This window comes from Zingiber officinale, chromosome 4A (genome assembly GCF_018446385.1).
Source record: "Zingiber officinale cultivar Zhangliang chromosome 4A, Zo_v1.1, whole genome shotgun sequence".
Classification (NCBI taxonomy): domain Eukaryota; kingdom Viridiplantae; phylum Streptophyta; class Magnoliopsida; order Zingiberales; family Zingiberaceae; genus Zingiber; species Zingiber officinale.
Window position 1 is genome coordinate 151,013,959 of NC_055992.1, and position 72,089 is coordinate 151,086,047.

At 40.3% G+C, this 72,089-nt stretch overlaps 1 protein-coding gene across 1 annotated transcript; it reads right to left on the reverse strand.

The window, feature by feature from the left end:
- Nucleotides 1-29,995: 29,995 nt before the first annotated feature.
- Nucleotides 29,996-31,342, reverse strand: LOC121973794 (dof zinc finger protein DOF5.8-like). The gene is made up of 2 exons (XM_042525147.1): nucleotides 31,066-31,342; nucleotides 29,996-30,871 (listed from the first exon to the last, which is right to left on the reverse strand). Exons 1-2 carry the CDS (start codon nucleotides 31,114-31,116, stop codon nucleotides 30,149-30,151), a joined length of 774 nt encoding a protein of 257 aa, XP_042381081.1. The 5' UTR covers nucleotides 31,117-31,342; the 3' UTR covers nucleotides 29,996-30,148.
- Between the last annotated feature and the right edge of the window lie 40,747 nt (nucleotides 31,343-72,089).

Here is a 72,089-nt window from a genome sequence, read left to right on the forward strand (position 1 = left end):
AAAATATCTAAAAATTTCAGAATAATTATAGAATATTTCTAATATAATTTTGAGAATTTTCGGGCGTTACATTCCATGTTTCCTCCGACTCTCGATTTTGTATCTCCTCCACGAAGTATGTCAATGCTTGAGCTTTGATAGTCGTTCGGGGTTGATATTGCATATCATACTCACTTGGTTTTGTAGTCCACTTGATTAGCCTCCTAAGGCCTCTGGTTCACGAGTACTCTGCCCAGAGTGCTATTAGTTAATATTATAATAGGGTGAGAAAGAAAGTAAGGGCGTAACCTCCGGGCAACTAAGACTAACTCAAATGCTAATTTTTTGAGAGCGGTGTAACGACATTCGACATCTTTCAATAAATGATTTAAGAAGTACACTGGTTGCTACTCATTGCCCTCCTACCTCACTAAGACCGATCTGACTACTCATTCAGTAGTGGACAAGTATACCCACAACGACTCACTACAACGAGTTTTGTGAGTACAAGCAAAGTAGGCAAATAATCCTTGAGCTCATCCAACGCTCTATCACACTCGACATTTCATTAGAACTTGACGGCTCGACGAAGTATTTTGAAGAATAGTAGGCTCTGATTGTATGATCTTTAGATGAAATGAGACAGAGTTGTAATTCGTCATGTTGCGTGGGGGAGCCATGTCCCGAAGAGCTTACACTTTGTTTGTGTTGGCCTTGATCCCCTACCCTATCACTATGTACTTGAGGAAATAACCACTCTTGGCTCCAAATAAGCACTTGCTGGGGTTGAGTTTGAGTTCATACTCCCTTAATGTTCAGTGCATCTCATCTATGTCTGCGCAAAGATCAATCACTCGGAGGGACTTGATCAGAATGTCGTCCATGCATACCTCCATATTTCTTCCGATCTGCTTTCAAAATATTTTGTTCATAAGTCATTGATGAGTAGCACCTGCATTTTTTAGTCCGAATGACATAATATTATAATAATAAGTTCCTTCTGCAGTGATGAAACTACCTTCTCTTGGTTTTCTTTGGCCAAAGGTATTTGGTAGTAATCCTGATACGTGTCCATGATGCATATCAACTCATAGCGAGAGGTCGGGTCCACCACTTGATCAATGCACGGTAAGGGGTAATAATCCTTTGGGCATGCCTTATTCAGGTCTTGAAATTCACACAAACATGCTATTTGTTACCTAGTTTGGACACCAGCACCATGTTAGTCAACCAGCTCAGGAATTGTACTATTGGTCCCTTGACAGCCGGCTAAAGGGGTGAATAGCCTGAAATAAAAAATCAAACATTTCTCGTCTTTTCAAGCTAAATTAGAAACACTTGCATAAAAAGAAACTTAATTTAAAAAAAAAAAGAAAAAGGTAGATCATTTACTTAGTTACAACGTAGGTGGTTGTTAATCCAAGGTAAGTAAAGTTCACTAAAAGTCTCTTTCAGGCGGAGAAGTCTCTTATAGCAGTTAAAGCACTCAATTACAAAGCTAAACAAAAAGAGAATTGATTACAAGTGTTGTATTTAGCTTCTAGGATTAGGGTTGCATTTATAGTCCTTTATCAGGGTGCCTAGAAGAGTTCCAGGGATTTGGACATGGATAGAATTTTATCAGCATCGCACCGGATCATGACAACACGTGTTTCAATAAACTTTGAATTCCATGCGCCCGGAAGGGTTCCGAGCACCCAAACAGTGATGTTCCAGCTCCCCCGGGGTGAGGCACCCCCGAGGGCACCCAGGTGATTTGGGCACCCGGACCAAGTCAACTTCCCTGTTGACTTCTCAATCCGGGGCTTCCGCTCTGGTCCCGCTCGCTTGGGTCCAGGTCTTCTGCTCTGGCTCCACTTGCTTGGGTGATTTCGGCTATCCGGAATAGGACTCACCTGAACCCATTTTCCTGCCTTCAAATAGTCTTCCATTCCGGCTTCTCGTCCCTCGGGAGGGCGCGACAGTTCCTTTTCATTTGCCAGCCTACTCTTTCGCAGCACCTCATCCCTCAAACACAATGAGCTCATCGACTCTCTCCTGTGTCGTCCTACTCATTAGCTGCGTCTTTCACTCGACTTCCTGTGCTCCTAAGTTCCTACACACTTAAACACAGGGCATCAAAACACAATAGGACCTAACTCTAACTTGGTTGATCACATCAAAACCTCCACGAGGTTACCTACAATCTCCTCCTTTTGGATGTGAACAACCTAAGTTAAGTTAGGGTAAAAAGAACACAAACACCTAATAACTAGGTAGTAAATTTTGTAATGTGTAAAAATTAAATGAATACCCTCCCCCTAGACTTAACTTCCACTTTTTCCCCTTTGATCACATACAAAATGGGATACTTTGAAATAAGCCCAAAACAAAGTCTAAGGGAAAAATACTATTATAATGATTATCTAGGAAATCATGAAAGTTTAAATTTCGACAAAATATGGAATTCAATAAGTTATAAATGAATTTTTAAAAAAAAATAATTTGAAAAATATTTTTAAGTGTTGAAAAATTCTGAAAATTTTAATAGGGGTTGAACAAACATATATAAGGTTGATATAAAATTTTACACAAAGGAGTGAACTTAAGCAGAAAATAAATTCCAAAAAAAACTTAAATTTTAAAAACTACCTTTTTAGTAATTAATAAATATTTTTAGATTGGGAAAATTAAAAAAATTATAATAGTTAACTATTTAACAGTTAGTCAATTAAATATTCATTTCAATAATTGACTTTCAAGTTGTGTCGAGGCACTAGACCTTCTTGGATATTGGAACAACAACAACTTCTAGACAAAGCCTTTTAAAGAAATTAAATATTTAATTTTTTCTATAAATTTTAACTTTAAAAAAAATTAATTTATTCTAAGTAGGATTTAGAGATCCAATATAGGTTTCTTCCTATTGGATTGATCAAGTATCTTTTAGAAACATATTTTGGTGATAACTTTCTAATTTGACTCTTATAGTATCTAAAATACCAATTTAATCTTTAATAATATCTAGAATATGAGTATGTATAATTTTTTTTAGTTTTCTATTTGTTCATTTAAATTAGCATTTTCAATTTATCAAGCTTCTCTATTAAGCTAGATTTTGCTAAGATTCTTTTTTTTTTAAGTTTTCTTTTTTCAAAATTTTATTTTAATTTTTAATTTGCACATTAATTTAGTCATAGATTTAATGCCAAAGTAAAGTTGATCAGGAGGTAAGAGGCATACATCACTTACCATGTCAAATCTGAAGCTTGATTCTTCCCCTGCTTCGCTGCATTCATCTGATGCCGCTCCCCCTTCATCGATGCTAACTTCTGAGGAGCTTTATTTTTTGTGACTAGCCATCAGCGTTAGTCCGGCGTATGCTTCTATTTTTGACTCAGATGACGAGCTTTCATCCCAAGTAGCCTTAAGATTCTTGTACTTGTTTTGCTTGGGGTCCTTGTCTTTTTCCTTTTTGAGCTTCAAGTAGTCCTCCTTATTTGTCCTTCTTTTTGACACTGGTAGCATCGGACCTTCCTTCTATTTATTTGATTTTTTTTGTTCTGCAATTTTTTAAATTTATTAGACTTAAATTTTTTTAAAAACTTTCTTACCATGTACGCTTTTTGGTCTCCTTCCATATCTGAGTCTGACTCAGGTTGGTCCTTCTTAGTAGCTCTTAGTGCCAGATTCTAGCTTGACTCTACTGTTGTACTTGTACATCGAGTCTCCTGTAATTCTAAAGTTGAAAATAATTCCTCCAGGGTACTTACCTCCAGGTCCTTCGAGTTGTAGTAGGCGTCTACAATCGAAGTCAATTCAGGGGTTCTGGGAAAGGCGTTTAGTGCATAGCATACTAAATCCTGGTTGGTTATTATTTCATTGAGGTTGTCTAGTCCAGTGATCAGCTCCTTGATCTTCGCGTGCAGTTGGGCTACCTTCTCACCTTTTTTTAGATGGATGTTCGTTAACTTGTTCCGAAGAATGTCTCATCGTATGAGCTTCGCTTTGAATGTTCCTTCATGGAGTTCCAGGAACTTCTCCCAAAGGTCTTTTACCGATGTATAGCTTCTGATGTGATTTACTTCTTGAGGTGGTAATATACTTAATAAGTGATATTCCGCTCTATTGTTGGTTATGAAATCACTTTGCTCCTTCTTCGTCCAAAGATATTCTTCTTTTTCTATGCCTTGCTGATCTTTGGAAACTACAAAATCGTAATTGATTATTAAAAGAATTTCAAAGTAGGTTTTTAGGAATATCTCCATTCGGCATTTCCAGTGCGCGAATTCCCCCTCGAACTTTGGTGGGATGAGGCTTGGTTTGACCATTGATTTCTTCACTTCGGTCGGCGGTTAGTCTTTTTGAAGCGTCCTTGCTCTGATACTACTTGTTGGTCCCTTGGCGGCCAACTAGAGGGGGTGAATAACCTGAAATAAAAATAAAATATTTCTTGTCTTTTCAAGCTAAATTAAGAAACACTTGCATAAAAAAAACTTAATCAAAGAAAGAAAGAGGCAGATCGTTTACTTGGTTACAACCTAGATGGTTGTTAATCCAAGCCAAGTAAAGTTCACTAAAAGTCTCTTTCAGGTAGAGAAGCCTCTTACAGTAATTAAAGCACTCAATTACAAAGCTAAACAAAAAGAGAATTGATTACAAGTATTATATATAGCTTCTAGGATCAAAGCTATATTTATAGCCCTGATCAGGGTGCCTAAACGTGGATAGAATTTTATCTATGTCGCACCGGATCGCGACAATACGTGTTTCAATAAACTTTTAATTCTGGCCGCACGGAAGGGTTCCGGGCACCCGAACGGTTCTGTTAGCTCCTTCGGGATGAGTTGCCCCGGGGGCGCCTAGGTGATCCAGGCGCCCAAACCAAGTCAACTTCCCTGTTGACTTCTCAGTCTGGGCCTTCCGCTCCGATTCTACTTTCTTGGGTCTGGGACTTCCGCTTTGGCTTGCTCATTTGGATGATTTTGGCCATCTAGAATAGGGCTCACCTGAACCCATTTTTCGACCTTCGAGCAGTTTCTGCTCTGGCTTCTCGTCCCTCAAAATTGTCGCACGCTTCCTTCTTGTCTGCCAGCGTACTCTTCTACAGCACCTTGTCCTTTGGACGCACCAAGCTCGTCGACTCTCTCTCGTGTCGTCTTTCTCGCTAGCTGCGTCTTTCGCTCGACTTCTTGTGCTCCTAAGTTTGTACACACTTAGACACAGAGCATCAAAACACAACAGGAACTAACTCTAACTTAGTTGATCGCATCAAAACCTCCATGGGGTACTTATATGTACTTCCCGGATGTGTCCTGCCTCGAGCAATTTATCCACCTCCGCTTTGAAAATCTTGTTCTGCTCGGCTCCAAAATCTCTCTTTCTTTGCTTGATTGCTCAAGCAACAGGGAAAACATGGAGCACGTGTTCCATAACGGCTGGTAATATGCTTGTGATTTCCTAGGGCGTCTAAGAGAGCACATTATTGTTACATGTTAAACACGTGACTAGCTTTGCCTTGAATTTTGGGGTCAGGTCGGCCGCTATCTCAGTGGTAGCTCCAGATCGGCTCGAATGGATCTGCACTTCTTCTTTTTCTTCATAAAGTAACATTAGGGGCACTTCATGTATTGCATTAATCTCCGTTCGCTGGATCTTGCGAGCTACATGAGCTTCGATCTTGATAACATCCACATAGCACTTGTGTGCTATCAGTTGGTCCCCCTTCACCTCCCCCACCAAGTCATCGATAGGGAACTTGATCTTCTAGCAGAAGGTTGAGATGACTGCTCAGAACTCGTTCAACGTAGGTCAGCCTAAAATCACATTATAGGTTGAAGATGCATCCATCACTATGAAGGTCGACCGCTGAGTCCTCATCATGGGATCCTCCCCCAAAGAGATAGCCAATCTGATATGTCTAATTGGCTGCATTTTATTGTCGGTGAATTCATACAAAGGCGTTATCATGGGTTATAGTTCACTCCTCGCTATCTACAGCTACTCAAATGCCTTATTGAAGATGACGTTAACAGAACTTCCTGTGTCACAAAAGTTTGATGGATATTGTAATTAGCTATAATGGCTTTGATGATAAAGGCGTCATCATGGGGTACTTCCACCCCCTTGAAATCCTTAGGACTGAAACTGATTTCGGGCCCTCGTGCTTTCTCTTGTTTGCATCTGATGGTGTGTGTCTCTAGTCAGCAAGCGTGTGATTTTCTGGCCTGGTTGGAATCTTCATTGATTGACCCGCCCGCTATCATGCCTATGTCACCCCGAGCGGCATTGTCGTGATTTTCTTTCTGTCGGGTCAGTTGACGTGGAGGCTCAGCAAGGGCTTATGTTAGGGCTTAGTTATCTCGTTGTTGACGTTCTTATCAATTCTGATCGGCATTCCCAAGGCCTCACTCTGGGGTCAGTTCGGTCATTAATAGTGCTGATTATCTAGAGACGGTGATCGCTGGAGGAACCCTTGATTGGCTACTTAGCACATCCCCTGGTTGTATCTATAACACTCCTAAGTGCTATGAGTTCCCGTCCGGTGGTAAGTGCAGAACAGCTGGACCCATTAGCAAGGCTTGGGGAACGGAGTCCGAGCCACTTCCACATGTTGGATCGTGCTTGGCCTCTCCTCGTGAGGATGTGGTGGATGACCCGATCATGATCCTTTGTGTGGTAGAGGAGGGAGAGGAGCTTGGCGCTATAAGGCATTGAAAGGAGCAAGCACAACTACTTCCTTCTTTTTAGCGGACTAAGCTCCTCCACGTTAATGTACTTGGTCGCTCTTCCTAGTAGGTGATCAAAATCCCTAGGGGGCTTCTTTATCAAGAATCAGAAGAAGTCCCCATTTGTGAGCCCCTGGGAGAAGGTACTCACCAATATCTCTGGAGTAGCTAAGGGAACATCCATGGCTACATAGTTGAATTGCTTAATGTATGTCTTCAACACCTCCTTGGATCCTTGCTTGAGGGCGAATAAACTTAGTATGGTTTTATAGTACCGACGATTGCTGGTGAACTCCTGGAGGAATGCCTTTTGAAAATCCTTGAAGCTACATATGGGGTCAGTCGGGAGTCCGTTGAACCATCTTTGTGCGAAGCCTGAGAGAGTAGTCAAGAACACATGACACCATTAGGGTATTGATGGAGGATGACTATATTTTTGAACTTGAGTAGGTGATCCTCTGGCTTGGTCGCACCTCCATACTCTCCAATTGCAAGAGGTGGAAAATAGCATTGGATTGATCGCACGTGAGAGTGGGGGTGAATCACGTGGTTTTCAAAAACTCGTCTTTTCATTTTTAAGATCAAAGTAAGAACGCAGCGGAAAACTAAAAGAAACGAGAACACAAGAAGACACGAACGGTTTACTTGGTTCGGAGCCTTCGGTGACTCCTACTCCAAGATCCAAATCCCACGGACCTATCATTAGATAATCCACTAAAGGTCTCTTCCGATATCTCTGAAAGAGGGAATCGAGTACAAAGAAAGTTGGACAAGTGCAACACACTGCCCTTATCCTTTTGTAATAATTAATTACAAAATAAAATTACCAACACTTAAAGATTAAACTGGGAGTGCTCATGTCGATGTCAGTTTGTCGACCACGATCGAAAGTCCTCGGAGCAGTCGTCGGGCGCAACAGCTTTGCAGCAGAGTCGTAGCAGGAGCCCGGAGCAGTCAGAACTTCAAATGAATGCGTAGTAGCTCGTATATGTGTTGTTCTTCAATGTCTTCTCAAGATAGCTTTATAAAAAGCATGGAAGGCGCCTCCAATGAGGCAAAATCGATCCCAAATAGCCCAACACTTATCCGCAACTTCGACCAAAATTTATCCTGTAGAAGGTGCCTTCTATGAACAGTATGAAAGGCGCCTTCACTGCTTGAAGGCACCTTCGACACTGTTCATCCAAAGGTAAATCAACTCCTTTTGTCCTGCAAAATCACGTTAGTCCAAATAGCCTGGAAAACAAGTATTAGGATAAATAATAAATGATAATAAAGGATAGTAATTAGTTCCTATCCTCCTAGGACCAGGAACTAGTCAAGCTCTCAACTTAGGGATCCCAAATGGACCTAAACTGGACAGATGTCTACCGTCCCTTCAACCGAGACATGTCCTCACTTGGTCACTCTCCTCCAGTGACTTACCTTAACTTACCAGTTTGTCAGACATTCGATCAGCCCGTCGACCTGTTTGGACTTCATGTCATCTATCCGGTCGGCCCGTTGACCTATCTGGACTCCCTCAAACCTATCAACTCCTGCAAACTGGGTTAGTATAATAGAAAAAATAGTAAAGTAAAATAGTGTCATCACTTTTCATGATTTGCTGGTCCGGTCGACCACGCGCGGTCAACCGAAAAACAGTCGGTCACACATTACCTAGGGTTACCTCCCTAGGGTTGCCTAGCTTCACTCACTAGGACTTCCATTGCCTGGCTTCACTCACCAAGACTTCCTTCACCTAGCTTCACTCACTAGGACCTGGCTTCACTCACCAGGACTTCCACCACCTAGCTTCACTCACTAGGGTCCGACTTCACTCACCAGGATTTCCACCACCTAGCTTCACTCACTATGGCTTAGCTTCACTCACTAGGACTTCTACTTGCCTAATCTCTAGTTAAGTCTTCTCACTTGCTAGTCATCTAGTCATGACTAGACTACTCTCTTCCAAACATCAAGTCCTGTTTAGATTAATCCTTGGTCAAACTGACCAAACTTAGGTGCATTGTCAAACATCAAAACCCTAGAGGTCAATTACACCAATAAATAGGGTGATAGATTATCCTCCAATATTTTCAAGGAGAACATCATACTCAATCATTTGGGGGAGCCACTAGGGACTAGAGTCTTCCCTTTCCACGAACTTCGAGCAAGTGTGTCTTCCGAGGATGATCCTTAGAGCCTCTCAAGGTGGCCCATGTCATCGAGAGGCATGCAAAACAATGTCTTGTGGTATGTGATTGGAGTGGGGGCACAAGAGGAAAACCAATCGGTTGTACAAGTACTTGATTGAAACCGACCAAAGGAGGGACCGAGGGAAACTCCATCGGCCCTTATGCCCTGGTCCTTCACTCGATGTGAGGTCCTGTCACCAAGAATGTAGGGTCGTTCGGTAAAGGATGTCTGATAGCTTGTTGTTGTTGTGCTATCTTTTGTGCCTTGACGACCATGAGCAACTCTAGGTCTTCTTGCGATATGATAACTATTGTGAACCGTCCAGTTTCTTCCATCTTCATGTTTCAGAAATAGGCAAAGTTTCCACAGATGGTGCTAAATTTGATCCTGACTGAAATCGAGGAAGATGATGTGATGTCTAGGTGGCGTCGAGTTTGACCGTGAGAAGACTTCAAGCAGGAGGGACCTAGTGCCACAATCAAGTCTACATGTCAAGAGAATAGCTAGAAGAAGAAAATGTCAGTGACCCGGCCAAGGAGGGGTCTTCGACGTAGGCACTCCTACGTTCAAGTCAGACAAAGGGTGGAGGAAAAAAATGGAAAACATGGATGATGAATCGTGAACTTTGATAGTGAAGCTTACCTACACCTATAAGTGGATACACCTTATATATTGTTGTTTTCTATCTCTACACGAATATCAATGCATTTCTAAAATAGAATCAACCAATTTGACACACCGCAATCTTTTCTAAATAGGCCCACCACCTTTGCATTTACAGGGTGGAAGCTTCCATCGTACGGGCCACACAAGAAATATTGTTGGTGCAACCTTAGGTCAAGGTTGACCTGGTTGACCAGACTCGAGTTGACTTGACTCGACTTGACTCGAGTTGTGTTTTGATGTTTGACGAGTTATGTTTGACAATGTTTGACGTGAACAGAAAAGTTGTATCTTGATGTTTTACAAGGATACAAGATTGGGAGATTGTGGGTGCAACCCATGGTCAAGGTTGACCTGGTTGACCCGAGGTGAGTTGACCTGACTCGGAAAAGTCCAAGCAGGGAGCTTGGCATGGGAAAAGTCCAAGCAGGGAGTTTGGCATGGTGAAAAGTCCAAGCAAGGAGTTTTGGCATGATGAAAAGTCCAAGCAGGGAGCTTGGCACGGGAAAAGTCCAAGTATGGAGACTTGGCACGGAGAAGTCCAAGTATGGAAGCTTGGCACATGGGAAGTCGGAGAGGGCTCGGTAGCTCGTTCTCCGGACTGTGGTCAGAGAGGGCTCGGGAGCTCGTTCTCTGGATCGGATGTGGAAAGTCCTGGTGAGTGAAGCCAGGAAGACGGATAAGTCCTGGTGAGTGAAGCCAGGCAGTGGGAAAGTCCTGGTGAGTGAAGCCAGGTAGTTGGAAAGTCCTGGTGAGTGAAGCCGGGCAGATTGGAAATCCTGGTGAGTGAAGCCAGGTGAAAATCCTAGTGAGTGAAGCTATGTGAAAGTCCTGGTGAGTGAAGCCGGGCAAGGAAAAATCCAGATGGATCAAGGGTGATCGGACATCTGGTGTTGAGAAGGTCAAGTAGGTCAAGGGAGTGACCGGATACTTGGCACGAAGAGAAAAGTCCAAGTGGGTCAAAGGGATTAACCGGACACTTGGTGGAGAGTCTTAGCAGGTCAAGGGAGTGACCGGATGCTAAGCATGATGTACCAACAAGTCAAGGTTGACTGGATGTTGGTTTGGAAGGCTTGGGACTTGGTTTGGGCAAAAACCAAGCTCTGGATCGATCAGTGGATCGATCCAGTGATACATTGGGTATCTGGATCGGTCTGGTAACCGATCAGTAACCAAACAGTAGCCTACTGAGTGTTATCTGATCGGTCTGCAGACCGATCAGGAAACAACGATCAGAAGGCAAGAAGTTCGGGAGAAAAAGGAAGGGACATGCATGCTGATCGGTCCCTGGACCGATCAGAGGAAGCTCTGATCGGTCCCCAGGACCGATCAAGGTCTTCCTGGACCGATCAGGACATAGCCTGATCGGTCCAGGCTTAGCCTGATCGGTCCCCAAGACCGATCAGGGACAGTGTGGACCGATCAGGTTGGAGCCTGATCGGTCCAGAACTATCCGTTGGCTCACAACGGTCTTCTGTCTTCTGCTGTCTTCTGGCTTCTTCTTCACAGGTGGATGCAGGTTATAAAAGGAGATCGAGGGCTGCTACAGTTCGGTTCTTCTTCCTCTTCGAAGCTTCTGCTTCTTCTTGATCTTCTTCTTGCTTCTGCAAGTTATTGCTTCTTCTGTTCTAGAGCTTTGTTAAGCTCGCTTCCGAAGCTTCGCGTGAGCTTCCTCGTCTTCTTCGACTGGTTTCAGCTGCTGCTGTGATTCTGTGAAGTTGGTGCTTCATCTACAGATTTCAGTCGATGACGAGAAGGCAAGCAAGAGTTGTTACATTCATCTTTATATTTGTATCTTGCTGTGCTTCTTGTACTTGTACTCTGATCTTGCTGTTGCAAGAGTTTGTGGTGAGGTTTCTCCACCCAGAAGGAGTTCTTATTAGCCGATTTTTCGGGGACTCATCCACCGACGGATTGATAGGCTTCGTCCACCTTACGGACACGCCGAGGAGTAGGAGTTTCATCTCCGAACCTCGCTACATCGTCAAGTTCGAGTTTAAGGTGTGATCTTTCCTTTTTACGTTTCTATTTAGTTATTTCCGCTGTGCTAACCCTAATCATAGGAAGAAACGCGAAGAATTTGGGGCGGCTATTCACACCCCCCTCTCTAGCCGCGACCATCGATCCTAACAAGTGGTATCAGAGCAAGGTTCCTCTTCGACGGATTAACACCCGAGGGAGCACAAGCTAGAGATGGATCAACTCGGAGAAGACATCACCATTCCACCTTTCTATGACCGCGACGACTTCGCGTATTGGAAGGTAAGAATGAGGTATTTTCTTATGACTAACCTTGAAAATTGGAGTTGTGTTCAATTAGGTTTCAAGCCTCCAATGGATAAGGAAGGAAAACCACACAAGAAGAAGAAGTGGACAAGGGAACAAATCCACCATTCCACAATCAACGATGAGGTAATGAAAGTATTTGAATTCTCATTACCTAATGACATTCTATGTAAGATAGGTGGATACAACAATGCCAAGGAGTTGTGGAACAACTTGGCTAAGTTCCATGAGGGGAACTCCACTTCAAGCCATGAAGAGGAGTCAAGTGAGCCAAGGAATTCACATCATGGAGGGATGGATTTAGAAGTTGAGGGCTACTCAACATCTAAAGAAGAAGAGGAGGAGAGTTCCTCTTCAAGTTCGGAGCAAGGAGAAGAAGCTTCTACCTCCGGAAGGGATGAAAGAGAGAGCTTACATCCCACCTCAACCCTAGGTAACTCAAGCAATTTAAGTTCTAGTAAATTGCATATATTATGCTTTGAGTGTAGGGAATTTGGACATTACAAGAGTAAATGTCCAAAGAGGGTTAGAAAGACTCCACCGGCGCCAAAGGTCAAGGAAGTCGGAGTCCCGATACGCAAGAGCAAGGAGCACGTGGTGTGCTTCCAATGCAAGCGAAGGGGATATTATCGGAGCCAATGTCCAAGGGGGAGGCAACCTCACAAGGACAAGAAGACGAGCACATCGATAGGGGGAGCTAAGGCAAACCCTAAGGTAATCTCTAAGGCACATTATTGCAATAATAATAAGACACATACTAGTAGCCTTATTGCTATTGTTAATAATTGTAAGCATGATAACATTAGAAATCGATACACATGCTTAGGTGCCAAACATGTGAGCCTAGATAAGGATAACACTAGGAAAGCCAACCCTAGAATTAACCCATCTAAGGCTAAGGAAAACCTAGGTAGGAATCCCAAATCAACTAGACACATGCCTAGGAATGCCTCAAAGAAAAATGACAAATCAAGTCTTGAGGTATTAAAGAAGGAGAATCAAGTCTTGAGGTCAAGACTTGACACTTTAGAAAAGACCCTTAAAAATTTAGAGAAGTCAACTCTAGGGTCTCAGGGTCAAAAACCCAAGTCCAAGGACATGAAAGGTTTGGGTCACAAACCTAAGTCCCAAGTGGTCAAGCCCACTTATCATAATGTTCCATTTGATTATGGAACAAGACCTAGGGCTAGAAAGACTATCACCAAGGTCACAAGGGGAGTCACCCCTAGAGTTGATCTTGATGAGTCCCAAATGACCAAGGTTTTAAAGCCTAGGAGGGTCATTAGGAGGGTTGCTAGGGAAGTCATCCCTAGTGAATATTTAGTGAACCCAATGAGCTCAAATAGGTTTTGGGTTCCTAGGAGCGTGGTCAAGCCCACTTATCATAATGTTCCATTTGATTATGGAACAAGACCTAGGGCTAGAAAGACTATCACCAAGGTCACAAGGGGAGTCACCCCTAGAGTTGATCTTGATGAGTCCCAAATGACCAAGGTTTTAAAGCCTAGGAGGGTCATTAGGAGGGTTGCTAGGGAAGTCATCCCTAGTGAATATTTAGTGAACCCAATGAGCTCAAATAGGTTTTGGGTTCCTAGGAGCGTGATTCCATCACACTAGATGGTTTAGGGTGTGCCAACCTTACTTGAATAGGTAGTTAACCTAATCATGGCAAAAGGTGGCACTTTAGGAATTTTCAAGGTGTAATCAAGCCTTGAAAATGAAAGTGAAAATTATTCCTAAGATAATTAGGATGTGCCAACCACATTTGAGGAATTTTTCTAGAGTCAATCTAGTTGGCACATAGTGATCTACAAGTCTTGAGGATATGATTTTAGGTCTATTACACTTAGGAATATAGAATTTATGGCAAAATGATCAAAACTATCAAAAATGTCAATTAAGGCTAGAATTAGGTATCTTCTATACCTTTACATGTTATTTGCCATATATTGTTTGTCATATGTCATGTCATGACATCATATTTAATTTAGTATCATTTGAAATGTCATGATAATGCTTAGGTTATTTAGATGTCATGCTTTATTTAAGTTTCATACTTTATGCCATGACATCATGACATTGGCACATGTTTTTACTTATGATATCATTATATGACATGTCATCATCTTTTGCATTTAAAATCAATTAATTTGATTTAAGGACAAAAACATAATTTGATATGGAGATCAAATTGTTGTTTAGAAAATGCATGAGAACTTAGCCTAAGATGACCTAAACTCATATCTCACATCAAAATTGACTTGGATGTGTTTGATACACCTTAGATGTGTGTGAGATATTAGGATCATGAGTTAGGATCAAGGTGCATAGTTCTTGTACCTAGATGAGCCTAATTCGAAATTGAGGATCATAGGGAAAGCTTGTGTACAAGTCATGTACATTTAGCCCTAAGCTTGTGATCCTAAATTAAAGGGTTTAAAATCATTTTAAAATTGATTTGAAAAACCTTGATGAAGCTTTTCTAGTGATAGCATTCATCATTGAACAAGGTGATACAAAGATGAGTTAACTTTGAGCTATTTCAAAGACTTGTGAACTTTGTATCAAGATTGAAAAATGGAAGCTATTTTCATAGAAAACTATTTTTCCATGATAGTATATGCTATGAGGAATGTATCCTCAAAATTTTATAATTTTTGAAATTTTCTGTGATTTTCTAGAGGTTTCTGAATTTCGGGAGAAGAAAAATTCAGAAATCAAAAATCAGAGGTCGTGGACCGATCAGGAGGTTCCCTGATCGGTCCAGGTCTGTGTGGATCGGTCACTGGACCGATCCAGAGGGAGCCTGATCGGTCTGGTGACCGATCAGGGCGTGCCAAATTGCTGAAATTCGACTGGTTGTCTGAAATTTCAGTTTGGGAGTTGGTATTTTGAAGGTTTGAAACTCTCCAAGACATTGTTGGTGCAATGGTCAAGGGGGAGTTGACCTTTAGGGGGAATTTTACCTATTAGTCAAGGGGAGTTGACTTTTAGGGGGAGTTTTTACTCCTAAAAACTTGAGTGATATGGGATTATCACTAAGTTAATTGTTGACCTTAGTATCAAGGGGGAAATTAAGGGTTTCAATGAAAGGTATGGGACCTTCATTAGAAAGAAACTCTTGACCTTGATTCACTCTTTTTGATGTGTGTCAAAAAGGGGGAGAGTGTAGGTTTGGGGAGAATGTTCAAGGAAGAACATAAGAAAACCTAAGTTTGATTATGAGTTTTGTCAAACATCAAAAAGGGGGAGATTGTTGGTGCAACCTTAGGTCAAGGTTGACCTGGTTGACCAGACTCGAGTTGACTTGACTCGACTTGACTCGAGTTGTGTTTTGATGTTTGACGAGTTATGTTTGACAATGTTTGACGTGAACAGAAAAGTTGTATCTTGATGTTTTACAAGGATACAAGCTTGGGAGATTGTGGGTGCAACCCGTGGTCAAGGTAGACCTGGTTGACCCGAGGTGAGTTGACCTGACTCGGAAAAGTCCAAGCAGGGAGCTTGGCATGGGAAAAGTCCAAGCAGGGAGTTTGGCATGGTGAAAAGTCCAAGTAGGGAGTTTTGGCATGATGAAAAGTCCAAGCAGGGAGCTTGGCACGGGAAAAGTCCAAGTATGGAGACTTGGCACGGAGAAGTCCAAGTATGGAAGCTTGGCACATGGGAAGTCGGAGAGGGCTCGGTAGCTCGTTCTCCGGACTGTGGTTAGAGAGGGCTCGGGAGCTCGTTCTCTGGACCGGATGTGGAAAGTCCTGGTGAGTGAAGCCAGGAAGACGGATAAGTCCTGGTGAGTGAAGCCAGGCAGTGGGAAAGTCCTGGTGAGTGAAGCCAGGCAGTTGGAAAGTCATGGTGAGTGAAGCCAGGCAGTTGGAAAGTCCTGGTGAGTGAAGCCGGGCAGATTGGAAATCCTGGTGAGTGAAGCCAGGTGAAAATCCTAGTGAGTGAAGCTAGGTGAAAGTCCTGGTGAGTGAAGCCGGGCAAGGGAAAATCCAGATGGATCAAGGGTGATCGGACATCTGGTGTTGAGAAGGTCAAGTAGGTCAAGGGAGTGACCGGATACTTGGCACGAAGAGAAAAGTCCAAGTGGGTCAAAGGGATTAACCGGACACTTGGTGGAGAGTCTTAGCAGGTCAAGGGAGTGACCGGATGCTAAGCATGATGTACCAACAGGTCAAGGTTGACCGGATGTTGGTTTGGAAGGCTTGGGACTTGGTTTGGGCAAAAAAGCTCGGATCGATCGGTGGATCGATCCGATACATTGGTATCCGGATCGTGCGGTGACCGATCAAGAATCAAACAAGAGCCTCATCGAGTGTTATCGATCGGACCGATCAGAAACAACGATCGAAGGCAAGAAGTTCGGGAGAAAAGGAAGGGCATGCATGTTGATCGATCCTGGACCGATCGTGACGTACTGATCGGTCGAGCTTAGCTCGATCGGTCCCCAAGACCGATCAGGATATGGACCGATCGTTGGAGCTGATCGGTCTGTAACTATCCGTTGGCTCTAGCGGTCTTCATCTTCGCCTTCTTACGCTTCTTCTTCGCAGTGGATGCAGTTATAAAAGGAGATCGAGGGTTGGATTCGGTTCTTCTTCCTCTCCGAAGTTCGCTTCTTCTTGATCTTCTTGCTTCTGCAAGTATTGCTTCTGCTGTTCTAGAGCTTTGTTAAGCTCGCTCAAGCTTCGCGTGAGCTTCCTCGTCTTCTTCGACCGGTTTCAGCTCGTCCGTGAAGTTGGTGCTTCATCTGGTCAGTCGATGACGAGAAGGCAAGCAAGAGTTGTTACATTCATCTTTATATTTGTATCTTGCTGTGCTTCTTGTACTTGTACTCTGATCTTGCTGTTGCAAGAGTTTGTGGTGAGGTTTCTCCACCCAGAAGGAGTTCTTATTAGCCGGTTTTCCGGGGACTCATCCACCGACGGATTGATAGGCTTCGTCCACCTTACGGACACGCCGAGGAGTAGGAGTTTCATCTCCGAACCTCGTTACATCGTCGAGTTCGAGTTTGAGGTTTGATCTTTCCTTTTTACGTTTCTATTTAGTTATTTCCTGTAACACCCCTAGAAAGCCTAGATAAGAAAGTAAGGATAATGAGAGTACGAATGAAAAGAAGGTGTAAATATTCTAAGTTAAATATTAAGATGGATTTAGATGATTAAAACTTTATGAAAGAAAAATAAAGTTGAGAGTATAAATCATCTATGCATGATTTAAAATGTATGGAATTAATATAGACAAAAGGAAGAAATATGAGATAATATATATATGTATGAAATATTTATGCATAATGCATAATATAGTAATATACGAATTATTATGTACAAAAGAAAATAAAATGTTAGAAGAGAGATTGAACCTTGGATCTCTTGTAAGAAACATGTATAGGATACCAAAGGGGATAGGAGAATTATTGATAAGGAGAGAAAGGATTAAGTAGTTAAGAATAAGAAAGGATTCTTTCTACTTAAAAGGAAAAGGAAGTAAAAAGAAATAAAATATACATAAACAAGTTTTGATCCTTGGTTCTCTTGTGGATGCATGCATGTGTTAACCAAGTGGGATAGGAGAGGATATTGTAAGAGGAGAGATAGGAATTTTAATTAAAGGAGAGAAAAGAGAGAAATAAGGGAAAGAAAAGAGAGAACTCAAAAGGCATTTCTCTAGAATATTCTTGTCATTTAAGGGGAGAAATAAATAGGGAGGATGGATCAAGTCAAGTTTCCTCCCTCATTTTAGTATAAATAGGCATGGAGGGTGACTTCAACTTCATCCCCACTCATTCTCCTCCTCTCCTCCCTTTTGTGCCGAGACTCTCCTCCTCTCTTCTTCTTCTTGTTGCCGAGCAACACAAGAGGAAGAACCTCTTCTTCCTCTTCACTCTCTCCTCTTTCTCTCTTGTTGTTGCCGAGCAACACAAGAGGAAAGAGAAGCCTCTTCTTCCTCCTCTCTCCACCAAAAGACCTAGCCACTCCTCTCCTCCATTGGTGCCGAGCAAAGCAAGCAAGGAAGAAAGGTCCAAGCAAGTTCTCAACTCTAGGAAACTTAAGAGAAGAAGGTCCTCACCTATGGTACAAGGCTTTTTATATATTTTTCAGATTTTATGAGGATTTTAAAACCTAGAAACAAGTTTGAGAAAATTCGGTTAAGAAGAGCTTTCGAAATCTAGTGAGGTGTAACTAAGTCTACACTACATGATAGATTTTCTATGCCATAGAAAAGGGATCTTCTTCATGTTTTTACACCTATATGATGCTTGATCAAAGGAGTACTTAACCCTAGAATTTCGGCCAAAAATATTTTTAAGAGGCTAGGGAAATTATTGTTTTACCCAACTAGTACGAGGTTCTCCCTATGAAATGTTAAGGATCATGTATTTGTTTTCTTGTTTAGAAGATAATTGAAAATAAAAGAAAAAAAAAAGGGAAAGGAATCTAGGAGGTGTTATACATAATGAGAATGAATGAAATTTATGCTATGTATATGCCATGATATGTGATAGCATAGGAAATGCTATACATAATGAGAAAAGAATGAAATTTATGTTATGTATATATCATGATATGTGATAGCATAGGAAATGCTATACATAATGGGAAAAGAATGAAATTTATGTTATGTATATGCCATGGTATGTGTTAGCATAAGAAATGCTATACATAATGAGAAAAGAATGAAATTTATGTTATGTAAATGCCATGATATGTGATAGCATAGGAAATGCTATACATAATGAAAAGAAATGAAAAATAAAATGCATGAAAGATTGTTAGGGATATGATATGATAGTTATGCATGATAAATTATTTTTGTATGGTTTGTACCAAGGGTGGGCTCTGTAAACGCCCCGGGGTCGATGGAATAAGACTCGGGCCTCGTCAGAAATGGGTCAATGCCCTAGGTCGATGGAGTAAGACTCGGAGTATGTATGTATGGTAGGGTTCAAGACTTGCTACCTTGGACCTACTTAAGAAGCGCGCGCATTATGTATGTGGTACAAACCGGGATCCCCTCTAATGATGATATGAATTTCAAGTACTTATAAGTATAAGCTTTCAAATTCATGATGCATTGCCTACATATGTGCTTGAATTATCTGATGATTAGATATAATGTCATGATATGAATATGATACCCTTGTATGTCGTATGCTTATGATACTACGCATGATATTAATATACGATGATTTTCGGTTTTAGTGAGTAGGAAAGGAACTTACTGAGCCATGAGTGCTCACAGCTTACTTTCCTTGTACCGCAGATAAAGAAGCTGGATGAGCTAGAGGAGCAACAGGAGGAGCAGATAGTGATGTGTGTGGTGGTGGCTCGGCAAAGAACGATCCGGACAAATTAATATGATTAGTTATAGAATCAACATATGCACATTTGAACAAATCAGAATATGTGATATTATGCTTAATAAATTAAATTCTTTAAAGTTTTTATTCTTCCGCTGTTATAACTAAAGCATGTACGTAAGTAGTATAAGAACGTAGCGCCACCTTTGGTTGGGTAAGAAGGGTGGGCGTTACAGGTGGTATCAGAGCCAAGTTTTGCCAGCTCACTACACACACATCAAGCTCCTTCCTGTCGCTCCAAGTAAGTACAGTTGCATAATTTATTTGTATGCAAAAATAGTATGATACTCTAGGATGCATGAATGGTAGCCTAGGAAGGATACCTTAAGCTATACCCTAGAGAATGGTGCATGATGATAAGTAGGATGCATGAATGGTAGCCTAGATACAAGAACCTTAGGCTATAACATAAGAGGAATAATGAATCTTTAAAATCTTGTAGAAATGAACTATATCCCGTTCGAATACGATCCCGAGGATGTGGAATATTCTGGCGAATACCTCGAGTTCGCGGATGAACCCGATATGCTGGAATACTTCAACAACTATGTGAGCGACTCGGAACCTCCGGAACACGGCGAGTTCGGAGAGGAAGATCTCGAGGAAATCGAGGAATGGAATTCGGTCGATAATGAAGATGAAGATACAGAAATTATGGAATATTATGAAGGAGAGAATGAGTTTCCTGAGATGGTCGAGGATGAATTTAACCTTGCTGAATACATGGAAATGGGTTTCAACCCCAAAGATATAATAGACTTCGAGTGGGGACTGAACAACCTCGAGGGAGAACTAAATGAAGACCCGATGGAACTGGACGAACATGTTGAAGAAGACGAGGGAATGGATGAAGAGACAATAATCGACCCGGAAGAGGCATCGGAGATTCAACCTCCGATAATGCCTGATCCACCCCAGGATGATCTGGGCAAGTCGATACAGGTTGGGTTGATAATGACTACTGCTCTCATGTCCTTTATGGCAGGAGTAGTCGCAACCTACCTGGCCTTTTAAGAGAAGAAGTTATGTAATAAAAGTTTTTGATGAATAAAAAGAGTAGAAATGGTATCAATTTAAGCATAAGAATGATAATACCATCGACTAGATCTTGACGCGTATGAATGGTAAGGTAACCTAAAGATGATATGACAACCTAAGAAAGAATACCTCAAACTCAAACATGGCATGAAACCTAGACATGATATGTTAGGATATTCATGCATAAATGATAACTTAGACTAATCTTGTTATCATTTAGGAAAATAAGTATGACTAGAAGACGAAATGCCAGAACGGAGGAGACCGTACCTCCACCTGATTGGGCACAAGTAGTTACTGAGCTACAACGACAGCTTACGGAACAGCAACAGATGATTGCTGCCATGATAAATCAACAAGGGAATCCTGCTACCCCAAATCAGAATAATACGACAACCATACCAGTAGTTGAACCGGAGCCGATAGCAGCACCGGTACCATCAGTGAATCTGGCACCGGTAGTTCGTCAAGAAGCGTATCTGATCCAGTGGCAAAGGCTGAGGCCAGAGAAATTCTCTGGAAATTGTGAAGCATGGGACGCACAAGCTTGGTTTAAGACAATGGAGAGCATGATAGAACTATTGGACTGGCCTGAGCATGAAAAGGTCAAATGCGTATCCTTCTGTCTCACAGGAGACGCCCGAATGTGGTGGGACAGAGTGAAAGTGAAAAGACCAGTGAACCAAATGAGTTGGGCAGATTTTGAGACGGAATTCTTCGAAGAATTCTTCCACACTCGGGTGACAAGTAGGCACTATGATGAATTCACCGAATTTCGGCAAGGTGACCTAACGGTGGAAGAAGCGATGAAAAGATTCAACCACCTGGCACGATTATGCCGGAATTAGTTAGGACGGAGGGAGAAAGGGTCAGGCTTATGCTAAAGATGCTCAGACCCGAGATAGCACTTAATGTGGCCGGCGGAGTTAACAGACCGCGGACCACAGAAGAGTTAATTAGCAGTGCCCTAAATACCGAACACTACCTGAAGGCACTAGGCAAGGACAAGAAGCAAGCTCAGATGGAAGAACTAGAAAATATTAAGGCCAACTGGAAAGGGAACCACGGCGGAAAGGGAAAACGACGGAATGACACTGAGATTGGTCCGTCCAACAAGAAGCTCAAGTTTTCTCAGTGCAATACATGTGGGAAGAAACATCCAGGGACATGTCGTACGGGCACTAATAAGTGCTATAACTGTGGGATAGAGGGTCATAAAGCAAAAGACTGTCGTAAGGGCAAAAATTAAATGCTACGACTGTGGACTGGAAGGACATCTATCTAGAGACTGCCCTACCAAAACTAAAGCACCACAGTATGTTCTGAATCAAGGTGGTCCCGCAAGGTTACACCAACTGCAGACTTCAATTGAGGGACCTTCAATGAGTCAAGGGAGATTAGAAGCTCCACCAACGTCTAAGGGAATCTGAGCAGAAATTGTCATTCTAAGTTCGGGGACGAACTTTCAATAAGTAGGGGAGATTGTAACACCCCTAGAAAGCCTAGATAAGAAAGTAAGGATAATGAGAGTACGAATGAAAAGAAGGTGTAAATATTCTAAGTTAAATATTAAGATGGATTTAGATGATTAAAATTTTATGAAAGAAAAATAAAGTTGAGAGTATAAATCATCTATGCATGATTTAAAATGTATGGAATTAATATAGACAAAAGGAAGAAATATGAGATAATATATATATGTATGAAATATTTATGCATAATGCATAATATAGTAATATACGAATTATTATGTACAAAAGAAAATAAAATGTTAGAAGAGAGATTGAACCTTGGATCTCTTGTAAGAAACATGTATAGGATACCAAAGGGGATAGGAGAATTATTGATAAGGAGAGAAAGGATTAAGTAGTTAAGAATAAGAAAGGATTCTTTCTACTTAAAAGGAAAAGGAAGTAAAAAGAAATAAAAATATACATAAACAAGTTTTGATCCTTGGTTCTCTTGTGGATGCATGCATGTGTTAACCAAGTGGGATAGGAGAGGATATTGTAAGAGGAGAGATAGGAATTTTAATTAAAGGAGAGAAAAGAGAGAAATTAAGGGAAAGAAAAGAGAGAACTCAAAAGGCATTTCTCTAGAATATTCTTGTCATTTAAGGAGAAATGAATAGGGAGGATGGATCAAGTCAAGTTTCCTCCCTCATTTTAGTATAAATAGGCATGGAGGGGTGACTTCAACTTCATCCCCCACTCATTCTCCTCCTCTCCTCCCTTTTGTGCCGAGACTCACCTCTCCCTCTCTTCTTCTTCTTGTTGCCGAGCAACACAAGAGGAAGAACCTCTTCTTCCTCTTCACTCTCTCCCTCTTTCTCTCTTGTTGTTGCCGAGCAACACAAGAGGAAAGAGAAGCCTCTTCTTCCTCCTCCTCTCCACCAAAAGACCTAGCCACTTCTTCCTCCATTGGTGCCGAGCAAAGCAAGCAAGGAAGAAAGGTCCAAGCAAGTTCTCAACTCTAGGAAACTTAAGCGAAGAAGGTAAGCTTCCCCTCACCTGTGGTACAAGGCTTTTTATATATTTTTCAGATTTTATGAGGATTTTAAAACCTAGAAACAAGTTTGAGAAAATTCGGTTAAGAAGAGCTTTCGAAATCTAGTGAGGTGTAACTAAGTCTACACTACATGATAGATTTTCTATGCCATAGAAAAGGGATCTTCTTCATGTTTTTACACCTATATGATGCTTGATCAAAGGAGTACTTAACCCTAGAATTTCGGCCAAAAATATTTTTAAGAGGCTAGGGAAATTATTGTTTTACCCAACTAGTACGAGGTTCTCCCTATGAAATGTTAAGGATCATGTATTTGTTTTCTTATTTAGAAGATAATTGAAAATAAAAGAAAAAAAAAAAGGAAAGGAACCTAGGAGGTGTTATACATAATGAGAAAGAATGAAATTTATGCTATGTATATGCCATGATATGTGATAGCATAGGAAATGTTATACATAATGAGAAAAGAATGAAATTTATGTTATGTATATGTCATGATATGTGATAGCATAGGAAATGCTATACATAATGGGAAAAGAATGAAATTTATGTTATGTATATGCCATGATATGTGTTAGCATAAGAAATGCTATACATAATGAGAAAAGAATGAAATTTATGTTATGTAAATGCCATGATATGTGATAGCATAGGAAATGCTATACATAATGAAAAGAAATGAAAAATAAAATGCATGAAAGATTGTTAGGGATATGATATGATAGTTATGCATGATAAATTATTTTTGTATGGTTTGTACCAAGGGTGGGCTCCGTAAACGCCCCGGGGTCGATGGAATAAGACTCGGGCCTCGTCAGAAATGGGCTTCTGAATGCCCTAGGTCGATGGAGTAAGACTCGGACCTAGTATGTATGTATGGTAGGGTTCAAGACTTGCTACCTTGGACCTACTTAAGAAGCGCGCGCATTATGTATGTGGTACAAACCGGGATCCCCTCTAATGATGATATGAATTTCAAGTACTTATAAGTATAAGCTTTCAAACTCATGATGCATTGCCTACATATGTGCTTGAATTATCTGATGATTAGATATAATGTCATGATATGAATATGATACCCTTGTATGTCGTATGCTTATGATACTACGCATGATATTAATATACGATGATTTTCGGTTTTAGTGAGTAGGAAAGGAACTTACTGAGCCATGAGTGCTCACAGCTTACTTTCCTTGTACCGCAGATAAAGAAGTTGGATGAGCTAGAGGAGCAACAGGAGGAGCAGATAGTGATGTGTGTGGTGGTGGCTCGGCAAAGAACGATCCGGACAAATTAATATGATTAGTTATAGACTCAACATATGCACATTTGAACAAATCAGAATATGTGATATTATGCTTAATAAATTAAATTCTTTAAAGTTTTTATTCTTCCGCTGTTATAACTAAAGCATGTACGTAAGTAGTATAAGAACGTAGCGCCACCTTTGGTTGGGTAAGAAGGGTGGGCGTTACATTTCCGCTGCGCTAACCCTAATAATAGGAAGAAACGCGAAGAATTTGGGGCGGCTATTCACACCCCCCCTCTCTAGCCGCGACCATCGATCCTAACAAATATTTCCTTGATTATCTGACAACGATTACACAAAATACTAAAAGGGAATATTGGGTCGTTGGGCTGAGAAGCTACTAATCATATCACTTCAACGGTAGGCTGGCCGAGTCTTATTTGTTGTCCGGTCGAACATTGCTCTTGAACAGGTTGGGTTAGTGAGGAAGATTGACCATCTCGGGGATTTGGCATTCGATCAGACAAGAGTCTAGTCGGGTCGTATGTCTAGAAGATCCAATCAAGCCAAGAGTAGTTGATTCTCCATTGCGTCAGGAGGAATCGATTTTCCATCGAACTAGGAGAATTCAGGCTTCAATCGAGCCAGAAGGACTCGGGCTTCAATCAGGACAGAAGGACTCAGAATCCGATTGGATAAAAAATCTAATCAACTGAAGTGCTCGACTGATCATGATCCTTGTTTGATTTTGACCATCACATTAACTATTTTTCCTTCAGTCCCAACTTCAGCTCAACCTATCGTATCAAAGGAACTAACAGCTTAGCTCAAGGTCTGGTTGCCTAGTACATATCCTTAGAGCTGTTTGCGATAAGCTTGTTGGGTAATAATATATTATATGATAAACAAAAAAAAATAGTCCGAAGCGTGAAAGAATATATATACAATTAAAATTTAGAAATCATAATTATCAATAAAGTTCTTATATTAAACTTTGTAAATAAACAAACAAACTCTCAACAACACCAAACGTAATATCAAGGTCGTTAAAGTTTCAAACAATCAAATAAATTCAAATTCAGATCTTAATAGCATCTAAATGAATGAAATTCAAATTCAAACAAAAAAACTAAGCTTGAACAACTGCAGGATGATTTAATTCAACTCAAATATCAAATCAAATAAGTTCAGTTTGAATCCTCTCACACATTCTAAATTAACTTTATGCCAACTGATGTAGCGATAAAGGAAGGCCCGTCCGACACAAGTCAACTATCGAGGTGGAGATTAAAGTTAAGATGATCAACATCAGGATGTCAAAAGACTCACCTACAGGGTCTGAGTGGAGGTCGACTACAATGACCAGTCAGGACAATTAATGTCCAATCGACAAGAGACTTGTCTAAGTTGACCACCAGTTCAACTCAGAATAATACGGTAAGACAGTTAGACGCTGAGTGTGGAATGGTAGAACGTCGAGGAAACCGAATAACTTGTCCGATCAGGAGGGGCAAGCTAGTACGTCAGTCACAGCAATGGAGAGCAGCTGAGGCCGACAGAGCGGATGAGTCCTGGCCGAGCGGCTACCCCACTTGACCAAGTAGCGGGAGCATTGTTATATCTCTCAATATCCTTTTGGAAGATAGTGTTGCTGACATGAGGCATGGTCAGCAGGCGGATCGTACGGCGGAAGCTTCCACTGTCTTGTCAAGGATATGCACGCCTATTAAGGTATGGTGTTAAAGGTACTTTCCTGATAGGTCCTTTCATAAGACACATTGGAGAACATGTCCAGGCCTTGAGAAGTGTGCACGTCGTCCACCAGGGCTCTATATAAAGGGAGGTCCAAGCACCGACGGATGTACGTGTTATTCATTGTTTGCATTTTTGTTACTGTTGCTCTACTTTCCTTTATAGTTCCGGTGACTGACTTGAACATCGGAGGGTCAACCACAGAGACCCCTTCCCTAACTCGGCGCTAACATTACTTGTTTTACAAAAGCAGGACGTAATCTACATCCAGTCAATATAACAGCCACATCTCAACTTTCCACCTTTCCATTTTCGGACATATCACCAACCAATACTTTAAGTCATCAGGGAAAAACATGCATTACAGATATTAACTCTAGCTAAAGTTTTATTTAATGGTTTGGTATTTCCAAAAGAGAGTTTTCAAATGCGTTTCTGCTCACTGAATGTTACAGTCATAAGCTGCTATAGCGATCATGAACAAATTAATTTGACCTTCTTTGACACCGTCACGATTCATGAAGATCTATGGTGCAGCGGGATTATGCTCTTCAAGTGATTAATCCGACATTGATTTTTCTTCGGTGAGACGATAAACCTTAAAAAGTTGGTTGCTTAGATGGTGCTCCACTACAAAAATAACTGGGTTTAGAGATAGAAATCTAAATCCGTCACTAATTAGCGAGAGAAGCATAATTAGTCGTTGTTTTGTCGTTAATCTAGCAATAGAATATAAATTTTTTAGCTAGTTTAGCGATGGATTTAGATTTTCATCACTAATTAGCAACGATGTTTCCGTCAATAGTTTGGAGATCAAAATTAGGGTTTCGTCCCTAATTTTGATTCCCGGACACAACACTCTTCTCCTCTCTAGGTGACTTTGCTCACAGCCCTAATCTCCGACTAACTCCCCTACTCTCCGATCTCTCTAGCACGCAACCATTTCTCCTCTCTGTCGGTACGTTCCTCTCCCCTTCCCTCTTCTTTTCCCTTTCCCGTCTCAAGCTCAGGGTCATGAGCTTGGCCAGTTGCAAGCTCACAGTCACGAGCTTGGTCGGTCGCAAGCTCACGGCCATAAACTTGGCCGACCACGAGCTTACCCCTCCCGCAAGATTGGGTCGTGAGCTTGGTCGTCCGTGAGTTTGCTACCATGAGCTTGGATGTCAACGAGCTCATGACCACAAGCTTAGTCGACCGTGTGCTCGAGCCAGGGAGCTTGGCCAACCGCATGCTCGAGGTAGCAAGCTTGGCCAGCGGCGAGCTCGCAGCAGCAAGCTTTGTCGACCTTGAGCTTGGCCGGCCATGACCTTGGCCGGCTGCGAGCACGCAACCATGAGCTTGGCCGGTCGTGAGTGTGTAGCAATGAGCTTGGTCGGCCATGACCTTGCGGTGGTTACGGTCGGCAAGCTTGTTCAGTCACGAAATTGACCCGCCACAAACTCTACTGCAAGTTCCCCCGACCGCGAGCTTAGCCGTCCGAGAGATCTATCGGGAGCTCGCGTAGTCATGAGCTTGGTCGGCTGCAAGACTTCAATGCTATGCCTCAGTCATGCCCACGAGCTTAGCCAGCCATGGTCTCAACTAACCCTGGATGCGAGCTCAGCTGCGACCTCAGCTAATCCTAGTCACGATCTTAGCCAAACATGAGCTTGCGTTGTTGTATCTCTTTTTGTATTTAAGGTATTGTATAATTTGATTGATTTTAACTAATTTTTTTATTATTGTTGTCATTTTCAAGTATACTATATTTTCTGATCTAAATGAGTTTAGCAGTCGAGGTGATATCATTTTGATCTTTCTCTTTTAATGTTACTGTGCTTCTTTTGAGATTTAAACTCAATGTTTACTTTAAGTTTAAGTGTTATTGATAATATTAAGTTTAAGTGCTTAAGATTAAGTTTAAAGTATATGTATGTTTAGTTTTACACTTTTAATAATCTTGCAAATTTATTTTCATGAGGTCACAATATATGTAAATAATGCTTGGATGTATAATAGATTAGAAAATGAATTTATCACACGAGAATATTTTCATGGAATTGAAGAGTTTATGAACTTTACTAAGAGTCATCCTGAGTATATAAATAGTGATGAATTATGTTATATGTGTAATCATTACAAATGCAAAAAATATAACTTTCTAGATATATCATGAAAGTACATCTAAGTAGAAATGAATTTATTCCAAATTACTACAACTGGTCTTATGTGTTTGAGTCAATTGGACCTTATGTTGTTTTATCATCTGACCCTTCATTTTCATGAGAGGAATCATGATAATGCAATACAATCAATGATTTATCATGCTATAAATGTGATTGATCATTCGAATATAGATGAAATACCAACACTTAAAGTTCAGAAACTATATGACATATTAAAGGCTAGTGAAAGAGAAGAGTGAGAAGATATTCCTTTTAGTCATTTCCAACTATCAGATACTACAAGGCTATTGAATATCAGGGCAGAACATTATTTCTCAGAACGATGTTATAATAACATTCATCAATTGTGTCAGAGTTGTTTCCTGTTGATAATAATAATGGCTGATAGTTTTTATAGTACATAGAAATTGGTTGGGGGTTTAGGTTAATTTGTCTATGAAAAAAATTTATTGTTAATAAATAATTGCATAATCTTTTGAAATAAAGATAATGAATTACTTGAATACAAAATGTGTAATCACCCTCGTTATAAGCAGCGCGGTCATATATCAAGGAAGAAGAAGAAAAATTTATCATGGAAAGTTATGTATTAATTCTCGTTAACTGCTAGATTGTAACGCTTGTATGCGTCTACCTCAATAGTAAGTCACATGAGGTGGCATCATGAGCATGTATACGAAGGAAATATAATGTATCATCCTTCTGATTCCCTTGCATAAAAATATTTTGATACAATATTTCTCTCATTTACAATGGAACCACGTAATGTAAGATTAGGACTTTCAGCAAATGAATTTTAGTCATTTGGTCAATTTAGACAGCAATATTGTCTTGGTCAATCATATTAACACCATATAACTTGTTGTTATGAATGTATATGAAAGACGAATTCATGTTTTTTACTATGCTTATTCCAAGTCCAAAGAATCCGAAAAAGAATATAGATATTTTTTTTACCACCTCTAATTATCCAGCTAAATGAATTATGGATATAGAGTCGGAGACTTAAAATATTGTAAGACTATTTTTACCTTGTTTGTTATTTTATTATGAATAATTAGAAATTTTCTAATACACTCAATGTTATCAAGATGGAGTATCACTGGTAAATTAGCATATTCACGTTGCATGATAGAATCTGAATAATTGTCATTCCTTTACAATGGAACATGTAGTGCTCTATCAGAAATTTCAATCACTAGTCTCGATTAATCTTGTAGTGCTCTGTGAATACTTCCTGATTTACGTTTATGGTCAGTGAAAAATTTTTATGGGATTAAGTCAGTTATTTCCAGATTGAGCTATTTAAAGAGTTGGATAACGAAATTAAAAAAAAAAAAAAAACACTGAAGCTTGATCAGTAGCATCAGTAATCTGTCACTTCCTCTTTCCGAGCAATCAGCATTCCCCTTGTCAGCATTCTGCTCTCATTTCTCTTTCAGTCTCTATCCCGCTCGTTGTCTCCTATCCTTCTACGGCCTATTCATTTGTGAGCTTTGCTTTTTGACAGCGTAGTTCATATTTATCATCTAGTTTGGTTCCTTCTGTCTTCTCAATTTCTTCTTTGTTCTCTGAACTACTGCCCTCATGATAGTAGGTGCCGTTTGTGTTTGAAGAAATTACTCTACGTGTAATGACCCAGCCAGTTATTCATCTGAATCTGTGTTACTCTCCTCAACCCAAAACCTTTCTGTGTTCACAAAAAAAAAAAGGATGCGAGAAACTAACGTTTCTACGTGAAAATTTATAGTTTCAGTGTGCGGTGGGCCATCGATGCTCACGAGCAGTGATTGCGCTCATCAGTTCCCATCTGTCTGACACTGGGTGGAAGAAAATTAGCTCACAATTGTTATCACTTCGGGTGCAGGACGGAGTCAGGAATTTCATTTTTATGAAGATATATAAATCTTGCTGTGTTTCATTTTTATGTCATTTGTTGAAGATATTGTTTGTTTTTTTATTTGTTTTTCCAAGTTTTCTTTATCTGAAAGGACATCATGGGCTAGGAAATCAACTTCCACTCGAAAGGAACATGAAATCTCTTCTATACGAGCAAAAGCAAGTCCGTCGACGACAGTCTGCACGCTTACGACGCTAATGCAAAGAATCCGACTGTTAAAAAGCATTTTGACCATTCCATTGGGAAAACTTTACTGGCACATAATAAAACAAGTGAATTCAAAACAAAAAGGGGCACATTTTGCACTATGGAATTAACCATACTCCTAATAATTTACCAGTGACGTAAATAAAGACTAATATCATTTCATATTCTAGACCATGATCGTGAAGACGATAATGGCAGGCCATCAGAGAATCCAATCGGCTCCTGCCACTCTACGGGAAGAACATTATGCCAAGAACTGTCGCCAGTCTTCACCTCATGACCCCTGCACCCATCTTCCAATGGCAACTTTAGCCCGTGGCAAGCTTCAGCCATTAATGCTCCGTCCATGCAAAGCCCAAGCGCGTTCACGTCTCCTCCAAGTCCGTGCTTGCTTGCCTCCATGAGATTAAGCCCGTCGAAATGGTACTTGTCAGGATCCATGAAGTTTAAGTTGTCGTCGTTCGTTGGATACTGTGGCAATTGTAACTGCACTTCTCCCAAGGACAATGCCGGCGGCAGCTGATGTGGGGCCAGCAAGGTCGCTCCCTTCTTGGCGTCGCTGGAGGCAGAACGCTTGTTCTTCCGGCATCTGCCACCGACGGGGACGTTTCGAAGCGAGCCACCCTTCGTCCAGTAGCGGCGGCAGGTCTTGCAGAAGTACCGTGGCTGTGAGAGACTGTAGTTGTTGTAGTAGCAGAATTTGGTGTGCGTTGAGTTGCACCGCGGGCACTTTAGCGCCTGCTCCTGCTGCTGCTGCTGTGGCCGCAACCTTCTCTCAGCGATTGCTGCCGCCGCCACCGGCGTCGTGCATGAGATCAGCTCGCCGAAAGTCAGGGGGTGCTCCAGTGATCCGGAGCTGTTTTCATGGCCAACGACAATGCTCTGCAATGAAATTGTTCATCAGGAAACCAAGATCACAGTAAACGCGGCACGAGATCGTTGCCATCAGACTCAAAAATCTACTTCTCTTTTACATCACAGCAAGACTCAATTCGATTATGGATCAACAAAAAATGTTTCAAAGAAAAAAAAAACAATGTTCATGAATCTATAGCTAGCAACATTGCTTAAATTACCTTTAGCCAATCAGAGGAGTCCATGCAAAACTGCACTGAAGGAGTTGTCATTACACAAAGAACAAAGAAGAAAGGGCTGTGTATACCAGTGAGAGGTAAAGATCTTGAGGAATTAAGTTGATGTTAAGCTAGTGATTGATGATAGAGTAGGAGAAGAAGAAAAGTCATGGGACTGGAAGAGGAGATGTTGATGGGAAATGGGAGGAGGCTCGAAGAACTGCGTGCCACTTCGGTTGTGATAACGAGCTACGGATGTGCATGTGAATAAGAAGAGCTAGAAAAGTGGGGGAGGAGAAACTGCGCTGTCTTTTACAGACTTCCTTGTTGGGTCCCCACCTTCATCTTGTCGGACGTATATAAGCTAAAGACAAAATGCCACCAGCTCACTTCCTTCTTTACAATTAATTAATTAGCGGAACCATGCCTAGCTTCATACATGAGAATGCCTATCTACTCTAGCTAGCTTTTGATCAGAATCTTTGTGTGTTTACATGCATCATGAGAAAAAAACATAGAAGATGATATCTAACTACGATAGCGATTCTTCATTGAAATTGTATGTTGAACTTAAATTGTGAAAAATGTTATTGTCTGAGCAGATAAAGAAATATTGAGCATAGCGAACTTGTAATAATATTTTATGTAACTCATTATACAGGCAAAACTTGTTTTTTTTTCTTTTTCTATTGTATATATTCTCTCTCAGTAAGCTAGGGTTCACTTGTTTACTTAAAATATTATGTTTGTGTAAACATTTTTTGAGAAAAAAAACAATGGAAAAATCCAACAATTTTCCTTTGTTTAATTATGATATAAGAAAAGGTTTTCTCCAATTCTGACCAATAATCTTTTTTTCTCTCATGTGGCTAGTTGTGGTGATACATGACAATCGAAGTCGTAACTAGTGACATTATGGTGATAATGACCTCAATTTTAACAGAATCCTTCAACAAGCAAAAGGAAGAGGAAGGGAGCTACAATTTCTTAGTCGAGCGCCCAAAGGATTAGAGTTTAGTTTGCTAAGGGGTCGGACGAACTAGAATGATGTAGCAAAAGGAATTGGAGGAGGCAACAAAGGGGACTAGTGGGTGAAGGTTGTGGCCTGCTTGCAAAGTTGCAAGTAAGGTTTGCTCGAAGAAGTAAGCAATGGGTTATTCATTGATGAAGAGTCGGCAAGGGAGGAAGAGGAGGTCAATCAGAATTGTGATTGCTCGTGAGAAGCAGATAGATCCAACAGAGATGTAAATAAGTTGAGATGGCTCGCGGGAGCTGTTAACTAGGGAAGAATGGTGGGCATGCTCATGTGATGAATTCAGAGGATGTAGCACATTTTTTTGTTAGCTAGAAAAAAATTTCAACCATAAAAACCTAGAAAATATTTTCTCAGGAACTAGGTTTCAAAATCAGCTCAATGTAGATTATTCATCTAAGAAATAGAGCAAACTCAATTTGCTACATGAAGAATTTTTAATGTCATTTTGCACATCCAAGAAAATCTGACAATTGTTCACGTTGTCCTTTAGCCATTGAAGTCTAACCTTTTATAAATCAATGGAATAATCACAATTTAAACAGATTTCATTAAATACTTAATCACAATTTACACAAAACCCTTCGATGCATTAAATTTGTCTTCTCATAGAGATTCAATAGATAAAGAGGATGTCGGTATTTTCAACATAAAGGGTCCTACACAGCTAAAAATGTCATCAACTATGTTTGCGCATCCACATTTTAAACTGAACAGAGTAGATTTTGTCTGAAGCATACTTATGAGTTCAGCTTCAGCTACAATCTTTTGAGAATATTATTTATATTCATCACCGAATTCCAACTTGATCCTCCCGCCGATCGAGACCAGAAGAGAAGCATAAACAAAAAAAATAGCGTCCATTTCGAATGATCCTCCCGCCGAGCCGATCGACTCGCAGAGGAGGAGTCCAGGAAGAAACCGAGAGCGCGCCGCCGCCATGACAAGCCGAACGATTGGAAGGCCAAGAGCACGCGTCAGCCGATGCGCCGCCATGATGTGATGGTACGTGGAATTTCTAGGGCTTCGCCAAAGCCGAAAGTTCCATGCCCGCCTTGTTCTGTTCTGCCGTCTTTTTCCGCCTTCCGCAATAAGCAAAGTATCGATTCTGGCCCTACCCTGCCCATACACGTGACATCAGCGTGACATTCCTCACATATATGCTGCAAATACATATTTACACTTGTGAAATGTATCAGTCCTGATCTCCTGCGCGCCGCACGATGAGCGACTGTATATATATAATTTTATTTTTATTAAAAATATTAATATTGTTTTGTATAAATTTTAAATATACCCGAAAACATATACTTTTTTTATTTTTAATTTATCTGAACACTATAATCCAATTATAAAATCTGAATCCTAAAAATAAAATCTTAAAAAATTTTAACTTTAATACTGTAATGCAATTAGGAAGGCTAAATCTTAAATACGAAAAGAGATTTTAAAATATTTTAATTAATTTGTTTAATCTATTTTTTTTTTTAAATGTCGTTGATATCCTATGCGTGCATAGTTATACTGGGCGATGTACATGTATGTATATATATATATATAATAAATTGATATCTTATATATTCTTACTCTCCACATTTATAGATAGGTGAGTATGAATTTAGATACCTCGATCCTCAAAAGTGAATTGGAGTATCTGAACAAACTTTCAAACCCTTAATTTTATACGGTCATGAATGTACAAAATAAGGATTTGCATGGTATATATATATATATATATATATATATATATATATATATATATATATATATATATATATATATATAGTTAGTGCCCCGACTTGAGACACCTCCAATACATTGGAGATATAGTTAGTGCCCCGACTTGAGACACCTCCAATACATTAGAGATATCTTTGTTAAATTTTTATTTATAGTGTTGAGGCACCTGGATATGATCAAAATGTCTCAATTCAATTTTTTTTAATATTTTCTCTCTCTATATATATATAGTTTGAATATTATAACTTAATCCTTAAATTTTAGAAGCAAAATCTAATTAGTTTAACTCTAGAGTTAAAAAAAAATAAAAAAATATTATTAGACATCTAAGTATATATCTCATGAGTACCTAAATTTTTTTAATTTGAACATTATAACTCAACCACTAAACTTTAAAAATAAAATTTAATCAGCTTTATATATATATATATATATATATATATATATATATATATTTGAGCGCTCAGATGCACACCAAAGCGGCCTGATGGTGTATACCTTATAAATATCATATTTAATTTTTATAGCTTAAATATTATAATTTAAATTTTAAACCTCAAACTCTAAAAATAAAAAAATAAAAAAAACTAATGCTCATAAGGTGTGCACAATTGGATGTATAGATTTATATATAGAGAGATATCTGTCGCACGGTAGCTTCTGCGACTAAGGCACACAACCATGCGGTAAGACACATGGGCCCATGCCTCTCAATCGCGAACGCTGCCTCGTAAGGGCACGCAGCAAATCAAACATAAATGAACATTCCACTTTAGTTTTTAATTAAAAGATCTCCTCATCTATCCTTTTACTCTCAGTATCATTAAATATCCGGTCTAAATATTTAATTGATCTTGTGTACTATAGTATAGTAGTTATAATTTTATAATTATTATAATATATATTTAATTATTTAAAAATATTCATATTATAATACATATGATTCTATAATTATTATAACACGGATTTAATCACGTTCATTTATCATTTATATTGTAGTAATTTTAAAATCATAATTACTATAACTGTTATAGTATTCATATTATAGCTACTAATAAATTGTAATTATTATAGCATGTACAATAGTTACATTTTATAGCTTTATAAATATTATATCGATTTATAATTTAGACGGGAGATGAGAAGGGACACCCATTCATTAAGTAGAGGATTTTTTTTTTATGATTTAAAAAAGTTGAATAATATAAAATATATAAAACGAGAATTTCTTAAATTAAAATTTTAAAAATTATATCATTTTTTCTAATCGATAAATACAAAGTTGCTGATGGTGACGCACTCTGAGATGGGTGTCGGCAAGATTAAAGTCTATGCGGCCGAATAATGTCGTCGTGGCGTTGCACGCGAGAAGGAAGAGCACCGTCGACGTCAACGGCCACCGTTGTCTCTTCCCATCGGTCACGTCGCTATCCCTTATCTTTGTTTCTGTAAATAAAAAGAAAGTATACGCCTTCAAAAACTCCGTGCGGATGCAGCAAAGAACAAGTAGAGCAAATTCCATGCTGACGCAGTTCAATTAATTTGTTTAAACCAGTGGGAGAAGATTGGGGCTATGCTAATTGGGCCTCTTAAGTTGGCCCAATAAGTTGATGAGCTTAAGCTTGTAGGAATGGCCCCATCATGGGCTGGCCCACCATTTTTCACAAACAAGGCATTTATTTATGCTAAAAATATGATATTGGCATTTATTTATGCTAAAAAAATGATAAGAATGAAAGAGACGAAAGGAGGGATTGGATCCTAAATGAGGACGGATCCTCTCGTCTGTAAATTGTAGATCAGGAGATGATATCTTACATGAGGATTCTTGATTTGGATGGACCCCATCTATTTAAAGGTGGAGTCTATCCAAATCAAAGGTCCTCATATAAGGGATCATCCCTTGGTCCATAATTTGCGAACCAGAGGATCCCTACTACTTTCATTTGGGTACTCTTTAGGGCTGTGAAAAAAAAAGGAAAATTGAAAATTAGATTGGAACGGATAATTTACTAGTTCCGATTTAACAGTTAATCGATTAATCGATTTTAACCAATTCTAATTAATCGATTTTTATCAATTTAATGGTTGGTTCCCGATTTAATATTTTTTTTTACGGGTTTAACTAAACAGGTAAAACCACTCTAGTACCATTAATGTAGGCATCTATAAGAAATATATGATATGTTGGGAAGTTAAATTCAAGAGTACTAACAAATCAAACAATATTTCTACTAAATGTCACGTGCTTGCTAGAATGACAAATACTTTTGATACCATTTAATAAAGTTAAAAATCCACTTGCTAGACTCCTTTGTCTCAAACTGTATGCATGCATATCCAAATTCAGCACTCCTAGAGTGCAAAATCTCATTCACTGTACGCTCACGTGATAAAATGTTCATCACCTTCAGCAGTATAAGCCCAAAAATTCACTTATCCAAATTCTATTATGTTACCCGTTCTCGATTAGAACCGATTAATCGATCGGAATCGGTTCAATCAGAACTAGTAAAACCAATAAAAAATACCGATTGATTAACCAATTCTATATAAAATGTGATAAATCGAAATTAACTAGCTCTCAGCAAATTATGAATATGAAAGCACCTCTAGATGAATCCAAGAAAAGGATTTGAAATACCTTTGGGCTTTGGTACGATGGAAAACGATAGGATGAATTTCTTAGACAACAAGAGTTTAAATCTCATCCATAACATATTATCAAAAAAAATAAGAAATTCGTATCGGTCATCTCCAAGATTAATCGGATCATAAAAATTAAATATCTAAATTACCAAAAAAATTAAAATACTTTTACTTTAGAGCTATCTAGAAAGGAAGATTCATAATGTCCTTCTCTTCGGTGATTGCATATAGCGCTTGTTGCAATTGATTTTGGATTTGCAGCACAATGCCATGTCCCACAAGGTATTTTTGTTCAATCTACACTGAAAGATAGAATAATAAAACTGACTTGTGCCTTTTCGTTGGGTTCACAATGTTATCTTGACATATTGATAATATAATGTAAGTCAGGTGTATTTTTGTATTGATATAAGTTCATTAAATGTGAAGATATAATCATGGAGATCATATGTCGTGTTCAACGGTTGGAGGCCTAGATCAAGTACAGTGTGTTGCTTGATAGAATCAGATTGTGGATGTGATGATCATAGACATAGCAATGCAAGAGGAACAATACAAAAGGAAATGACCCAAGAAAATGAGGATGGTTTATTATTATCATCCTCTCTATCATTAGATAACTGATGAAAACACTTTCTTTTTTATTTTCAGATCTTCAAACTGATAAATTCTAAAAATGATTTGACAGATGACCTAGCATTATGAATGATTCAAATACCGCAAATATAGTTTCGAACCTTAATTGTAGGGGAATGCTGGCCCATCATAATTCTTACCGCTGCACCGTAACTCGGGCCATGTTATGCCAAAGAACAAGTTGAGCACAAGGGAAATTAATAAATACTTTAAGCCAAAAGATGAAGAGAACAAAGAAAAAGGTCATCGTATGATTTGATAATGACAAATCATCATCAAGTAAAGCCAACTCTCCCCTTATAGATAAATGTTTTTAATATTATCTAGCACTGAATATAATTCTTCTCTTTAATCACCATCATCCGTCGCCAATACTATAATGGCTGACAACCATGTTGATCCATATGCTAGCGAGAAAACAGCGCTTAAGCATTAGTCAAGTCAAACTAAATATTATGAATCGGCAAGTCATTAGTCCTCAGGTTTAGGGGTGTTCGAGCTAAATATTATGGATGGCCAAATTATTAGTCAACTAGCTTATTGATGCATGTTTTCTCTGGAGATCATTGATGATTGAGAAGAAAGGGCTGGAAATGCAATTCAAAAGAGAGTTAAACTGGCTGAGGGATGGATCTCGGGGCCACTCCGATATTCAAATTAGGATTTAATTAAGATGATATGCAAGAAGAATATAGAGAAGAAGTAAAAAAAATTTGATGTAGGGTTTAGAGAAATTAGGGATCCTTTGTTTTGACCTTCTCTAAGGTTTTTATTGCTGTTTTGAAAGCATCTCCATGGAGACACTGGATATTCCTTTGCCATAATCTTCGTCCTTGTTGAGAGATTGTTGGTGCAATCGTCTTCAGGTCAATGTTAATCAATTTGACTAAACTCGAGTAGATTCGAGTTTAATTTTGATATTTGGACAATATGTGGGACAATTTATGAGAAGAAGTCAAGTAGGTCATAAGGGTCAGATACTTGACTGGAAAAGTCCTAATTGGAAGTTAGGGAAAGGAAAGTCCAAGTGGGTTAAGGAGGACCGCACGTTGGCAAAGGAAAATCCTAACTGCGGTTAGGCAAAGGAAAGTCTAAGTGGATCAAGGAGGATAGCACGTTGGCAAAGGAAAGCCCTAATAGCAATTAGGCAAAGAAAAGTCCAAGTGGGTCAAGGAGGATCCCACGTTGGAAAAGGAAAGTGCTAATTGCGATTAGACAAACAAAAGTCCAAGTGGGCCAAGGAGAACCGCACGTTGGTAAAGAAAAGTTCTAATTGCAATTAGACAAAGGAAAGTCCAAGTGGGTCAAGGAGGACCACACGTTGGTAAGAGAAAAGCCCTAACTATGATTAGGCATGAGGAAAATCCAAGTGGATCAAGGAGAACCGTACTTGGTGATCTGAAGTTCAACGAAAAGTTAGCAAAGTCTAAATGGGTCAAAGGCTGATCAGACACTTGGTGGGAAAGTCCCAACAGGTCATTGCTGACCAAATGTTGAGCAAGGGAATCCTAGATTCGAGTTAAGTGAGTTAGGATTGGACAATTGATTGAGTAATTAATTGGGCCAAAGCTAATCGATCTGATCAATAGGGAATTGATTGTGTCACGAGAGAAGAGAAGGCTGAATCGATTAACCAATTGATTAAGCCTTCACCAATCAATTGGATAATCAATTGGGGCTTAAATTGCGAGCACGGAGAGGTGTCAAATTGATCGTTCAATCGATTATGCAATTGATTGGAGAGTTGATTTTGCCGTGAGAAGAGAGAATCGATTGTGGCAATCGATTAAGAATGCTTAATCGATTGAGCTAATCGATTAAGGTATTTTCATGAGTGAATAGAGAGTTGCGGAATTGATTGGGTAATCGATTACGACTCTCTGAATCGATTAGGATGACTCGCTAATCAATTAGGATTCGAAAAAAAGTCATTCTACAGGTGTTGGGTTGTAGGATGATGAAGCAATCAATTAGAGAAAAACCTAATCGATTAGACGCGTTGAATGAACCCTAAAAAAGGGGGTTCACAAAAGATTGAATTGAAGACAACGCTCTATTGGTACAGGGTGCACTAGAATCGAACTTGAGTTTTGATGTTGTCAAATGTTTAAGTTAAGTCTTCTTAAGATTTGATGAACTAACTAAGTGTGTATGATGTTTACTCAACTAGGAAAGCTCTAGTCACAACTAGGAAGGAAAGTCTTAGAAGATTGTGGAAGCTAGGCAGGAAGTCCAGGTGGGCACCAACCTGACACTTGGTAGTTGGACTCGATAGGTCTGGAGGACCTAATATCAAGGGGATGCCCTGACGAGCCAATCTAAAGTTGAGCCGAAGTCCAAACAGGTCTGGAGGACTCGATGTTTGGTAAGTAGGTTGAGTTAAGCAATTAGAGTGGAGCGATGGGGAGGTTGTGTCCTTGGAAGGAACAAATCATAGGTCGTTGATCCAACTGAAGAAATCGAGAGGTTTCTAAGTTGAGATCAGAATAGGTTTTACTATCTCTTCTTACTCATGCAATATTATACTGCTGTGCTAACTTTATTTTGTATGGATACTTTTTATACTATGAAACTAACTCTATTTTGTATAATTTAAAGGGATTAGTCGATCGAACAGGAGTTTTAGTCGACCAAGCCTAGCTGATGTGGTAGGGTTCAGATCATGCAGAGTAAACTTGGAAGTCATGCAGATCGAACCCAGGGATCAGACAACTAAACCTAATTTGGTAAACACAGTGGCAGATTCAATCTTGGCAAAGTTGGAAAACACAGGGATCGTTCGACTGATCAAGGTGATAAGTTGACCGAACATTAAATGACATGAAGATCAAATCTCGACGAAGAAGGAAGGTTGATTGATCAATCGACCAATAGGGAGATCGGTCTACTTAAAGGATTCGTTGGCCGAAGGCTTTTTCAGTCAACCGAACTATGCTTATAAAAGTACATCTTGAGCTTCGAGCTAAGAAGAACTTCTGTCCAATCTTCTGATCTTCTTTCTCTCTGTTTGTGCTGCTACTGCTCTATGCCTCAACTTTGTATGCAAGCTATGACACCAAAGAGCTACGACGATCTTCATCTTATATCTTAATTATCAGTATATTTACTTTTAGTTTGCATAACTCCTTGTAAATTTCATTGTACGAATTACCTCTTTTTTTGAAGATTTTAGAAAGAGTAATTTTAGTGGATTATCTAACGGTGCGATCAAGGGTCGTAGATCTTGGAGTAGGAGTCGACATAGGCTCTTAACTAAGTAACCAACTGTGTCTCTCATGTTTTGTTTTTGCTATCTTATTTCGTTGCTTACTCTGATTCGCGTTTACGATAAAAGAAATGTTTTGTAACAAACAATATTCACCCCCCCCCCTATTGTTATTCCGATCCTTCAATTAGTATCAGAGTCAGTCACTCTTAATTAACTTAACCATTTTTCGAGCACTTTAAAAATATTTTCTTTTCCTTTTGTTAAAAAGATTTTAATCTTATTTTTGTTATATTCTCTTTTCTCCTTTATCTCGCACTATTAATTCCAAGACAAAAGGTCTTGGAATTTTTTTTGTTATCCATCATTTTACAAGAATGTCAAACTCCTACCAAGAGGGCTACGGTCCTATTCATCCTCTACTATTCATCGATGAAAATTTTAGCTACTAGAAGCAAAGAATGGAATGCTACCTCAAGTTTGATATTAAACTCTGGCTCACAATTCTGAAGAGATATACACCACCCACGGAGAACAGGGAACCACTAGATTCAGAAAAGTGGAATCCCCAAATGGTGAAGAAAGCACAACTATAAAGTTATAAACACCATTGATTCAGACCCTAGAAAACACAAAAGAACTATGGGTTCTTCTGGTAAAACTGCATGAGGGAACCGATGACTCTAAGGTAACAAAAAGATATCTCTTACTTAATAATTTATTTAATATAAAAATATTGTCTGGAGAAACCACAATCCAACTGCACGAACAACTCAAAGACATTCTCAACGGTCTCTATCTAATCAGACATCAATTGGAAAACTGCGACACTATAAGATATGCTCTAAACATCTTCCCTCAAAACTCATTGTGGGCATTAATGGTAGATGCCTACAAAGTTTTAAGGGGCCTTTCAATTATTAAATTAGATAAACTTTTTTACGAATTAAAGTTACATGAGCAGTCTAACTTGAGTCAAGTCAAGAAAAGAATTGCATTGTATGCAAGACCAAGCAAATAAATGAAGTCCAAGACTAAACCTAAACCTAAGAGCCAGTTAGATTCAGACTCTACAAATGAAGAAGAACTAGTAAACATGGTTAGAAGGATATTCAACAAGAAGAAATTTAAAAGGAGTACAAAGAAGATGTCATCCAACTCAAATCAAAACAAATCAGAAATAACTTGCTATGGATGCAACAAGAAGAGACACTTCAAATATGAGTGCCCAAATTGAAAGGAAGAGAAGACCAAGTTCACGAGAAAAAAGAAAGCTCTCTAGGAGACTTGGGATGAGTCGTCTTCCAAGGAGTCTGACACAGAAGAACCGAAGCACTCAAGGCACCTTGCACTTATGGCAAAAAATGAAGAGTCCGAGTCCAAGTCTTAGGACGAGTGCAAGTCAGAATATGACAAGGAGTCTGAGAGAAGTCACGAATCCGCATCCATTTCTAAGAACCCGATAAGGTAACTTTCAATTCGAAGTCTGAAATGTTAAAAGTAATTAAATGTTTGTTTAGAAAATTAACAAAATCTGAGAAACAGAATAACTTACTACTTAAGCAAATTGGTCACCTTAAGGAGCATGCTAGATTGAATCACTCGACTAACCATGTTCAGTTGGAACTTCAACTCAAGTTGCAAAACTTAAGGAAGAAAATTTTAACTTGAAAGGTCAAGTGAAGTGACTTAAGAAAACTTTTGAAAAGTTCAAATTGGGATCCAAGTGTCTAAATATGGTTTTTGGATCGCAACGAACCATATATAACAAATTCGGACTCGGTTACAAACCAAACACAACCAACAAATCATACTTATTTTTACTTAGTCAAAACATTAGAAATCAAGTCCAAGCATGGGTCCCTAAATCATTTTTAACTAAACAAATTAAACCAAATCTATTCTTGGTCCCTAAGAGTCAGATTCATCACTTAGATAGACCATATCTAAGCTATAACCTAGGGGAACAAATAGAAAATGTGTTCACCCTACTTGATTGATTGAATATGTATGCTTAGGTTTAAATTTACTTTTCTGCTTAACTTAAAATGATTAGTTAAAAAGACTTAACAAACTCTAATAACATAGTATCAGAATGAATTGGGATGCTAGTACGCCAAGAAAATTTTATCGAAGGCATGTCTAGGCTGAATGATATGTGTTCTACCTGGTACACTAGACCTAATGGATCTGGTTAAAGCTATCTCAGTCAAACATGAGCTAGTTATACCAAAATCTAGTATTAAATTCTTTGGGTTGGTCATTTTTAGAAAGTTATCTCATATATGGTTACTCTAATGATGTCTGTTGTGACTCACCACAGTCTAGAAACTTACCCTATAAACTTCTTAATGAACTCAAAACTAAATTTGAATCTAACAAGAGTCAAATAACCTTTTTTTAAAAAAAAAATCTTAATAATTCAAACTAATTGAAATAATAAGTATTGTTGGATCGAGTAATTCGCTAGAGGGGGGTTAATAGCAATTTAAAAATTCGAAAAGAAGATCGAATATGCAACTGAAAAATTGAAAATAGAACAATGCTAACACAAGTAATTTTTTACTTGGTTTGGAGCCTTCGTCGACTCCTACTCCAAGACCCGCACTCGTTGAGTGCTTTCGTTGGACAATCCACTAGCAATTCGAAAGAGTAGTCACAGAATGAAAGTACAGGAATGCTAAAAGAAATGAAGTACCGACAATAATTAAGAAAAGAAAAAGACAGCGTGTTTTGTCGGAGAAGCTTCAGCGTCACAGGAGCACAACATGACAGAATAAGCGTTGGAAGTCTTTGTTGTTAGTTGATTCTTTGCTCCAGGACGCATCCTCCTTATATAGGAGGCTCCGGGTGCTTGGAGTATGACGTAGCCCAGCCAATCATAAAGCTCCACATGGCAACGCGGCGAGGGGATAAAGTTTGCATTCCAGGCGCCCGGACCTAGGTTTTCCAGCAACCTGCAAGAAAACGTTAGTCCGAGGTAAAATGCAAAACTATCCTGCAAAACAAAGTGTTAGCATAGTACAGTTATAATAATAAAAAACAGTAATTAGATTCCATCTCACTGAGACCGGAATCTAGTCAAGATCTTAACTTAAAGTTCCAAAATGGTTCTAAGTTGGATCGACGCTTAAGTTCCCTTCCTGAGAACGCGTCCTCACAGTCACTCCCCTCTAGTGACTTACCTTTACTTACCTGCCAGATGCCCGGTCAATCCGTCGACCCGTCTGGACTTCGTAACAGCTACCCGGTCAGCCCGTCGACCTAGCAACACTGAGTTAGTACAGTAGATAAAAATAGTACAGTAAACCTAGGGTTACCTCCCTAGGGTTGCCTAGCTTCACTAACTAGGACTTTCATTATCTGGCTTCACTTACCAGGACTTCCTCTACCTAGCTTCACTCACTAGAACTTCCTCCATCTAACTTCACTCACTAAGGCCCGAGTTCACTAATCGGGACTTCCACCAGCTAGCTTCACTCACTAGGGCCCGATTTCACTCACCGGGACTTCCACCACTTAGCTTCACTCATTAGGATCCGGCTTCACTTACCGAGACTTCCACTTTGCCTAACCTTTGGTTAGGACTTACCTTTGCTAGTCATCTAGCCCGATCCTGACTAGACTTCTCTCTTTCCCAAACATCAAGTCCTGTTTGGGTCAACCCTTGGTCATATTGTCAAACATCGAAACCCTAGAGATCGATTGCACTAACAAGTATTAATCTTAATCAAAACTCAAAACAATAATAAACATTAATAATTACGCAAACAATGATCCGACTTCACTTAGCTTCACTCACTAGGATCCGGCTTCACTTACCGAGACTTCCACTTTGTCTAACCTTTGGTTAGGACTTACCTTTGCTAGTCATCTAGCCCGATCCTGACTAGACTTCTCTCTTTCCCAAACATCAAGTCCTGTTTGGGTCAACCCTTGGTCATATTGTCAAACATCGAAATCCTAGAGATCGATTGCACTAACAAGTATTAATCTTAATCAAAACTCAAAACAATAATAAACATTAATAATGACGCAAACAATGATATTATTTAATTAAATCTGAACCTAATTCTTTTTTTAAAAAATAATCTTAACAAATTAATTAATTAATTAAACAAAAGTCTAAATATAAACAATAATTAATTAATAATTAATCAAAAACTTGATTAAAACTTAATTTGAGATTAATTAAAATCTAATTTGAAATTAATTAGTCAATAAATAAAATACCTTAACTTAATTGAAATTAATTCAAAATTAATTAATTTAATTCAAAAAAATTGAAACTAAATTAGAAATTAATTAAAACCTAATAAACTTCAACCTAAAATTTAACTCAATCAACAAAAATTGCCTAAATCAAATTTAACTTAATCAAATGTTAACTTGATTGATTCTAACTCTTAATCATTTATCAAAAAGTTAAACTTAAATTAAAATCAATCATCTCACACAACTATAGGTTTGTTTTGCTTAATAACTTAGAAATTATGAGATGAATTAGGTAAAATAAAATCCATCAAACCAATACTTTGGTCTAACTCCTACTTCATGTGTAAGAACCCAAAATTTTGGACAAATGGATTTTCGAATGGGAGTTGAATCAGAAACAGGGTCCGAAAGAAGCAACGAATCTGTATCCATTTTCGAAAGGCTTAACAACATTATAAGTTCTCTATTTGTTGGTACTCAAGTAGAAGAATTACATAACTTAGTAAATTATCTAATGTGTAAACTAGCCAAATCCAACATTCGGGTCAAATCACTTCAAAAGGAAGTAATAGCCCTTAAAGAGATAACTAATCCAAGCTCCTTGATTGAGTCAATTTAGATTGGAACTTCAACTCAAGTCCAACAACTTGAGGAAGAAAACTCCAACCTGAAAAGTCAAGTCAAAGAACTTAAGGACACACGTTGGAACGATTCATCTTGAGTTCCAATAATCTTGATTTGATTCTTAAAAAATAAAAAGTCGTATACAATCAATCCGGACTTGGATATAAAACTAAACAGAAATTTAAGTCTTATCTATCACTTGTTAATCGAACATATAGAAGAACAGTTTAAATATGGGTTCCCAAGTCGAATCTAACTAATTAAGTTGGACTTGATTAATATTAGATCCCCAAGGATCAAATCCATTACCTTGATAGATCCTATCGAGACTATGAGCTAGGGGGAACTAATAGAAAAACTATATTCATTAGATAAATTTGTTTGATGTATGCTCTACTGCTCTCAATTATTCATGTTTAGATTAGGATAGATAAAGACTTAGGATTGATTCACATTTGACTAGTTAGACCTAGAATTTTCAGAAAGGAAGTTAAATATTCAATTTATTTAAAAGACTTTGTTTAGAAGTGATTGATGATCCAATACCCAAGAAGGGCTAGTGTCTCACCACACTCTGGAAGTCAATTATTGAAATAAATATTTAATTAACTAACTATTAAACCTTAGCCTAACTCAAATGTGAATCAATCCTTAGATTTAAATCTAAAGTGAAGATTAAATTAATCATCTCACAAAACTGTTAAGGTCCCTGATTGAAAATCTAAAAAGGGTGAATTGGACCTAGGTTTAAAATAAAAAGTAGTTAACCAAATTTAAATTAATTAAGCTCAATTCAATTAAAATTAATTCAAACTAATTAATCTAAGTCACTTTAATATTAATTAATTTTAAAATACTAATTAATTTTAAATCATAATTAATTATAAAACTATAATTTTAAATCATAATTAATTTCAAAACTATAATTAATGATTTATAGTTTTAAAGCATAATTAATTTCAAAACTATAATTAATTTTAAATTATAATTATTTTCAAATCATAATTAATTTTTAAAATCTTAATTATTTTTCAAATCATAATTAATTTTAAAATCTTAATTATCTTTAAATCATACTTAATCTTAATTATTTTCAAATCATAATTACTTTTCAAAATCTTAATCATAATTAATTTTAAAATTATAATTATTTTTAAATTATAAATTTTCAAAATCTTAATTATCCTCAAAAGTTCAACTCTAATTAATCTTCAAATTCTAATTAATTTTTAAATTCAAACTTAAAATTTAAAATTCAATATTTTAAATCCAAATTTAAACTCAAACTTAAATATTCTTCAATATCATAAATATTTTTCAAATTGATAGATAAAATTAACTTAACTCCATCTCACACAACTTATAAGCTGAACATATTTGATAACATAGAATGAGTATGATGGAAAATTAGGAAACTAAATAATTACTTTTACTATAAACTTGTGTTTTAATTTTGAAATTTCATGCTTGGACTCTAAGACCCTAAAATTTAAAGCATTCATTTTTTTTTACATCAATTAAGGGGGAGTGAAAGGAAGTTAAGACATTAATTTTTCTTAAATGTTTTCTCAAAGTTATAGTATTCTTTTTCAAGATTTTAAATTAAAGTATTTTTTAAAAAGGAAGTTTAATTTTTTTTTTTTTTTTTGCTTAACTATTTTTGAAAAGAAAGTCTAACTATTTTTGAAAAGTAACTTAATATTTTATTTAAAAAGAAAGTTCAAATATTTCTAGCTGGAAAAATATGTTTTTGAAAATGTATTTTTAACAAAGTTTTTATGTACTTAACTAATTGTGTTAAAAATCTTTTTCAAAAAGTAAAGTACTTGATATAGTATTTTTAACTTAGCTAACTATTTTTCAAAGAAATTATTTTCTAAGCTAAGTATTATTATAAGAAATTCTTTTCAAAACTTAAATTTAGCTAAGTTTTTTTTTTTAAGTTAAGTATTGAGCTAAGTTTTTTTAAATAAAATCTTTTCAAAACTAAGTATTGAGTTAAGTTTTTTTTAAAAAAATCTTTTCAAAGCTAAGTATTGAGTTAAGTATTTTTTAAATACATCCTTTTCAAAGCTAGATATTTAGCTAAAAGATAAATGATTTTTAAGCCAAGTAAATGTTATCTTTCAAGGAGAGTTTAAAAGATTAAAAAACTATCCTTTTAGATTTAAAGATCCTTTTTCTCTCTGACTTAGTACCTTTTTTTTATATATGGCGGGAGAGAAAAGTTAAAGTTAATAGTTAAACATAAAACATGAGCATAGGGGGAGTTTTTTTAAAATATGTCAAAATTGTTGTATTTTACTTATGCTCATACTTAAATTCTTTTTCATTATATTACAGTAAATATTGTTATGTTTTACTTAACTTTGAACCAGGTTGTCGTAATCAAAAAGGGGGAGATTGTTAGTGCAGTGAGAACCAGACGATCGAACCTATGTTTTGATAATGATAAAGAGTTCAAAGTTAAGTTGTCTTGTTATCTAACAAGCGTGATTGAGCTTGTAGAAAAGTCCTAAGTGGTCTTAGGTAAAAGTTCTAGTGGATACTAGGCAGATGGAAAACCCTAAGGGGAGGTAACCCTAGGTCCTAGGATGTTGTAACCCTAGGTTACGAAAAATCCTAGGGGGAGATAACCCTAAGTGGAAAGTCTTGACGGGTCGAGCGCTTTGGGCGAAATTCTAGAGTTGAGGACTCTAGGTGAAAATCCTGGTGGTCGCGGACCAGGTGAAAGTCTGGACGGGTCGTGGAGCAGACGTCCAACATAAAAACTTGAAGTCTCGAGCACTGAGCAAAAGTCCATTCGATCTGGAGGACGTTCAAGGTGAGTGAAATCACCATTTTACTTCATTTGTTAAAGACAATCCCTTTAGGGAATGAGTTCTTCCCACCTAGGAGGCCGCTCAATATTACCTCTCTTGTTATAACACAATGGTCACCTCAATCCTCAAGTTGCAACAAAATTTGAAATTGACTTGATCAGTAATAATACGTACAAAATATTTTTATTGAAATTGTCAAAACGATATTCTTTAATATTTATTATTAAAAGAATGTTTATTCGGTTTCATCTTTTTTAAATATTTTTTTTATTGTAGCAACTAGGAATTTTAATTATTGCAACATAAAAAATAACTTAAAACTAATGGTAATGATGTAATAGTTTTGTACATGTATAACAGTTATTAATCATAATATAATATTAACTAATATTTTTTTAATAATCTAGGTGTCTACATTTTGCTTAATTAATCCTAGAGGTGGTTCATCCATCGGGTATATTTGAAAACACTCATAGTAATATGTTCGACATTCGATTTCTCACAATAATATTAACTAATATTGATTAAAGATAAAATATTTTATGTTATAATAATTATAATATAATATTGATTAGAGATAAGGAATGGTGTTATGCCGTATAAGTACCTCGTATTAGTTTTGATATGATCAACTAAGTCAAATTAGGGTCTATGTATTTGATGTCTTGCGTCTAAGTATGTAGAGACTTAGGAACATAAGAAATCGAGCAAAAGATGCGGCAGATGAGAATGATAGCACGGGAATTGAGTCGACGAGCTCAATGCATTCGAGAGACAAAAAGCTGTGCAAGAGTACGTCGGTGGAACGAGAAGCATGCACACAGCGCTTCCGAGAGACCAAAAGCCTGAGCGGAAGACTGCTCGGGGAGAAGGCCGAAGCTAGGTTCAGGTGTGCTCAACTTCGGGTCCACGTCAACAGCAGTCCGGGCACCCGGAGATGATCCGGGTGCCCGGGAGTGGATAAATGTTTATCCCTTTATTGTTACGAAGCAAATTGAGATGATCAGCTCGTTGGTAACCCGTGGTAGTTTTGATATGATTAACCAAGTCAAGTTAGGTCTTGTTGGAGTTTAACCCTATGTCTAAGTGTACAGGAGCTTAGGAGCACAGGAAGTTGAGCGAAAGGCGGAGCTAACGAGAAGGACGGCACGGGAAAGAGCCGACGGGCTCGGTGCGTCCGAGGGACGAGGTGCTGCGGAAGAGTACGCGGGCAAACGAGAAGGAGGCGCGCGATGTTTCCGAGGAACGAGAAGCTTAAGCAGAAGATTACTCAGGGAGACGAGCAAAAAATACAGCTAGCGAGAAGGACAACACGTGAGAGAGCCGATGGGCTCGGTGCGTCCGAGGGACGAGATGTTGCGGAAGACTACGCTGACAGACGAGAAGGAAGCACGCGGTGATTCCGAGGGATGAAAAGCCAGGAGCAGAAGGTTGCTCGAGAAGGCTGGAAGTTGGGTTCGGGTGAGCCCTATTCCGGATGGCCGAGATCATCCAAGCGAGCGGAGCCAGAGCGGAAGACCTGAACCAAGGTGAGCGGAACCGGAGCAGAAGACCGGGATCGAAATTCAACAGGATGTTGACATTCTTGGTCCATGTGCTTGGACTCGCCAGAGCGGATTGTGAGCTTTGATTATTGTAAGAGGTTTCTCCGGCCGATGGAGAAATTATTAAGCTTTTTATTATCCTTGGATTAACAATATCCCCAGTTGTAACCAAGTAAATCGTTGTGCCTCTTCTCTTATTTCTTTTAGTCATTTATTCATTTTATGCAAGTGTTGATTATAATTGAGCCATAAAGTCCAAGGAAGGTTAGTTTTATTTTTTGCAGGGCTATTCACCCCCTCTAGACTACCGCCAAGGGCCCTAACAATTGGTATCAGAGCAAGACCGTCTCAGAAGGACTAACCGCCGACTAAAGCAAACAAGAAATGCCCGAAGCTAACATCTATCCACCAACATTCAAGGGGGAGTTCGCGGTTTGGAAGCGACAAATGGAGGTATTTCTTAAAATAGATTTTAATATTTTATTAATAATGAAATATAGTTGTGAAGCACCGAAGAATACAAACGGAGAAGAAATAGAAAAACACCTCTGGACCAAAAAGAAGAGCGACAATTTTACGTCAAATGGTAAGGCTGAATTTCATCTTTTAAACGTACTACCGGTAGAAGATCTCGACAAAATCGGCGACTACCAAAGTGCAAAAGAACTTTGAGAAAAATTCTTGAAGCTCAATGAAGAATCAAAAGAAGTTGAACCCAACTCCTTGATGGACACCAAGTCATCATCAGAAGAATCTGAAACCGAGAAAATCATCGGAGCATCTCTAATAGCTAAGTACCTACCAGACGACAAAACAAGTACATCCTCAATGAGTATCGAGAGCACCAATGAAGAGGGAGCATCGTCAGAGGAAAGCATCACTATAGGGGGAGCATCAAAAATCGACAAGGTAAGTCAGGTACAATCCCTACTGTTAGGACCCTTGACGGCCGACTAGAGGGAGGTGAATAGCCCCCTGCATAAATTAAACAAAAAAAATACCTTTCTCAGATTTACAGCTTGATTAAAATAACACTTGCAGAAGTAAGAATAAAGAAGAAACTAAAAAGAAAGAGGCATCGAAATTTTACTTGGTTACAACCGGAAATGTTATTAATCCAAAAAAGTTAAAGCGCACTGATGTGAGCTCGAGTGTCGTGCTACGAGAGCTTATCAAATTACAATTAAAGTTACTGAACCCCTCTACACTAAAATAGTATAGAGATGACTCGGGTCATCTCCCCAAAGAATGTAGCGGTAAACGATAAAATTAGGATCAATTATTGCTTTGAATTTTAACGTGAAAATAGAGGGGTTGGGTTTGAATTTTAAACTACGATATGAAATAACAAAATAAATATGAAATTAAATCTAAGGAACAAAAGAGCAAAGCAAGTATGAAATCTAATCCTAATTAATGAAAGACATCCTATCTATCAATTAATAGTGATCTCATAGCGCATTGTCACTCTACGCTACGATTCACCATTAACGGAATTAAACTAAAGAATGAAATAACAAAGCATTAAATAAACCTAACCTAGTAAATGAAAGACGATGCAAATAAGAAAACCTAGTCTAATTTAAACTATGATTGTAAGAAAAATTAAAGACAACATAAAGTAAGCAACTAAAGAAGTTAAACATAGAACGTAATCTAGAGCATTAAAGAAATCTAATCCTAATTACAACTATCACTAACATTTAACCAAACAAGCAATGAAAGAAATTAAGGAACTAAAATACATTAATAAAGCTATCAAAGTGTTTGGGGTATTTCGTTGAACACATCAAAGGCATAAATTGAGTTAAACAAAGTGCATGCAAAATGAACATGGGAGATCATATCAATACAAGCATTCATCAACGTTTAAACAAACATCAACAATCAATTCGAATCACGTAAAAAAACTGCAACAAACAGAGCTATCCAAATCTGATGAAGGGAAGTGCTGCTCTGTTCGGAATCTGATGAAGGAGCTTCACACAAAACACCCACTTCTCCTGAAGAAGATCTACTGCTTGGGCTCGCTGGAATGAAGAAAATGGCCACCAGAGCTTGAAGAAAATCAGATCTATAGAAGATGGATCTTAGTCTGCCCAAATCTGATCCGGATGAAGGAAGTAGTGATGCTCGGAATTGAAGTAGCTTCACTCAAAACGACCAGCTCCTGAACTCTCGGAATCTATGAACAGCTGCCAAGGAACCGGCTGAGCTTGCTTCAACAATGGTGATGATGACCGTAGCTTCCACCGAAGAACTCCCTCGATGGAAGATGAACGGCTGCGAGAAGGCGCTGTGAATTGGAGTGAACCGCCGACGCTCCTCTGCCTCTACCGCCTGAACCCCAGTAGGAAGAAGAAAGGAGAACGTCGAGAGGTGAAGGATCTTGCCAGAGAACCCCTCTGGCAAGGTGGATGCTCGTTGCCGTTGCGATTGAAGCTTGCTGACGCCGAGAAAAGTTTGCTGTCGTCGCCGATTTGGATCTAGGAGAAGAAGTTGTGGCTGTGGATGGTCGTGAAGAGGTGGAGGAGAAGTCCGGCCGGCGGCGGTGAATAAGAAGAGTAGCCGCCGGCCAGTGGAAGAAGAGAGGAGAAGGAAGTTGTGGCTGTGCCCTAGCCGCGCAAGAAAAAAAAACCCAGAGGAAGTCGTGATCTGTGCTTGGCAAAGAAAAGCTTCTTAACGGGTTACCGGATCCGGATTGAAAAAGTAGATCCATTAGGGATTGAATCCGGATCCCTTAAGAATAAAATTGAGTTCTAAATTGGGCTCCAAATTGGATGAGTTGGGCTTTTGTGATTGGGCTTGAAGAGTGGAGCTCTACTTCTTTCTTGATCCAAATTGGAAGGAAATGAGCCAAGCTCCATTTGTTGGATGAATCTTGGATGCCTTGATCTCGATGCTCCAAATTGCTTCCCTACAAATTAAGATGTGCATTTTTAGATAAAATACCAGAAAATATATGAAGAATTATATCAAGACTCTAAATAAATATCAATTCGTAAAATGTGATATAAAACAAGATTTAAGTATATGAGATGATAAAAATATTAAGTATAAGAGCCAAAATAATATATAAAAATGTTCATTATCACGCACTAATTTCTCCTTCAGGCGGAGAAGCCTCTTACAGCATTCAAAGCTCACAAAACAAAGCTAAACAAGCACTAGGAAGTGTACAAGTGTTGTTTCAGACTGTTCAGTTGTACTACTTAGTTTCTGGGAGCAAGGCTGCTTATATAGCCCTGCTCGGGGTGCCTGGAAGGGTTCCAGGTGCTTGGAATGAGATAGAAATTTATCTCCAACGTAACGTTCAAATGCCACGTTGAAGTGGATAAAAATCGAATTCCAGGCGCTCGGAATGGTTCTGGGCGCCCCGGATTGGGCCCCGGGACCAAAAATCAGCCCTTTGTTGATTTTTGGTCCCGGACTCCTGCTTCAGTTATACTCACATCGGTTCAGATCTTTCACTTTGGTTCTGCTTGTTTGGGTGATTTCTGTCATCCAGAATAAGGCTCACCCGAATCCAACTTCCGACCTTCTCGAGCAAGCTTCCGCTCCGGCTTCTCGGCCCTCGGAAACGTTGTGTGCCTCCTTCTCGTCTGCTCGTGTACTCTTCCGTAGCACCTTGTCCCTCAAACGCACTGAACCCGTCGGCTCTCTCCCGTGCCGTCCTTCTCGCTAGCTGTGTCTTTTGCTCGATATCCAATGCTCCTAAGTTCCTATACACTTAGGCACAGGGTTAAACACAATAGGACCTAACCTAACTTGGCTAATCACATCAAAACTACCTTGGGGTATGACGTTGGTCATTTTGCATATCACATGGCACATCAAATTAATTAAGATTGGTAACTCGAATAAATTAAAGATAATACATTTAGTAAGGAGTCTCAAGTCGTGTTTTTCCAAGGATAGCTAATTAGTGAATTTGTGAGTATTCTAGAATTGATTTAAATAAAGTTATTGTTGGTGCGGGTAGCACTAACGGTCTAACCTAGGTTTTGATGAATGACAAATGAGTTAAGTTAGTTTTGTTGTTGTCTGACACTTTGATCGAGTGTGCAGGAGAAGTCCAGACAGGTCGACGGGCTGACCGGATGTCTGGCACGAAGCCCAGCTAGGTTGACGGGCTGACCGGATAGCTGGCGAGAAGTCCAAGCGAGTCGACGGGCTGACCGGACGCTTGGCGAGAAGTCCAGCTAGGTCGATGCGCTGACCGGATAGCTGGCGAGAAGTCCAGACGGGTCGAAGGGCTGACCGGACGTCTGGCAGGTAAGTAAGATAAGTCACTGGAGGGGAGTGACTGCGAGGACGCGTTCCCAGGAAGGGAACATTAGGCGTCGATCCGGCTTAGATCCATTTCGGAAATCTAAGTCGAGATCGTGACTAGATTCCGGTCTCGGAAAGACGGAATCTAAGTCAAACTTTTTCTGTTAATTCATATTTTATAAATTGTGCTAACAATCTGTGCTGCAGGGTATATTTTGCCTCGGACTAACCTTGTTTTGCAGGAGAAGGAATCTCTGGAAAAAGGTGGTCCGGGCGCCCGGAAGGGATCTGGGCGCCCGGAGGCAACTTTTATCCTCTGCGTCGCCTCACCACGTGGAGCATCCTGACTGGACTTACCACGTCGCACCAGGGCGCCCGGAAGGGATCCAGGCGCCCGGAGTAGCATATAAAAGAAGCCCCAGGGGTGGAGCTTCAAACAGAACTGAGAACTCTTCGACTGCTTGTCCCGCTGCTCTACGCTCCCACGACGCTAACAAAGCTCCGACAAAGTGCTCCTTTTTCTTTGGTTAATTTCCTTGTCGGTATTACTTTGTTTCATTAGCATTTCTTGTACTCCTTTTGTAATCATATTCGAATTGCTAGTGATTGCCCAACGAAAGTGGTCAAGGACCACGGGCCTTCGAGTAGGAGTCGTTACAGGCTCCGAACGAAGTAAAATCAACCGTGTTCATTTACTTTTCCGCTACGTACTTTTACACTCGAGTTTTCGAATCGATATTCACCCCCCCTCTATCGAACGATCACGGTCCTACAAGTGGTATCAGAGCAGGTACCGCTCTGATTTGGTGCAACCACCAATCAGACAGGGGGTGAAAAATTAATTCTTTTTTCGATTTTCAGTCTTACGAATTTTTTTTCATTGCAATTAAATCTAAATTGGTGCAACACCAATTTAGATACTTCTATAATTTTTTTTTTCTTCCGCACTACTAATCCAAGACCAAGTCTTGGGATTTTTGTTTTTCTTTTCTTTCTTCTGTGCGCAGGACTAAAATGTCTCAGACAGAAGGATTCAGCACAGTATGACCTCCACTCTTCAACGGGGACGATTTTCCGTACTGGAAGAAGCGCATGGAGGTCTACCTCAAAACAGACTTCGACCAGTGGATGAGCGTTACGAGACCTATAAAATTCTAGCGGACAACTCCAGGAATATACTGGATCCTGAAGACTGGACAGCAGATTTGAAGAAAAAGGCATCAACAGAAAATAAAGCGATCAACACTCTACAGTGCGGATTAACAAGAGAAGAACTGAACAGAGTCGGTCCACACAAAAACGCTAAAGAGCTGTGGGACAAATTGATCGAGCTGCACGAGGGAACGAGCGACGCCAAGGTAACAAAACGAGACCTGCTTTTAAATAAAATTCTTAATATAAAAATTCAGGAAGGTGAAACGGAAAATCAGCTCCACGCGAGGATCAAGGACATCCTCAACGGGCTTCATGCGATAGGCCACCAAATGGAAAATAGAGACTTAATAAGGTACGCATTAAATGCTTTTCTACGTAATAGTTTGTGGGCATCAATCGTAGATGCCTACAAAATTTCTAAAAATCTTTCTAAGTTAAAATTAGACGAGCTTTTCTGTGAATTAGAATTACATGAACAAACTAATGCTGGAGCCGAGAAAGGTATAGCTTTATTTGCAGGTTCCTCCAAAGAAAAGAAAAGCAAGCCTGAATTTGAAGAAGATTCCGACCAAGACTCCGAAGACGAAGAACACCTGGTGAACTTGGTAAGAAAAATGTTCACCAGGAGAAAAAGGAGCTTCAGCAAAAAGGACCTTCAAAAGATCAGTTCTCCCTCAGAACAAAGGAACGTGACTTGCTTCGACTGCAATAAAAAGGGACACTACAAGAACGAATGCCCAAAACTGAAGTTCGACAAACCAAAGCCAACCAAAAAGAAGGCACTCAAAGCAACGTGGGACGACTCCTCGGACGAATCGGAGGAAGAAGAGCGGAAACATCAGAGCCACCTCGCACTGATGGCCCACGAAGCTGAAACAGAAGACGAGTCGGAAGATGAAGACGGGTCTGAACCCGAAACAAGCCACGAGTCCGTACTCGTTTCCGAAGGCCCGAATGAGGTATATTTTAATTTAAACAAAAAAATTTTTAGAATTATTTCCTGTTTAAATAGTAAATTAATTAAAATAGAAAATGAAAACAAATCACTTCTTGAGGAAAATCAAAACCTTAAGGAACAAATCAAAAATACAAATCCAACTCAAGATCTAACACTTGAGGAGGAGAATTTATCATTAAAAAATGATATTAACAATTTAAAAGAAATGCTAGAAAAATTTACAACAAGATCAAAAAATCTTGACTTAATCCTGAATAAAACCGGACTCGGATACAAGTCGAACTCAAATAAAACTTTTAAATCATTAATAACTCAATACAAATCAACTAATCAAGCTTGGGTTCCGAAAGCGTGCTTAACCACGCAAATAGGACTTAATCAATATTATATACCTAAAGAAAAAATACATTATATAAAATCGAATAAACCAAACCAAAATCCAAAATACAAACCTAAATCAAATTCAAAATCTAAACACTTTAAAAATCAACAAAATTATCACCAAGTTAACCATAACTATAAAAGGAATCGACACAAACCTAAAACCAAAATTTAAATTAATGACCAATAATTCAGGAGGAGGCTCCAGAATAGCTGGCACCTCCAAAACTAACTTACCCGACAGGGTAACCCAAAACAAACTAACCCGGCAGGGTAATTAGGATTAGAGAACAAGTTTAACTTGAATCATGGTACTAGTGAAGTTTTTGGATGATAGTACGTTAGGGAAACTTGGGCATCGCATGTCTAGAAAGATATGGTTTCGATCTGGTGCATTTGGCCAAGTGGAACTGACCGAAGCTACCCTTAAATGAATCTTAATCAGTTAGACCAAGATTTAGTACTAAGCTCCGTGGATAGGACTATTCGGAAAACCTCGAAAGGTTGGTTACTTCTAATGACGTCCATGTGACTCACCAAGCTTAGAAGTTTATCCGAAGATTGCCTATTTGTGGAAACCAAAGCTAAATCTGAATCTAACACAAGTTAAACCAAAACTCCATAATTAAAAATCCAATTTCATCTCACAAAATCATAAGATTCTCTGATTGATAATATAGATCGGGTGAGATGAATAAGGTTTCAAAATTTTAATTTCAAACTTAAAAATTAATTTAAAATTTTTAATTTCAAACTTAAAAATTAATTTCAAAATTGTAATTTCAAACTTAAAAATTAATTTCAAAATTTTAATTTCAAAATTTTAATTTCAAACTTAAAAATTAATTTCAAAATTTTAATTTTAAACTTAAAAAATTAATTTCAAAATTTTAATTTCAAACTTAAAAATTAATTTCAAAATTGTAATTTCAAACTTAAAAATTAATTTCAAAATTTAAATTTCAAACTTAAAAATTAATTTCAAAATTTTAATTTCAAAACTTAAAAATTTTAATTTTAAACTTAATTTTAAAACTTAAAAATTAATTTCAAAATTTTAAACTTAAAAATTAATTTCAAACTTAAAAATTAATGTCAAAACTTTAATTTTTTTAAAAACTTAAAATTAACTTAAATAATGCCTGCTAAAAAATAAAAAAACTAACTTTAAATCCTACTTATTGTAGGAAACCAAGTGAATTTTGGACAGTGGTTGCTCCAAACATATGACTGGAGATCACACCAAGTTCACTCAACTTACTTACAAAAGCTTAGGAACAGTTGCCTTTGGAAACAACGGCAAACTCAAGGTAATTGGTATAGGTAATATTGAATTAAAAATAGACTTTATAATTACAAATGTTTTACTTGTTGAAAATTTTAAATATAATCTTCTAAGTATAAGTCAATTATGTGATACTAGGTATAAGGTCAAATTTCTATCCACAGAGTGTTTAATTAAACATCTAGATAATCCTACCATAAGCCTAAAAGGTTTTAGAAAAGACAACATCTATGCCATCAACTTAATCACTTCTTCCATTAAGTGTTATTTAACACAAAAAGAAGAAACATGGTTATGGCATAGAAGAATGTCTCACACCAACTTTAGAAATATAAGCAAATTAAATGGACTTAAACAAGCACCCAGGGCATGGTATGAAAGGCTAACATCTTACTTAACATCTAAAGGATTCAACCAAGGTCAAATTGACCCAACCTTGTTTGTTAAATCATTAAATACAGACATATTTATTGCACAAATATATGTAGATGATATAATATTTGGTTCAACAAATTCAGATTTTTTAGAAGAATTTATCAATCTAATGGAAAAAGAATTTGAAATGAGCTTAGTAGAAAAATTAACTTATTTCTTAGGATTACAAATCAAACAAACAAATGAAGGAAATTATATTTATCAACACAACTACACTAAAGAATTACTTAAAAAATTCGGAATGGAAAATACAAAAGAAATAAAAACACCTATGGCAGTAAACACAATCTTAGATAATGACCCAAATGGAAAATCAGTTGATTTAAAATATTATAGGAGTGCAATAGGTAGCCTACTGTACTTAACAGTAAGCCGACCTGATATTTTATTTGCAGTTAGTATGTGTGCTAGATACCAAACTTATGCTAAGGAATCCCATTTGACACAAGTTAAAAGAATTTTTAGATATCTTAAGGGAACAACAAATGTAGGAATTTGGTATCCTAGGACAAATAATTTTGAACTAATAGGATATTCTGACTCAGACTATGCTGGATGTAAATTAGGCCGCAAAAGTACAAGTGGTGGATGCCAATTATTAGGTTCATCACTTGTTAGCTGGTTTAGTAGAAAGCAACATTGTGTTGCTCTATCTACAACTGAGTCAGAATACATAGCTATAGGCGAATGTGTTGCACAATTATTATGGATGATGCATACTCTAAAAGATTTCAACTTAAATATCACAAATGTAAAAGTATTAATTGACAATATAAATTCAATTAACTTAACCAAGAACCCTGTGCATCATTCAAAAACCAAACATATTGAAATTAGGCACCACTTTATCAGGGATCATGTTACTAAAGGTGATATTGAACTCAAATACATTAAGTCCAAATCAAATTTAGCTGACATTTTCACAAAACCACTCCCTGAAAGTGAATTTAGCAACTTACGTCGAAAAATAGGGATGTGCTTAATAGACTAGGATTTTTCAAAATTATTTTCAAAAATAATTGTTTTCAAATTATAAGTTAAACTTGTTTGTTTTCAAAACTTTCCATTTTTAGATTTTCAAAAACAGTTTTGGCCTTAGACTAGTGTTGAATCCTTAGAAAGCATGTACCCATAGGACTAGTTTTTGCATCTCACCAACACCTTAGGTTTACCTTGCTTGTGTTTGACAAACATAGAAAGAGGTGAGATGCATAGGCCAACTGTCTGGACTTAAGATGCTTATTTCAGTGCATCGGCATAAGTCTGGACGTTAAATACAAATCAGACATTAATCAGATTAAGTTCATCAGTCAAGTCAAACACTGACTGCTTATAATCAACTTAATCTGACTAACCAAGTGAAAGCTACTATCTTCTGATAGTTAGTTAGTACCTAATTGGTTAGACAGCTGTTTAATTTTAAGTGTCAAGTTCAGGGGGAGAAATTAATTAAAATTTTGTATATTTTTGTACATCTATTTTAAAACTAACTTATTTTTGAACACTAATTTTCAAAAAGTTAAAATTAACTGAGTGTTTGAAAAATTAGAAGTTTAAAAATCCCACCAAATTTTTAAAACTTGATTTTAAAGTTGAAATTTGTTACAAACTTAAACTTATTCAGTTTTGTAACATATGCTTGAAAATTAAACTTTCCAAAACTTAGCTTTTATCAAATTAGCCTTAACAAATTTATTTTGGCTAAAACTTTACTTGTTTTTGAAAAATTAAAAAAAAAAATTTTTGCTTTGTTTTGAAAATCAAGTATGAAAACTAGATTAACTTTAAACTTGATTAACTTTAAACGTATATTTTTTTTTCAACTTAAATCCCCCAAGTCAACTTGACTATCTTTTTAACTTGGTTTTAAAATTGTACTTATATCAGTATCTTTGAATTTTAAATCAAACTTAAATATTTTCCAAAATTAGCTGTTTCTTAATAGTAACTCTACACTATGCTTGTTTACCCTTGCCTATTTTTGTTGAATGCCAAAGGGGGAGGGTTAGGTGGTTAAGTTAGCTAAACTAAATTGAAAACACTAAAACTAACTTTAAAAAAAAACCATGTACCTGTTTTATTTATTTTTTGCGTCTTTTTCACTAACTTAACCAGGTTGTCATTCCATCAAAAAGGGGGAGATTGTTGGTGCGGGTAGCACTAACGGTCTAACCTAGGTTTTGATGAATGACAAATGGGTTAAGTTAGTTTTGTTGTTGTCTGACACTTTGATCGAGTGTGCAGGAGAAGTCCAGACAGGTCGACGGGCTGACCGGATGTCTGGCACGAAGCCCAGCTAGGTCGACGGGCTGACCGGATAGCTGGCGAGAAGTCCAAACGGGTCGACGAGCTGACCGGACGCTTGGCGAGAAGTCCAGCTAGGTCGATGCGCTGACCGGATAGCTGGCGAGAAGTCCAGACGGGTCGAAGGGCTGACCGGACGTCTGGCAGGTAAGTAAGGTAAGTCACTGAGGGGAGTGACTGCGAGGACGCGTTCCCGGGAAGGGAACATTAGGCGTCGATCCGGCTTAGATCCATTTCGGAAATCTAAGTCGAGATCGTGACTAGATTTCGGTTTCGGAAAGACGGAATCTAAGTCATACTTTTTTTATTAATTCATATTTTATAAATTGTGCTAACAATCTGTGCTGCAGGGTATATTTTGCCTCGGACTAACCTTGTTTTGCAGGAGAAGGAATCTCTGGAAAAAGGTGGTCCGGGCACCCGGAAGGGATCCGGGCGCCCGGAAGGGATTCGGGCGCCCGGAGGCAACTTTTATCCTCTGCGTCGCCTCACCACGTGGAGCATCCTGACTGGACTTACCACGTCGCACCAGGGCGCCCGGAAGGGATCCAGGCGCCCGGAGCAGCATATAAAAGAAGCCCCAGGGGTGGAGCTTCAAACAGAACTGAGAACTCTTCGACTGCTTGTCCCGCTGCTCTACGCTCCCACGACGCTAACAAAGCTCTGACAAAGTGCTCCTTCTTCTTTGGTTAATTTCCTTGTCGGTATTATTTTATTTCATTAGCATTTCTTGTACTCCTTTTGTAATCATATTCGAATTGCTAGTGATTGCCCAACGAAAGTGGTCAAGAACCACGGGCCTTCGAGTAGGAGTCGTCACAGGCTCCGAACGAAGTAAAATCAACTGTGTTCATTTACTTTTCCGCTATGTACTTTTACACTCGAGTTTTCGAATCGATATTCACCCCCCCTCTATCGAACGATCACGGTCCTACAGTTATTACATCAACAAGGTCTAAAATTTGCAAGAACCGAACCTAACATTTCATCAACATCACACTCAATTTCAAACCTTGACTCAATCACCAAATCTTCTATATTCAATCACAATCAACACTTAAACTCAGAAGCTCATTCATAATAACAATGAACAGAGACAACACTCAACTCTAAATTGTAGTCAACTTATACAATCAACTCAAATAACATAATGTGTAATAGAGATAACAATCGAAAACTCAAGTAAGCATTTGAAATTCAAACAAGAAAACAGTCACAAGATTGATTGTATTAAGTAAGGAATTGCTAAACCTAAATATCAAACTAACAAGTTAGCAGAAAATAAACTACAATCCAAAGTGAACATAGATTGCAAACTAATAAGGAGATGCTACATGATTTGGATTATAAAAACTCAAATGAAATTAAAATTGCAAAAGAAAGTATCAGATCTGAAGATCTGAGCAAGTTATATGAGAAATGAAAAACAAAGATAAAGAAAACCTAAAGCATTCCACATCCAAATCCCGAGCTCCAACTGCTCCTCTCTGCCGTAACAGAGATGCTCTCGGAAACCTCCCTTAAAACACCCAACGAGCAATAATCAAGCTTCCAACTATCACCAGGGAACGATCATAGCTCCAGGAAACCTCCCTTCAAGCTCACATCCATCTTATAACCTCACCAGCCGAAGAACAGAGCTCAGGTTTTGGTAAATTGCAAACCATCTCGAACGGCCACATCGACCTAGTTTTGCTGCGGAATGGAGATCGGAAAATGACCAGAGACTCTCAGAAACCTCCCTTCAAGCTCTGGTAGATGCGAAGATCACTGATCGGGAACCTCCCTCGATCAAGATAGTAGCGGTGGAACAGAATCCAAGTCAAAATCGGGAAACCTCCCTCGATCACTCTCTGTCCTCAGAAGATGAACGCCAGCAGCTGGAGATTGTCGTTGATGGAGAAGAAGAAGCTACCAGATCTGGAATGTAGAAGGAGTGTCGGCGTCGCGGAAGAAGGAAGAGGAACAGTAGCAAAAATCATGAGATCACCGAGCCCACAAGACACTGTAGCTTCTCAAAGCTTTTAAACCTCTCCCAATCTGATCGGACGGTCCAAATTAATTCAGGCTTGATCAACGGCTAGATGAACTCAGATCTGAATCAAAATCTCTGGATCTTCATCTATGGCTGAGATCTCCTCCTCATTAGGTTGGATGGGGCAGATCTTCAATGGATGACTCAGATCTGCTTTATTATAGATGAATGGTCCAAATAACTTCAAGGTTTGATCGTCTCATTTAGCCTTAGATTTGAGCCCAATGTAGTCTAATCTGATTGGGTGCATGACCCTTGTGATACCTACAAAATAATAATCAAATATTAGCACTAAATACTATGATAATAGACTAATTTACAATTAAGTTCAAGATCAAATGCAATTATGAAATGTAATGTAAATTTGAGTTTAAGCTATGAGTAGACCATTAAAAACATGCATTATGAATCAAAATAATGTAGCCAAAATCATGGTTATCAGGGTACCAACAATCTTCCCCTTTTTGATGTGAGCAGCCCAAGTTAAGTTAGGGTAAGTCAACATAAAGTAAAAGAAATAAATTTTGTAATTAAGTGTAAAAGTAAAAGAATTTAGCTACCTCCCCTAGACTTAATCTTTCTTTCTTCCCCTTTGATCATATAAAAAATAGGGTACCTCAAAAGTCTAAGGGTTAAATTTTTTAACAAAAACTCTGAATAGTTAAAAAAAACTTTAAAAAAAGATTTTGGTAAAGCAAGGTTTTTATATATTAAAAAAACTTTGTAAGACAAATGAATTTAAAAAACTTTAGTCCGAATGTTGAATCAACGGACGTTGGGCACGGGGCGCTCTTCGACTGCTGATGTGGATCTTCGACTGGTGGCACGAAGCTCCGACGAACCTGCACAGAAGTCGGGCCGGGAAGGGGTTCCCGGCGGCGACCCTCCGACGCTCAAGTCAGGCGAAACTCAAGAAAGAAACAGTGGCTTCAGAACTCGTAGTATGCGTACCTCCGGCGAAGAATGAGGGCCTTTATATAGGGCAGCGAAGAAGTGAATGTACACCTACCGAGGTGTACACGTGTCCATGGCCCCTACTCCAGTAAGGACTTGTCAGTGAGCTTCCCTAACCCATACTGCTACAGTCTCAGCATGTCCTCGATGGGACAGCGGAATCCCTTGTCACAAGATTTGGAGCATGACCCACACGTGAAACATACCTGCTGTCAGAAAAAGACGCTCCTTGTCCTTTTCCCCTTTGCTCCAGATCTGGCTTCCGGGCGGACAGCTCCCTCAACATCCGGCCGACATATGCGGTGGTTTACTTGGAGATCCTCCATCACGTGCTTTGTGGAGACTATTAGCAGTGTTACCTTATGGCTTTGGCCGAGCGTGAAGTCCGCTCGGCCCCGCGACCTTATCCATTGAGCGCCGGAACCCTGATTTCGACAGGGCGCCTTTAACCATCAGCCGAATATCGTCCGGTCGACCAGCCGATCGGACCCACCCCTCTCCGGACGTTCGATTCCATCGGACGGCCGGCCGGCCGTCCGGTCGGACCCGGCCCTCTCCGGATGGACAACTGCCACTGTGACTTCCATGTGGCGTTGACTCTACAGGGCGGGGTCCCCTGTTCTTACTACCGGATCACTTGCCTCCCCTTCAAGTCTAGTCGAAGGAGGCGAATAGTCCGACTGACTGGACTAAGAATCTGGCCGAGCGACTCCTCCGTGCTGGTATCCTCCGCTCGGCCAACCATAGAGGTAGCCTTAAGCGAATCAACCATGGCATTCACCGGATCTCCTCGTGTTCTGCGCCAATCTTCGACATTAAGGTTGAGCATGCTTTCATTAAATGCTCCGAATGATTGAATGCCACGTGGAGCACTGCCATCGGCGTACGGCGGCGGTGGCATAGTGTTTTGATGTGATCGAAGCGATTCGAAATGGACGGCTCGATGCATGCTTTGATTCCCGTGACCTGGATCCAACGGTGGAGGCCGCCCGGCCTTCACCCTATAAATTCTTCGTTTCCTTCTCTCCCTCACTTACCTCCGCGATTTCGACCATTGCCCCCTGCGCTTTGGAGCTCCGGCGATCCTGTTTCTGCTCTCCGACGCTCTCCGGCGCCTCTTCCTTGATCCCTTTCCCCGCAGCAAGGTTTTATATCTTTCCTTCCTCCTTTCCGGTGTTTCCTCCGCATTTCTTTCTCAGTTTCGATCCTTGAAACCTCCTTTCGTTTGCTGTTGTTTTTCTCCTGCCTTTTTGCCTTTTGATTCCTTCCGATCGGCCCATGGCTAGCTCTTCCAATCCCGAAGATCACTCGCTCACCCCTTGGTACACCACCATGCAGTCCCGATTCGAACAGCGGGATTTCGATATTTTGACAGACAATTTCAAAATCCCAGAGGATTTCGAAATTCGCTTAGCTGGTCCTTCCGCTCGGCCTCACAGGCCACCGCGCGGAGCTTTCTGTGTCTTCCGAGACCAGTTTACCACCGGTCTTCGTTTTCCTGTACATCCTTTCATCATAGATGTCTGTAATTTTTTTGGTGTGCCGCTCGGCAGTTTAGTACCCAATACCTTCCGTCTCCTTTGCGGTGTTGTCGTTTTGTTTAAGATTCACAACATCCCCCTCCGACCGGAGGTCTTCTTTTATTTCTATTACCCCAAGCAAGCCGAGCCGGGCACCTTCATGTTCCAAGCTCGGCCCGGCTTGGTCTTTTTCAACAAACTTCCTACTTCCAAAAAACATTGGAAGGATTATTTTTTCTACATACGTATGCCTGATCAGGCCACCTTCCCGACAAAGTGACAAGTCAACTTGCCCCCCACTCCCGAGCTGAAGAAATTCAAGACCCGACCGGACTATCTCAACGCCGCAAATATGCTAGCCGGTCTGCGACTTGACATCAAAAAGCTTCTTCACGAAGGAGTGATGTACATCTTCGGCTTGAGTCCTATACGGACTCCTCTTCCGGCCGGCTTCGGTAAGAACTTTGGTTGGGCATTTGCTTTGATTGCTAACTGATTTCTTTTCCTTTCTTTGCAGCGGACATTGTCATGGATTCGGTCATGGCCGGTGTTTTGAAGAGAAAGGCGGCCGCTCTGGAAGCCGCGGCGGCCAGAGAAATGGAAGCTTTAGGTATCCAGCCGGTCGGTTCCCACGAAGGAGAGAGCGGGACTCAAGCTGAGTCGGCCGCTCCCGCTTCTCAGCAAAACGTGGCCAGCGGAGCCACCCCTCCTGGAGAACCAACTGCCCCTGAGGAAGGTTCCGCTCGGGAGGAGGAGCAGCCTCTACAAAAAGAGGTGCCGAGTGGAGACTCCCCTGCGGTCGGCAACCTCCGCGGTCTAACCATCCGAGCGGGTCACTGCAACTGCTCGGGACAAGGCGCCAGAGACCGAAACCATCTCGTCCGACCGGACGCCTTCGGACTGGGATGAGCCAGCTGCTCCGGTGGAGGCTATTCCAATCAGCACCCTTCCGCCCGCTCGCCACTCAGCCCAGCGCTTGACCATTCATTCCCAGTTTTCTGCGCCGGCTTCTGATCCCCTTTCGACCGCCGGTCGGACGACCCCCGGACATGGCCACACGATTCGGGTCACTCTTCATCTCCCGACTGAAGAGCTACAAGCACACCATCACCTTGAAAGGGCCCCTAGCTGAGATGTGGGCCGATGCTCGGGCACGCACGGCGCTGATCCCCCTCCGAAACTTGGCCAATAGCCACATGCGGGAGGCCACGGGGGTAAGTTCGCTCTCTGCGAAGTTTTGTATGCATTCTTTCCGATCGGCATCTAACAGCTATAACTTTCTTTTGCCAGAGATGGGTGGAGGAAATTACGGTTTCCAATCGCTTGGCCTTGGTGGATGAAGAGCTGCGACAACTGAAACCAATAGTTGGTCCGTCCGGCCCTCAGGGCCCTTCATATTCTGAGCTGCAAAAGGATTTGACGAAAACTCAAAATCTGCTGGCGGCCGAGCAGAAGAAGACAGCCGATCAGGCCCACGCCTTGGCCGAGTCCGAGCGACAAGTCAAGTCGCTCGACACTAAAATAACCCTGGCCACCACTCGGAAAAATACAGCTATCTCCGATCTGGAGAAAAAGAACGTGGAGGCTCGGGGCCTGGAGCTGAAGATAAAGGAGTTGACAGAGCAGCTCGACAGGGAGAAGGCGGGTCGCTCGGCCGACGCGGACAAGCTCCAGACTTTGAATGAGGCCCTTACTAGCTCCCAGGCGACCTTCAAAGAATATCAAGATGTCGAACCGAGTCGAATTGCTGCCTTAAGACAGAGCTACATCCGCTCGCCTGAATTCTCAGAGAAAATATGCGAGCGGATGTACACAGCTTTCGACTTGGCTATGACCGCCACCACTACTTATCTGAAGTCTAAGGGTCTTCTTCCGGAGTCTACTACTATTCCGGCCGGCGATCAAGTGGAGCTTCTGAATAATATTCCCCGGGACCTCTATGATTACATTGAGTAGCTTTATGTAATTCGGCCACCCGCCTGGATATCATCCTTTTTGTAATTGGGCCGCTCGGATTAAGGCTTTACCTTTAATGCAATGTTTTCCTTGTATTTGCTGTCTCCTTTCATAACCAAGATGTGTGTTTATCCGCTCGCACACTATTATGTCTCGTGCTCCCTCACAAGGGATTTTAACAAAGTAATCGTCGTGATCTCCCCGCTCTGCGAAATATACCGTGTTCTCTGATGGCAGAGCCCGCTTACCCAATGCAAAGTACTTTTGGATACTAGGCCAATCGGAGCGTAGGGACGATCGCACGGTATCGAAGTCGCGTGTCTTGGGACATTAGATGCTTTAATCCGCTCGGATATTTTAGAGACGTCGGCTCGTCTCTCGATTTTTAACGTCGGAGCTCGACGGTCTTCCGCTCGGAAGTTTATAGACGCCGGCTCGTCTCTCGATTTTTAACGTCGGAGCTCGACGGTCTTCCGCTCGGACGTTTATAGATGCCGGCTCGTCTCTCGATATTTAACGTCGGAGCTCGACGGTCTTCCGCTCGGACGTTTATAGACGCCGGCTCGTCTCTCGATTTTTAACGTCGGAGCTCGACGGTCTTCCGCTCGGACGTTTATAGACGCCGGCTCGTCTCTCGATTTTTAATGTCGGAGCTCGACGGTCTTCCGCTCGGACGTTTATAGACGCCGGCTCGTCTCTCGATTTTTAACGTCGGAGCTCGACGGTCTTCCGCTCGGACGTTTATAGACGCCGGCTCGTCTCTCGATTTTTAACGTCGGAGTTCGATGGTCTTCCGCTCGGAAGTTTATAGACGCCGGCTCGTCTCTCGATTTTTAACGTCGGAGCTCGACGATCTTCCGCTCGGACGTTTATAGACGCCGGCTCATCTCTCGATTTTTAACGTCGGAACTCGACGGCCTTTTTTTTCAAGGCTAACTTCAATACAGCCGCTCGGCAAACCCATTGGTCATCCTTTGGATTAATTTTGCTTCCTGCATTACAAGGGTACGGGCGATCAAAATATATGCAAAAATAAGTTACATTAGTGCACCTTTCACCCAGCCCGATAAGACTGTAGATGATTTGCGCTCCACGGCCGGTCCAGTTGACGCTCGACTTCATCCTCCAAATAATAGGCTCCCGAGCGGAGCTTTTCAATAACCTTGAAGGGGCCTGCCCAAGGAGCTTCTAACTTGCCGACGTCGCCGACCGGCTTGACTTTCTTCCAGACAAGATCGCCGACCTGGAATGATCTTGGGATTACGCGGTGGTTGTAGTTTTGCTTCATCCGCTGCCGGTACGCCATCAGCCGAACGGACGCCTTGGCTCTTTCTTCTTCGACCAAGTCCAGCTCCATGTTCCTCCGCTTGGCATTGTCCTCATCATAATTTTGGATCCGAGCGGATTCAACTCCGACTTCAACAAGAATGACCGCTTCGCCGCCATACACTAGGTGGAAAGGCGTGACGCCCGTCCCTTCCTTTGGAGTCGTTCGGATGGCCCATAAGACGCCCGGTACTTCATCTACCCAACTTCCTCCCAAATGATCGAGTCGAGCGCGTAGAATGCGAAGAATTTCCCGATTGGCTACTTCGGCTTGACCGTTGCTTTGGGGATAAGCCATGGACGTGAAGTGTTGCTCGATGCCGTAGCTTTTGCACCAATCCTCTAGCATCTTCCCTGTGAATTGCCGCCCATTGTCGGAAACCAATTGGTGAGGGATGCCGAACCGACAGATGATGTGTTGTCAGATGAATTTTTTGACCATCTGTTCGGTGATCTTTGCTAGCGGCTCGGCCTCCACCCACTTGGAAAAATAATCGACCGCCACTAGCAAAAATTTCCTCTGCCCGGTCGCCATCGGAAATGGACCAACAATATCCATTCCCCATTGATCGAACGGACATGAAACGGTTGATGCCTTCATTTCCTCTGCCGGTCGATGGGAGAAGTTATGGTACTTCTTGCATGAAAGGCACGTAGATACTGTCCGAGCGGCGTCTGCTTGTAAGGGTTGTCCAAAAGTACCCGGCCAAGAGGATCTTCTTGGCTAACGATCGTCCGCCCGGATGCCCTCCGCATGATCCTTGATGTACTTCTTGGAGGATGTAAGCTGAGTCCTCCGAGCTCACGCATTTCAACAGCGAGCGTGAGAAAGCCTTTTTGTAAAGCTGATCTCCGATGAGTGTGAACCGACCGGCTCTCCTTCTTAGCAGCTGGGCTTCATTCTCATTGGATGGTGTGGCGCCCGAGCGGAGGAACTCTATGATGGGTGTCCGCCAGTCGATTGGAAACGTGAGTCCATCCATCCGGTCGACGTGCGCCACCAACAGTACTTTTTCAATTGGATGCTGAATGGCGACCGGTGTTATTGAGCTCGCAAGCTTGGCTAACTCATCGGCCGCTTGATTTTCTGCTCTGGGTATCTTCTGGACAATAACTTCTCTAAAATCGGCTTTGAGCTTCTCGAAGGCTTCAGCGTAGAGCTTGAGCCGAGCACTATTGATTTCGAAGGTACCAGAGAGCTGCTGAGCGGCCAACTGCGAATCCGAGTGAAGCGTTACCCGACCGGCACCGACATGCCGAGCTGCCTGCAAGCCGGCTATGAGGGCTTCATATTCTGCTTCATTGTTCGTGGCTTTATAATCCAGCCGGACGGATAAGTGCATCTTCTCTCCTTGAGGGGAGAGCAGCAGCATTCCAATCCCGCTTCCGAGCCGAGTGGACGATCCGTCCACAAATAATTTCCACATGGCTTCCGGCTCTGAATTCTGCACTTCAGTCACAAAATCTGCCAAGGACTGCGCTTTGATTGCCGAGCGGGGCTGGTATTGGATATCAAATTCACTTAACTCCGTCGTCCATTTGATGAGTCGTCCGGATGCCTCTGGATTTAGTAGAACACGGCCGAGCGGGCTATTGGTTTTGATAATGATAGTATGCGCCAGGAAGTATGGACGGAGACGCCGAGCGGCGAGGACCAGAGCGAAAGCCAGCTTCTCGAGCCCAGTGTAGCGAGATTCAGCATCTTTTAAAATGTGACTAAGGAAATACACAGGCTCTTCACTCGCCCTCACTAAAGCCGAGCCGATTGCTTGCTCGGTTGATGACAAGTAAATACAAAGCGGCTCACCTGCAGCCGGCTTGGCCAATACCAGGAGAGAATTCAGATATGCCTTCAAATCTTCGAACGCCCGATCGCATTCTTCATCCCAGTGAAACTTTGTGGCCTTGCGCAAGATTTTGAAAAAAGGAAGGCTCCGGTCGGCAGTTTTGGATATGAATCTGGACAAAGCAGTTATCCGACCAGTCAAACGCTGCACTTCCCTCAGATTTCTTGGGGGCGGCATGTCTTGTAGGGCTTTTATTTTGCTGGGATTTGCTTCAATACCCCGCTCGGTCACTATGTACCCCAAGAAACGCCCCCCTTTTGCTCCGAATAGGCACTTCTGGGGATTTAGCTTGACCCCATATTTGCGTAGCGTTCGGAAGGTTTCTTCCATATCCTTGAAGAGATCGGCCGCTCGGACGGAATTGATGAGGATGTCGTCCACGTACACTTCCAGATTTCGCCCAATCTATTCTCTAAATACTTTGTTCATTAAGCGCTGATATGTGGCTCCCGCATTCTTCAATCCGAACGGCATCACATTATAGCAATATGTGCCGTCGGCCGTCACGAAGCTGACTTTTTCTTGATCTTCACGGACGAGCGGCACTTGATGATAGCCTTGGTAAGCGTCGAGCATACATATTAATTCGCAGCCGGCCGTAGAGTCCACTAGCTGATCTATCCGGGGCAGAGGATAAAAGTCTTTCGGGCAGGCTTTGTTGAGATCCCGAAAATCTATGCATACTCTCCACTTGTTGCCCGGCTTGGAGACTAATACCACGTTCGCCAGCCAGCTAGGGAACTGCACCTCGCGTATATGGCCAGCTTCCAGAAGCTTCTCCACTTCCGCCCAGATGATGGCGTTCTGCTCGGCGTTGAAATCTCTTTTTCTTTGCTTCACAGGCCGAGCGTCCGGTCGGACGTGGAGCTCATGCTGCGCTACACTTGGTGAAATTCCGGGCAGCTCATGCGTTGACCAGACGAAGATATTGTGGTTTCTTCGGAGGCATTGGATCACCTCCTCTTTCTGGTTGGCCTCCAGATCAGACGCGATGAAGGTCGTGGCCTCCGATCGGATCGGGTGTATCTGCACTTCCTCTTTTTCTTCATAAACTAAAGAGGGAGGCTTTTCAGTTATGGCGTTTACCTCGATCCGGGGCGATTTCCGAGCGGAACTTGCTTCTGCTCGGACCATTTCAATGTAGCATCGCCGAGCTGCCAGTTGGTCTCCCCGTACCTCTCCCACTTTGTCTTCGACCGGGAATTTGATCTTCTGGTGGAAGGTGGAGACGGCCGCCCGGAACTCGCTGAGCGCCGGTCGTCCTAAAATGACGTTGTAGGAAGAAGGAGAGTCGACCACCACGAAGTTCGCTGTCCTCGTCCTCCTGAGCGGCTCCTCTCCCAGCGAGATAGCCAGTCGGATTTGCCCGACCGGCAGGACTTCATTGCCCGTAAACCCGTAGAGTGGGGTCGTCATGGGCAGCAGCTCGGCTCGGTCAATTTGTAGTTGATCGAACGCCTTTTTAAATATGATGTTGACCAAGCTTCCTGTATCAATGAATACGCGGTGAATAGTGTAGTTGGCTATTACCGCTTTGATGAGCAGAGCGTCGTCGTGGGGCACTTCAACTCCTTCCAAGTCCCCAGGTCCAAAACTGATCTCGGGTCCACTCGCCCGCTCTCGGCTACAGCCGACTGCATGGATCTGGAGCTGCCGGACGCCCGCCTTTCTTGCTCGGTTGGAGTCCCCTCCGGTCGGCCCGCCAGCGATAATGTTGATCTCGCCTCGGGAAGTATTGCTTCTATTTTCTTCCTCCCGAGCGGATGGTCGAGACCTTTCTCTTGACGCTCGGCGATTCTCCTGCCTTGGAGAGCGATGCCGATCGGGAGTATGTTGCTGTCGCCTATAAGCTCGCGCCCGGTCGGCTTCATGAGTTATCTGTCGTCGGTCGACTGAGGGAGACCGTCGGCCGCCATTCCGAGGAACGGGATGAGCCACAAAGGGAAGACTGCGACAATCCCTTGTGTTGTGCGTGTCCGTCCGGTGGAAAGAGCAGAACATCGGGGTTTATTTCTTCTTTGGCTTGGGCCGGGCGGCAGCTACTTCTTGCACGTGAGACCTGGTATGGGGGGAGCGGATTGCTTCGGCCCTCGGTCCTCTGGGCGGCTGATGAGCGGCGTGCTGTTTCCGC

Coding starts and splice junctions, on each gene's coding strand:
- LOC121973794 (XM_042525147.1), bottom strand. CDS start 31,116: ATGACAACTCCTTCAGTGCAGTTTTGCATGGACTCCTCTGATTGGCTA. Junction 30,872..31,065: donor ACTCCTCTGATTGGCTAAAG/GTAATTTAAGCA, acceptor ATTTCATTGCAG/AGCATTGTCGTTGGCCATGA.